The following is a 72,089-nucleotide window of genomic DNA, read 5'->3' on the forward strand; positions in this document are numbered from 1 at the left end:
AAAAAAACATTCACCCACCAGAGTACATTCTGCTTAAACTCGAAAAACACATGAGCCTATACATTAAGATGAATTACAATAACTTGAAGCCAACTTGAATTAAATCTCTGAAGGGCCCCTAACTGTTTAGCATAAGCCTCTTCAAAGGGTAGAGTACTAATCATTTTATTGTGTCATTGAGAATATTGTGGGAACATATCCATTTTCCAATTTTGTGGGAATAATGAGTGGGCCACCGAAATAGCTATCAATATAAAACATTGCTGAAGTTTGGGTAAATGGTATACCTCGTGAGATGAGCCAAAGAGTAGGAACTACGAAGACAGGGGTACAGAAGTTTGGAGGGTTTGACTCATTGCTTGAAAATCCCCATCCCAAAACGTTGAAGCATAGGACAATCATCTAAAACACTGATCTGAATGGTGAGGAAACATTCTATGTAGCTTATGAGGCATTTAATAAGCTTTCCATCTGGATAGAAATGCCATTCTCGTAAAATTTGCAGCTCTTAGCGATCTTTTACCTACCTTAGGAAGGCACTGCCACTCCTTAATATTATACCTGCAATTGGTTGCCTGAAAGACTTTTAACAGCAATTCGGGTAATATGGTCTGGCTGGCCTGTTGCCATAGTATATGGTACTCATTTCCCACAATCAACAGCTTGGTTTCAATTACACTATAAACAATATGATGAATCTCATCCTACATTACCATATAATTCGCTTTTAAAAAACAGATTTTCTGGTTAAAACTGAGCCGTGATAACATGTTCTGATTTCCAAATTGTTGAATTACTGAATCCCATTAAATCAGATCTGAGCTGTTATACAAATCCACCAATTACTTGAAGCCTAATGTTTGCCATGTTTGAATAATCGTGTTAGATAATTCCCCCCCCCAGATCTGATAATAATGATATGAAGTTTAGGCATGGCATTCGGGAATTTCCCAATATTTAAAATGAAACTGGAACCATGAAGCTAAGGCCTTATAGAACCAAGGGCCTTATTTATGAAAAGTGACGCATCGCTGCGTGAAAACAGCGATGCGTCACTTTTCACTGCGCACTCCTTGCCACACCAATGATGCGTCATATTTAATGTATGACACATCATGTCGCAAGGAGTTACAGATACGTCAGTATTTCTGACGTATCTGTAAGCGCAAAAGTGACGCATTGCTGGAGTGTGTCACAAAAGTGACGCAACTCCAGCAATGCGTCCTTTCACATGGGGAAAGCCCCATGTGAAAGGGCTTGCGTCAGTCTTAGGCCTGCTGTGAGGCAGGCGCAAGATTTTGACGCAACAGCGTCCTAAAAGTGACGCAGTGAAATCTCATAGATTTCACTACGTCACTATTACGAGGCTTTTTGCGTGGGAACGCCCCCTCTGCATACATTATACCTGACGCAGGTATAATGTGGCGCAGGGGTTTAAAAAGTGACGCATCTACCTAGATGCGTCACTTTTTAAATATGGTGCAACAAGGCGCATGTTTTACGCCGCCGATGCGTCACAAAAAGTGACGCATCAGCAGCGCAAAACTGACGCAAGGCCTCATAAATGAGGCCCCAGGTACCTTGTTTCCTTGTGAAGCTTGGCTGTTTGAAGGAAAACTGGTAAACCTATTTGGCTTTCTCCAATAAGATGATCTAGCAAAAAATGATCATACACTTTTGTGGCTGCTGCTAGTTGGACCAAACAAGTGATTAATGTGGCCGGAAAGTATAACATAAAATGCGGCAAAGCTAGCCCTCCCTACATTTTATTAAGTAGTAAAACTGACATTTTGACCGAGGTTATTTTTTTAGATCAAACAAAGCTTCTGATAAAGGTATCTAGTTATTGAAAGTAAGTGATAGCCATTTCAGGGGAAGATTAAAAGAAGTAAAAACAAAGTAAGAATAGGCATTTTTGCCAACACAGCTCTGCTAATCAGAAACAACTTTCTCATTGTCACAAGAGTTGTGACATAGTTTAAATGAAATATTTGTGAAAAATAAATCGTAACAAAAATCCTTAAATATCTGACAGGGAGCTGGAGAACCTTCTGTAAAATGACTGGGGGCTCGAAACGAGATTAATTGTACAGTAAAAGCTCAGTCTTTGCCTGATTCACTTTATAGCCGTCAATGTACGTAAAGTTGTTAATTTCATTCATAGCATTCTGGATACGTATACTATCAGCCCTTAAATATAAAATCATATCATCAGCTAATAACTTGATTTTTGCCATCCCCACAATATGTGGAGGAATAGATTGATTCTTTTGAGTCCTGGAGGCTAAGGGTTCGATGAAAATGGTAAAAAGTATCAGGCATAGGGGTCTTACCTGACGGGTGCTACGATTTATTTTCACAGTGGCGGCTCTTCCACTCTTCTCACAGTGCGAGAAGCAGAAACATAAAATGGTAATAATTTTCGGTTATTACAATTTTCTGTTTGGTTGCGGACGGGCTTGTGAGCAGGGATACTCTGCAAGCAGGGGAGGAGTGGTGTGCCCACTCCTGCCCTGAGTGCACAAATAAATGTTTGGTCGGCACTCTGGCCTGTTCCAAGTTTAATTGTTCAGAAATGAAGCAATTAAAAAACTGTAGGAGATTCAATGTGTTATTGTCAAAGTCTGATTGCCCTGGTTTTGGGTGAGGCAATCATTAATTTAATCGATCGATAATGGCTCAACAAATGAAAATTATTACCTGTAATGTGAATGGGTTGTCAAACATGCAGAAGTGTGGGACCTTGAAGAATAGGTTGACTGTTTAATTCTGAGGTGATTTTCCTCCATGAAACTCATCTCAAAAGCAACACTCCCAAAATATCTATTCCTGGGAAATATTCTTTGGCTTTTTACACCTCAGCAGGAGTGGCAATGCGAGGGGTAGCCATATTGTTTGCTACTTCATTAGCCTGGCAAATGAAGGAGGTCCCAAGGGCAGGTGGATTTGGTTTGAAGTTAGTGTTACAGATAGTGTGTTGAAATGTTGTAACTATTATGACCCCATATCAGATGACACAGAGACTCTGGAACAGATTTATAATATTGTAATACATGCAGAGGCTGTATTAGGGACAGGGGGGATTTTAACTGTGTACAAGACCCAAGTTACAGAGACAGGAAGCAAATGAAGCCATAAACTGCTAAGCTTCTAGGTATAATTAAGCAAGATCTAGCTTGGTGGAACTCTGGCGGTCAGAGTTTCCTAACTTCTCACAATACTTGTTGAGATAAGGGCTAACCCCTTTACAGATCATTCAGTAGTTTCAATGGTTATAATTTTAAAAGCGACTCAGAGAAAAAGCCCATGGTGGCAATTTGACAAATCATTATTTTCAGATCAGACCTGGGTTAATGATACTAAGCACTTTATCCACACATTTTTATAAATAAGCTCTAGTTCGGCTCCTGTTTTTATAGTCTGGGAAGCTTTTAAGGCTGCTTTTAAGAGACAGGTGATCTCGTACACAGGTAAACTTACCAGATTCCGGCTTGTAGGATTCAGGATTGACAGGCATTTTAGTAGAAAATGCCCATAGTCAACTTATGGGACTGTTGGGGGACTCTGTCTCCGCAGGAATTCATCAGTCAATACAAAATCAGCTATCAAGGGCAGAACTGGAACTTTGGGATTTATTTTTCTTTGAAGAAATTACGGGCGTCAGAACCTACCAACAAAACCTTTATGAAGAGAGCTAACAGAAATGGAAATGTCTTGCTTGGACAACTAAGACTCAGAGGAAAAGACAACCAATTAATAAAGTTACAGGTGCAATAGAGACCGAAAATGTGGAGATAGGTAGGGTGTATTTTTATTATTATAGATACATCTATTAAAAAACAACTGGTTATAATTTAGAACACTATTTTAAAAGGTTGCAGCTACGGCAAGTTTCCTCTACCCAACAAAACATATTGATTAGTAATATAGAGCATCGTGATGTTGCTGCAGCCCTCAACAATAGTGCAAATGCCAAGGCTAGCGGGAGCAATGGGATGCCTAAGGAAGTTTACAAAACATTCCAAGATGAAATTCTTCCATTTCTTATAGCACTTTTTAATAGTATTAATGAGGGGGCCGTAATACCTAAAAAAATTACAGAAGCGGTCGTTGTAAGTTTTATTAAAAAAGACAAAAGATCCTACAAACCCTAAGTCATACTGACCCATACGTCTACTAAATATGACTATAAACTATTAAGGAAGACCCAAATCACCATTTTCATAATGTCCCAATTTGAACCTATTACTAGCCCCACAAAATACCATAGTCTCAGAGGACAATAGCATGCCTCTGAACACAGGAAGAGCAGATGGTTGTTAACTGCTGAAACACTTAACAGGGGTTAATTCTGTAGGAGCAGACAGGAATAGTTGGTAAAACAAAGGACAGCTTTAGCACCACATATTTCGACTTGGAAATGCCAAAGAGGGCTTCTCACTCTGAAGGCCCTCCAAGACAGTAAGATATATTCACAGAGAGGGAGGGAACTAGCTTTTATCCTGTTGGATGGGAGGAGAGCTCATCTAATTAGGGAGTAGCCAAGGAGTTGAAGACAGACCTATCTTGTGGCTGAAGGTTTCTGACATACTTAAACCGGGGCTTCTGGGTAATTTTATAGTAAGACAAAGAGGATGTGCTGTAAAAGGAGGTGGAGAAACTGAGAGAAAATATCTGGGATTGGGTTGTAGAATTCCTCTTATCACTGGTTAGTGTGCACGATAAATATGGCACCTTAACCGTCACCTTCCCAGAACATTTCTAGACCTGCGAAAACTCCACCTGAAGAGTGCCATCCTGGAAGAAGACTTCAGACTCCTACATTGCCACATGGAACCCCTCTCGGCTACATCTTCCAGCCTTGCCATTTGGGAGGATACTGACCTCAAATTAAGTGACTATTTTCAAAGGTAAAACCTAGGACCAGAGCAAGGTGACAAATATATCTGATGCATGAAGCAACCTCAAAGGCTACAAAATGTAAGGTTCATCTCACTTGGATATGTTGACACCAAAACCAAAGATGACATGTTTGTCTTTGAGGGTTCTGCATTGGCCACAGTCTTTGACCTTACCCCCAGTTGAAGATGTTAGCTTCCATTTCAAAGTCTAAGCCTGAAATTAAAACTTTGACTAGGATGACCAACTTGGTGTATCCGAACACCAGTCTTTGCAGTCAGTCAGAAATCAAGCCTGGGTGCCGTTGAGTTGTAAAAAGTCACCTTTGATTGCCACTTTACTCACATTTGGTACTTTTTGTCTTAAAATATCTCTAGTATCCCCTAACCTATATTGTGTTGTGTGATTTACTATAAAATTGTTGACATTGGTAGAATTTAACACACACATATCTGTGGATTGCCTGTTGATTTTGCCATGTCTAATAGGGGTTGAGCAGAGATTATCTCTGTTTTGACCTAACCAGAGTGGATTTATCAAGTCAAGTCAAGGAAAACTTTATTCGACTGCTATATAAAACAGTCATAAAAGAACAAAACTTAAAAACGCATCATATTATTTACAAGTAAAAACACAATACTAATAATTTTTACAATACTAAATCATAATATCAATACTTTTCCTGATATAAAATGCAGCTTTTAAGAACTGGGCTACCCTCCATTCTGCATGCTCGTTCTCTAAAAATTGAAGCTGGAGCATTGCGTCACGGCAATGCCTAAGCCCAAGTTTTCTTAAAAAGGGTATAATCCCGACTTTCCTATGATCGTGATAATATTTACAGATTAGGACTAAATGCATAGTAGATTGGGCAGAGGTGTTATCGCAAGGGCACAGGGAAAGGGTACTTGACCAATCGTTCATTTTTGGGAATGTCATCAGCCTGTGAATAACACCCAATCATAACCTAGTAAGAAAGAATCTATCAAAAGTTCCAGGTACAAAAGATAGATAGGGATCCATTCCTAGGGTGGTACGTAACAGCTGATGACCTCTCAAGTTTGATTTAGATGCAGATTCTCTGTATAGTCTTTTGGCTTCTAGGAACTGAGGGGCATATTATCAAGGGATTTATCTCTGCTTTTTTGTCTTTAAAAGCCAAGAAAGCAGAAATAATATTAGCTCCCTTTCAGCAACAGGGTGCTAACACGCAAATTCGCATGTTAGCACCCTTTTTCACTACGCTTCCCTTTGCATCTCTAATGAGATGCAAAGTGGGCGTTCCAGAGTAAAATAAAATGAGAAATGTCGCTATGCAACATTTCTCCTAATATCAAGCTTCATGCTAACCCTGTTAGAGACAAAAAAAGCAGCGCTAACCACGGTTAGCGCTGCTTTTTTTACACCTGGTATTTTCCTGACGTAGCCATGATATCCTATAGAAGGTGGATATCATGGCTAAGTTTGTGAGCCCCTATCATCAAGCTAACGCCAAACTTCGAGAGATTATCGTTGGTTTTCCAGCGATAATCTCTCATTTGGCAGTTAGCGTGAGGGTTTTTATCACTTCTCAGATAAACGTTGCTAATAGCAAGTTATCTCAGCGATAATTTCCGGCGATGCCAAGTGATAAAAAAATTGTTGCAAAGCCTAGTTAGTGATAAATATCGCTACTCGTTGGTAATATGCCCCTGAATACCCTCATTCTTTAACATCTTCTTGAGATAACCATCATTGAAGATGGGTCGTAAAATATTTGGGGTACAAATTGAATCCAAGGAATTCTATGGGCCCCATCCACCTTTAAAATATTTTTTAAGATCTCTCTGTTTAACTCCGTCTGAGCCTTACACCAGACTCTATGCCACAGGAGGATTGGCTGTAGTTTTACCAGATCTACTATATGGCAGAGGGCCAGCTCCTTGTGGCAAAGAAAGGTGGAAGTACTAGGAGGGACAGAAAGAATGTACCTTATAAAGGCATTTTCTATCTTTTGCAGAGAATTAATGTCGACAAAGCCCCACACCCCGGCTCCATAGGTTACCATGGAGACACACTTGGTTTTATATATATGTAACAGCTCTGTGGGCGGTTTTCTACCTAACTTCTTTGCAAAGTTTGATAGTGCCACAGTTGATCTAGCAAAGGTTGTTTTTTTATCCGATATGGCAGGGGCCCAAGTATCTTGATAGTTAAAAAATACACCTAGGTAAGAAAAGTTTTTAGTGGACGCTAACTTTTTACCATCAATGAACATTTCGCGAGTCTTCTGCATCCCTTGCTTACACCTCATGACAAACGTCTTGCTTATATTAGTTTGAAGACCAAGATCGTCCATGAATTTACAAAAAATGTCCAAGACTCTCTGGAGGCCATTTTGAGTACGAGCCATCAATACGGCATCGTCCGCATTAAGGAGTGCGGGGATTGATCGGCCGCCCGCTTGAGGAAAGTCTATGCCCTGGGTAAGCAATGCATCTTCAAGTCTGTTTATGTAAAGATTAAAAAGGAAGGGGACCAGCACACAACCTTGTGTGAATGAAGTGTATGCATAATTCCAGGTCATCATAAATGCCACACAATCTATTGTCTGAATTATTTCATAACCCACATTTAAAATCACCCAGCAGCAAAGTCAATATGTCTCTGCTTTTCCCATCCGAGATTTTAGTTACTGTGGCCAGAATACTTTCCAGCTCATTTTGCTTAGTGTTATTATACAAATCAATCAAGAGTATACAGTGGGTTGCAGTAGCGACTAGCTCAACCACGTGAAAATAGTTTCCCCCCCTGATGAAGGGTGATCTTAGTTATTGGCAGCTTATTTGAAATAAATGTCGAGATCCCTCCTTTAGGTCTCCCTCCCAGACCTTATACTGCCAGGGTATTAAATGTCTAATAGCCATTTAGGTGTATTGGTTCTGTTACCCAGGTCTCCTGCAGTGATAAGATTTCTATATTCCGCATGAAGGCCTCCCAAACTGGTTTCTAAACCTTTGAGCATAGCCCAGAGATGTTCCAAGACACCACTGTGCAGGTTGTAGAATCTAGTGTTGCCAGGAATATATTGCTGGATGGCCCTGCTACATTAGGGCTGTCCAAGATGGATGATCTGGGTGTCCCCGGTAGATCCAGCTCCTGCTCCGACAGGTATACTGTGCTTCCAGCGCCTCCCAGCTTTTGCACACATCCCTCACCCTGTCTGGGACTTGAGGCACTTGTTAATTCCACATTCCACGAGGCACCCAGGTCATGGTTAATCTCCTGTGAAGTGCTATTGTGTAGCTCCCTCATACCTTCGGCATTGCCTGGGGCGGAGACCAGTCAAGCTACCCCGCCCAAACTATAAAGGGGATCAAAGAAATAAAAAAATGGAATACCATATCTACAGTATGGTCTGTTTCTGTTTTTATCAGATAGGGAGGTCTGCTCAGACCTTAGAGGAGGTTGGTAGAAGAAACCTAAAGAAGCTACATCCATCCCCCCTTTCTCACCATGTGGCATCTGGACTGTTGAAGAATACTTCTGACCAGTTCTGGAGATCTAAAAGCAATCACTATGCAGTCCCCTGTTAGTGTTTTGGGTGCAGAGCCTACCCAGGGGATTCAACGAGCCATCTTAAATTCTGCAAATAGAGCATTGGTATGGCCCGTCTTGATGGCAAGTGCGTGCAGTGCCTTGTTTTTTAAGGGAAGACCAGTGCTCAAAGCTCCCTGTTGTGGGGGGGTACATTAGTTAGAATAACAGTATATGGTGTGGCCTCTGGTGGAAGGTGTAAAAAGGTCGCTCTAGTAGATAGTTATCTATCTGACTACCATTAGGTCCCCTAATTTGCTCCCTAGACTGTGGCCTAATAGAATTTTCCTGGTTTACCTGTGTAATTGGGCTTGATGGAGTTATCTCGCTCAAGCTCACACCCCCAGGCTCTATAAGAGGTTGGGTAGAGCGCATACTAGGAGCCATTGGGACTGCTACACGTACTGGATTAGCTATAGGCCTCACTTGTGGGACTGTATTAACTGAATGGGTGTTATACTGGGTGCCTGGGCCATACTGACACAAAGAGTTAATAGAAGTGAGCTTAGTCTCACGGGATATCTGCGGAACTGGTTGTGTGTACTCCAGTGAGCGTTTAAAAGCCCCCTCTCAAAGTCAGTTGCCTTTCTTAAAAAGCAGATAATTTGACTAACACAGGTCTAATTAGGGTTGAAAAAATACCCTCTAATTTATCCCAGAAGAATGGCTGGATCATATCGTCTGTCTCCCCCCTACGAGTACACTCCCTGTGCTTATCTTAGCTGCTAGGGTATTTGCTAGACTTGCATTTTCTAGCTCTATCCCTGTGTTGTTTTGCCTATGGTGTAAGTTTTTGTATGTAGTAGATCCTTGCCCACATTTTATTTCGGAGGGGAGTACTGTGCCCTTACCCTGACTGATCTTCATTTTTTGGCCTCTTGTTTGAACATTAGATTTATTTAATGAGGGTTGATTAGATACTTCCTGAGCAGGCACTGACTGGGCTGATGGCGTTGGCGTCCTGTCCTCCCCCTGGGGTGCTATCAGCAATGGGGCTTCTTTATCTGGGGCAGGGTTTGGCATTTCCCTGAAGGTAGAGACTATTTCCTGTGGGTTTGTAGTCAGTGGGCACATGGGACCTACTAGAGGCTCGAGTGATAGCCTACGTTCTGTGAGAATAATTTCATGCCTTGGGACCGATTCAGCCCTTTGCACAAAGGCATCCAGGTTCCCAACTACCCCTTGCCCCGTGAGGGATTTTCGCTTACTCATCCTCTATTCCTTCCTTATAATTAAAACCCTAGTTCAGGTTGATGTATTCTCAATTATCACCAAGTTCATGCGGGCGGCCCTCTTATCTATATGCAGCATAACACAGTCAGATAGACGAAAAATTCTCTGTGTGTGCAAAGGTGAACAACAATACAAAAATAAATAAGAAACAAGAAAATACACCAACCAGTTGTAATATACAAAATGTCAATACCGTGGCCCAGCCCTGCCTTCTTATGTCTCTGACGTGCTCAGACGGGCCGCCCTTGAACCGGACTTCGTCCGGACTACATCATGCAGCGTCCCGCATTGCAGTGAGAAAGGCTGTGCTATGAGCGCGTTGGCCCCGCCTCTCCCTCGCTCGCGGCTGCTGCGGAGTCCTGCGGTGCACTCTGGGGGATGGAGTCCACCGAAGAGTGTGCAGATGGCGGTCAAGATGCAGCGTTTACCCCTGGGACCCTCGTCCCACCAGGAGTTCTTGTGGAGGCAGATACGGGCAGGTAACACCACCGGCAAGCTGTAAGGCAGGCAAGTGGATTTATTAGGTTCATAGGGACACCCCTCACTCAAATTAATAACCCCATTCCTGATAGTTATTACCTTCTATATAGAAGTCTTCACATTTCAACGTGTCCCATGCCTTTGATAACCCATTTGTTAGCAAATAGTCTAATATACAAATACCAATCATGTTATACTTGTTACATCCCCCTTTCTCTACAAGCTATATACAAGATAAGGGGCACAGGTCCCAGGATGTGTCAGTGACATACCTCTCAAGAGTGGAATTTTCAATCCTCTTCATCTGTATCTGACACACACTTTGTTGGGTTCATAGAGAGAAATAATACACAACAAACTGGTGGATTCATTCAGTATGGACCATAGCAGTCAGTCATGATGTCGAGCCATCTATCAGCACTTGTTACTCAACTACAGGTGAATTACCAGAGTTCTTCACGGACAGATTGTTTTCAACATGTGTGACATTGTTCTGCATTCTGTTCATCAACTGTGGTTTTTGCATTTTTCTCCCGAGTGGGATGGGTATGCTCAGACGTGAGTCCCATGCTCTAAACACCACTGGATTCAAGCAAGCCGGGCTGAAGACGGCTGGAATGCCAGAAACCGGTCCTCGGAACCTTTTTTCCGGTCCAGGGAAGGCATGGCTTGGCAGTTCGGGCTGGACTGTTCCCATGAGGCACAGGGTCAGACTGATTTGCATATGGCCATGTCTGAACTGGGGTGGTGTGGAGTGCAAAAAAACGATGGATTTAGGCCCAGATGTCTGTACTGGGGTGAATGTATGACATTGTTCTGCATTCTGTCCATCAACTGTGGTTTTTGCAATTTTAGAAAGTTGCCATTTTCTTACTTTAGCCCTTTTGGGCTTGCTGCCTGTCTTGGAATGCAGGTCTGGGGTGTGTGATAGCTGGGCTTTGTGCATTCTCTCAAGACAGCCACAGAAAGGGAATTTAGATGTGACTTGATAGGCCATCCACATTCTGATGGGGCATCCTGGGCAGGATGGGAAAGAAGCGCTGGGCACAGGCTCACACTTGCACCTGAATTGGAAGTGTCCCGTCCCCACACAAAGAGCTGTATACCTCTCTGTAGTCAGTCTGAGTGATGGAAGGAAGAGCAGAGAATCTGTGTACTTCATAGGCATCTCTTTGAAGTGTCCCCCCACTTCAACTGGGTATAAGTACTGGACCTCAGGCTCCACCACTTCAGTATGCTTCTGGACCTGTGGATGTTCTGCCAGGAAGAAGGACTACTGTGCTGCTACAAGGACTGCCACTCTGCTGGAATCAAATCTGCTAAATCCCTGCTTTGCTGTGCTGACCTATTGCCTGCCTGCTGCGCTCTTGCCTGGGAGTGAGAAGGAGTGGACTTGCATCTATCCTACCCAGAACCAGAGTGACTTCAAAAAGTGTGCTGGCTCGCATCCTGGTTGAATTCTAAGGGGCATAAAAGACTATCCAACTATCCTGATTCTGTACCTGGACTCTGTCATCTGTGTGTCTTTACTGCAACGTGCTGCCACCCCAGTCCTGGCACCTTGAAGGGGTGCTTAAGGTTCTTGCTTTAGTCCCACCCCACGGATCCTTTTTAGAACAGACACATTTGCCCAAATACTTTACACTTTGCCTCCTAAGTTAAGGGTGACTTCTCTGTGCCAAACTGTCAAGGTGTGAGTGCAGGGTAATTTATGGTGTATATAGGACTTACACTGACTAAGATTGTGGTTCTTGCTTGGACAGGGTGCATACCTCTACCAACCAGAAGCCCAATTTCCAATAAGATGGAATTGAGCAAATGTAAATATGCTCATTTCTATATGATCAAGTTATCTATGCCTGATGTTTCCCTTGACATTAAAAATCTCAGAATTCATAGGACCTAGAAACTAAGTGGGATTTTGATCACTCTGAGGGCGGTCTATATTTTCAAAGTACATACCTTCCACCAGTTATTGATGTTTAGAAACAAGTAATCTATACTACCAAAACAGTTGCCTACTAAATAGCCATAGTTATGTATGTATGTGTGGGGTATGTCTATAGGAGGAACCTAGCCAAAAGGCAGCTGAGCAGTGTACATGGGCAAAGACAAGCATTAAGTATCAAGTAAGAGAAGAGGAAGCTGGGTTAACAACATTGAATCCATTTTCATGTAGTTTTCTTTTAATGGTGCAGCGTTGAGGTGGTACTGATTTATATGGGGATGTTTTTCCAGATTCTGGATGTATAGATGGAAAAGGCCAGCTGCCTTGCTTTTTCGTTTTTTTTACACTTCTTAGTCTGCAGTCCGGTGATACCCTGATGGTAGGTGTGCCAAGAACCACTAGAAATGGTGATCTTGCCTCTAAGGTAAGTGGGACCCTGGTTGTGAAAGCCTAAATTTAGATGACAATTCTCACACAGTGCATCGTAATAAAACTCTTAATGTATGATCTTCAGACATTACATAGTCAAATTCTTTATTCCTACTTGACATATAGGGAGACTGTGGGATCGCCAAGTTTATGCTAACTACTCCCAAAAGACATTAGCATGAACCACTCTCACTAGTAGCTGGTGAAGGCACTCCTGAGTTCCAGACGGCTTTCCTTGGACGGGATTATGCAACGGTGAGTATGGAGTATAGAGTTTAAAGCATTTACCGAACCGTCCACCATTTTCAGTACAAAATTACTTGAAAAAGTTGAAAAATAACACAAATATTTTTTATATAGCATTAGGAATGGCTAACACCGAGGAGTTATCTGTAATTTCAAAAACACATTTTTCTACTCTTAAGAGTGGAAAAGAATTCCAGGCAAAGTAGCTGCTTGTTGGTATATGTGTTCCTCAGCACACCGGGTTGTTGCTTTATGAGGATAATTTATTTGATTTATGTTATATAATACATGCAGGCAAGAATGCTTGCGCAACCGGCATCAAAGCACACCTGACAACAACATAAAACAAGGAAAGTCAGATATGGTTGACTGAAGCACGTGAGCATAATGGAAGTGCCCTTGCATAGGTGGTTAAACAGGTGCCTGAGGCCAGGCAGGCAACTAGAGCCAAATTTCAGGGGGAGGGAGGGCGGGGGGCTGACAAATATTTTGGGGGGTGTTAATTCTTCCAACCACAGACAGATTGACTGAAACACGGGGTGATAACACAACAAACGCCTAATTTACAAGTAAATGGTCATTTAAAGACCTGTTAAGTACTCGGGTGCGGCCACAATTAGATGCTCGCCAGCCAGCAAAGCTGTGTCAGCCCGGGCTGACACACACGAGGGGGGCGGCTGAAGCCTCGTGAGCCCCATGGGTGTTGCGCGCCTGCCTGAGGCAGAGTTCTAAAGATGGGGGCGGAGAGACGCGGGGGCTCACTGTACCAGATACTTCAAGTGAGCGGACGGTCATAAAAACTGAGCTAGGGGGACGTGAGCACAGGTTATACGGTCCATCGACTCACAGACGCAGTTCCACTTGCAGAGAATGCTTGGTGAGTTTGAAGAGACTCATTTCTGAATATTCAGTATCAGAGACATGAATAATGAATACATTTCTTGTATATCACTAACCCTCTAATTTGTGCCCAGCACTGAAAAAAATACCGTAGAACGGTGCATCTTTTTATCAAACTGTGAAGAATGAAAGGCCAAACCATTCCTGCTGTAATTTGAATCATCTCTGATACGCAGAATGCTTACTGTTCTTTGCATGAGCCGCGGCATTAACAGACTGAGCGATTTCATTGGGATCCTTGTAAATTAAAATGTTTGCCTTCAGGGAATGAAAATACTACTGCTGCCAATGCAGCCAGTAGGTTTTCTTCATAAATTCCATTCATAAATGCAAGTGAATTTTAGCGCCTTACCTCGAGCCCCTAACTAAAAATGAAGTATTGTTATCCAGATGTGTCACACGCAGCCCAGGAACTGCCCATGACTTACAAATAAATGACAACTTCAAAGCATGCAGTGAGGAGGAGGTGGTATTAAAAATAGGAAGATGCAACCTCGCCCACACTGAATAAAAAGCAGAAAGCGTCAATATGGTCTCTTTTAAAGTAAGCACATCGAGCCCTTGATGGGTGATGAGTAATGAAGCGAACTCTCCGAGCTTTAGACAGCGAGTCCGAGAAAGTGCTTCCATGATAAGCCTTTTAATCCGACCTGTGATGGAATAGACCCCCCTGCATGCAACACCCACAGAAAGGTCAAAATGCCATGGTCTTTTCCGTTGCCCCCTTACTGGCAGACAAGATGCTTTGAATTTTTTTAAGGGGTTTCTCACTTGAGCAGCACTGCTGTCATTCTCAGATTGTCCTTTTTGCATGTTGTAAAGCATTATTCCCAGCTTTGTTATCAGTCCCAGGGATGCTCCTAATGAGGAAAAAGAGATTGGCGATGACGGAAAGGAAAGGTTGCGTGCCTTGTTGTGCCTGCCACGGAGCTTGCATCTATTGGGGCAGAAAAGGTGTTCAGGTCTGTCCATTTTTCCAGTGGACTCTGCAATCTGCAAGCCCACTCTATAGATCATACCAGTTATGATGAGCCCACAGCAGCGGAGCCTTATGCACCCATGATAATAATACTTTATTTGATTTAAAAAAAATCATAAAAGGGTGGACTTACCACCATGCAAGCAACATTTTCATCATAAAAACAACACAAAATCAACTTTAAATCAACTTAAAAACTGATACAATCAAATATGCAAAATTAGCGCGGAAAAGGTCTAAAAGGAAAAAGAATTAAAGAAATCTTGTGTGTTCGTTCTGGATGCACATTGTTTTTAACTCATAATAAGAGGGGGAGAGGTGAAAAGGTATGGGAGACTAATGGGAGTTCAAACAGGGGGCACGTTAATTCTTAACTCGTAATACAAAAAGGCCTTATGCACCCAAAGTGCACTCCAATCATAGCGAGGGGGACAGATGCCCCCTATATTTGGCTATTGTTGCAAAATGGATACCGCCCATTTAATACACCCAGATTTTATTGCTTTTTAAATCACCTAGGTTTTGAGTTTTTACTGTGGGGGAGTCTCACTAGATGTGTTTCACCATGGTAATTACACAGTAAATGGATTGCAAGTGTTTCCTGCCATTGTCCACCTTCTAAGATGAGGACACTGTGACGCAGCTAGGGTAAGGGACGCTTGCCTGGTTACCACGTGGCCAGTGTACACACAAGTAGAAGCTACACATGTGAGACTACTGTTGTGCACCGCCCAGTAATTGCACACAGAAAGCCTGGTGCATTGGAAATAGCAAGGATAGATATTGACCTGGGATAGGCCTTTTAATATTAGTGGGCATTCATAGGGAAAGTCAGTATGATTCACTGTTTTGACTGCAGTGACACTTTATTATCTCAACAAAAAAGAGGAACAAAAGAGAAACATCTCAGAAGGACTCATTCTCCTACTGCTATGTACCAAAAACAAAAGAGCCCCTCTGCATCAGATCAACTAACTCTCCACATGACAAAGAAAATGCTTAGTTTTCTTATATAACCCTCACCCACCAGGGTTACTCCTTGGTGGCATGTTTTATCATCAGGTTCATCCTGTTCCGCTGCGGAATTGGAACGCTATGACCTATGAATTACTTGGGAGCACTTATAAATATATTCTAAATGATGAAAATAGGAGTAGGATGGGTCTTATTTGAAAAGTTACAAGGACCTGCCTGGTAGGTAAGTGCAATTTTATTATGACCGCCTCGCGGTATGGTTGAAAAACCGGGAAAAGGTGGAAGGTATAGGTGATAATGTATCTCCCTTTCTACTGGTCTACATTTTACATGCCAAACCCCACGGCTTTCCTTCAGGACCAAGGATCTAACTCCCTGATACCACTCCTTTTATAGTGCTGAATATCTGTACACACTCTACATGCTAATGATAATAAAGTACAACACCTATTTCTTTATTTATTTGGTGTTTTATATAGCGACAACATAACCCTAATAGGGTATCAGAGCACTTTACATTTACATAACTTACCACTTAGAACAACACAAACACCTTGCAGTTTTAGTAAATCTAATCCGTATACAGTAAGTTACTAGCAACAGTTATGCTACAAGGTCATAAATTAGTTGTACATTGAATTGCAGGAGAAACATTTGTGCATGACATTCAAATTTACAATACCAATATGACGTTAGTGGCCCATGAGTGATTATGTGTGTATTAAACATGAGGGACCTCAGATAATTTTCAAGAGTGCTGGGATTATGGCTGGAATTTGCTTATAAAAAAGGTTTTGGCTGTGTTTTTAAAAGCAGCAATTGATGAGATTGTTCTAATGTTTGGAGGTAGATCGTTCAAAATTCTTGGTGCTGTGCCAGAGAAAGCTTGGTCATAATTACTTTTCTTTCGGAAGAGGGCCGGTTTCAGTAATAGTTCTCCTTGACTCTGGGAAACCCGGTATCCTACTGATAGAGTGATGTTCTGAGCTAGGTACATAGGTGTTATTATGATTTATATTTAGAGGTTTTCTATAGTGCTAGCCAGATCCGCAGGTATCGGAGTGCTTTACAACATGATGAAAAAGGAGACAAAATCCAGGACAAAGGTAGGAAAATGCATCAGAGATGTGCCATTGAGGTAGAGAGGTCGAGGGATCCGAGGAGTGGCATTGAGGAAAAGGGGTCAAGAGATAGTCTCAAAGCCTAGGGAAGGCAAGTCTAATGCTGGAAAGGTTCTCTTCGCGGGGCAGACCCAGGGGCTGAGAGTTCAGAGAGAGGGCATGAGGTAGGTAGTGGTTGTGCGATGTCTGAAGGCTGCCTGGTGGGGGCGCGCTGTGAGGTGACTGCCTGGAGGAGGCAAGAGCGTCACGTAATTGCGTTCGGGAAGGCACGGTTGAGGTAGAGGGTTTTTGAATTTTGGAAAGGAGGGGGTGGTTCTGATGTCGACCGGGATGGCATTCCAGATTTTCGGAGCGTTTCCTGCAAAAGAGCAGACAGCAGTCTTTTGTTTACGCGTTTTCAAGGGAATACGAAGGAAGGAGTTGGAACTCCTGAGGCTTCTTGCTTGCCCAACTTTCTTGAGTTTGGAGGCTAGGTATTCCGGTTTCCCTGTGTGCAGGGCTTTGTGTGTGAGGCAGGCAGTTCTGAAGCTGGCCCGCATTTTGACTGAGAGCCATTTTAGATCTATGAGTGCGGGAGATATATGGTCAAATATCTTGATTCCGGTGACTATTCTAGCTGCTGCATTGAGTGTGGTTTTGAGAGGGGCTAGATGGGAGTGAGCTGTATCGGAAAGGACTGCGTTCCCATAGTCCAGTCTGGACAACACCAGGGATTGGGTGGCTTGTTTGAGGTCGGTAGGAGGGATGTGGGGTATGATTTTGTTGAGGAGCTTCAGATTGAGGAAGGCGCTCTTGGCGGAGTTCTTGATGTGATTGGTCATGGATAGTTTGTTGTCAAGGGTGATTCCCAGTGATTTGGCCGAGGTTGCCAGGGTGAGATTTCCGTTAAAGGCATCAATAGCTTTCAAACATTCAATGATTTGCAGGTTTTCTTCCTTGTTGGAGATGAGGAGGAACTCGGTTTTTTCCTGATTGAGTTTGAGGTGGTTCGTTGATAGCCATTCTTGGACTTCTCTGAGAGTATTGTTGAGTCTTAGAATGTCGTTAAAGGAGGAGGTTTCCAAGTAGATCTGTGTGTCATCTGCATATAGATGAAAAGGAATGTTTGCTTTTTTCAGAATGGAGTGAGGGGTTCCATATATATGTTGAACAGTTGAGGGGAGAGAATGGAGCCTTGAGGGACGTCTCTGTTTACGGGGAGGAGTTCAGAGGCAAAGGATTTGATTTTTACTCTTTGGGAGCGGTTTTGGAAGAAGGAGGAGAACCATTGGAGGACCACTTGGTCTGCACCTACCCGCTCTTTGAGAGCTTTGATGAGAAGACTATGGTCTACAGTGTCAAAGGCAGCTGACAAGTCTAGGAGGATGAGGAGACAGCAGTGGTCTGAGTCGAGGGAGTTAAACATGTCGTCCATGATGTTGAGATTGCAGTTTCGGTGCTGTAGCCTTTTCTGAAGCCTGATTGGTGGTGGTCAAGCAAATTAATGTTGTCAATATGTTTGTTCAGTTGACGGAGAACGCATTTTTCTAGGATTTTGGCCAGGAAAGGGAGATTGGAGATAGGTCTGAAATTATTCAGGTCGGTTGAGTCTAAGCCTGGTTTCTTCAGAAGAGGAGTGACTTGGCCGACTTTAAGGCAATCTGGTATGGGATCAGTTTTTAGGGAACTGTTTATGATTTTGCACCAAACTGGAGCCAGGGTGAGTTTCAGCTCTTTGACCATTTGAGAGGGTATGGGATCGAGGTTGTGAGACGATGGCTTGGAGGCGGAGATAAAATTGATGGGGTCGAAGGAAGACCAGGTTGTTAGTTTTGCTTGTTGGAGAGCAGTCTTTGTTGGGGGAAAGGAGGTTAATGTCCGGTGAAAGTTCGATCATGGTGATTTTTTTCGTTAAAGAAGTTGGCGAAGTTGTCACTTAGGGTTTTTGAGGACTGGGCGAGAGATGTTGCTGGCTTGGACGTTTGTTTTTTGATGATGTCAAAGAGTTTTCTTGGTCTGTTTTTGGCCTTGTCCAGCGCGGTGCATAAAAAGTTGGATTTTTAGTTATTGATATGTTGTTTGTACTTTTTTCTTTCTGCTCTGAGTTTCTCGTAACGGTTTGAGGTGAGGCTCTTTCTCCAGAGACTTTTAGAGGCTCTGAGTTACCTTCTTTCCTCATTAATGTCCTTGTTGAACCAGGATCTGGGTTTTTTCACTTTCAAGGGGACTAGTTCGTCAAGGATGGAGGACATGGTAAGGTTGTAGTGGGATGTGAGTTCATCAGTATAGAGGCCTTCCAGGGAGATGGGCAGGAGGGAGGATATTTTCTCTTCTAACTCATCTGTGTTGATCTGCAATAAGTTTCTCGACCATGAGGGGGGACTGAGATGGGTGGCAGAGGCGAGGTCTGATGAGGGAGGTGGAATAGGATAAGGTGATGGTCTGATCAGTCGACCGGAAGGATGTGATCTATAGTGATTGCGTCATGATTGGCGATGATGGCATATAGGATAGCTCCTTTGTTGTGGGTTTCTCTTGAACAGTGCTGGGTGAGTTTGCTGGTAAGGAGTAGGTAATTTAGGATTTGTACTGGAGCACTGTTCTTATCATTCCAGTGGAGGTTAAGGTCGCCTAGAATGATGTTGTTGGTGTCTCGGAGAGAGCAGTGTGCGATTAAGTCTGATAGGTGTTCCGGGAACATGACGGAGTTGCCTGGGGGATGGTATAGGAGGTGGCAGTGCACTAGTTTATTGTTGGTGGTTTTGATGTTGGCGGTTGGCATTCGAAGGAGTTGTACAAGATGTTATTGGTTTCGGACACCGATAGGTTATCGTTGTGGATGATTGCCACGCCTTCGCCTTTTTGGTCTTTTCTATCTTTCTTGTTGATAGAGAAACCCGGGGAACAAGCATATCCAGGATCAGAGGTGAGGAGTAATTGAGCCAGGTCTCGGTGATGAAGGCAATTTCAATGTCATGGCTGAGAATGGATTCTGCTAGCTCTGTAGTGTGTTTCGTGGCAGACCTGCAATTTATGAGCATGCAGTTAGTGCAGTGGGTCTCTTTAATTGGTTCCATGGGGATGGTGATGAGGGAGGATGGGGGTCTGAGGGGTTTCTGGACAGAGTGGTCAGTTCTGGTCCCAGTGATTACCTGGATTGTGGATTGCAGGTCGTTGGCTGGAGGGGAGAAGTAAGAGGCCAGCTCGATCTCTTTCTCTAGGGACATGGCTTCCATAGCCCTCTTTGGTCTCGGGGCATGGGGATAGGGAGGTTGAACTGACTACTTGGGGGGCAGGGGGTTCAGAGGCCAAAGGAGGGTGAGGGAGAGAGGTGGAGCTGGAGGCAGTGTTGAGGGGGAGTGACGAGAGGTTGGTTAGGATAAGACTCATGCCCTGTAATAAAGTGGAGAGTTGGCTTTCAATACGGGCGAGGCGGCAATCCGTCTCTTCTTGACGGGGGTGGGTTACAGCTGGGAGTGATCTCTTCGGCAAGGGGGAGCGCTGGCAGAGTTTGGTTGACTTATTTTGTTAGTGGATGTGACAGTTTGTGTTATGGGAAGTGAAGAGGGTTGCCAGGGATCGGGATGAGGTGGGCTATTTTTCTTGCTAGGGGGAAGATGATGGGGAAGTGGAGGCTTGCAGAGTGGGTTGCGGTCAACCAGCACAGAATGTGGGGGGTTCCCTGCCGGGGGTTGCTCAGGAGGAAGAGGTATAGCGAGGGTGGCGCGTCATTGGAGAACTGAGGATTTCCGATGGTCCGAGGATACGCTATGGTGGAGGAGGTAACAGGAGGCGGAATGGGGTGAGAGTTCATTAAGAGGGATTGATTTTCCAGGTCGAGGGTGGGGGGTAGTTTGGGGGTGCTGATTGTTAGTAGAGAGGGGAAGAGGAGGTCAAAAGCTTACAGGTTGACATTGTTGGCTTGGATTAGGACTGTGCTGTTAGAGTAGATGGTCACCGAGGTGATCCCGCAGAGTGGCAGGGGGAGGGGGCGTAACATGAGAGTTTGCAGCTATGGGTCGTCTTGGTCATTTTGGTGATTTGGCATCTGTCTCTCAGGGAGGATATCCAATAGTAAGCCTGGGCGTAGTTCGCGTAGCCACACTCCGCGGAGCTACGCGAAGATGCACTTGCACTCCGCGAACTACGCATAGCTCCGCGAGCATGCGTAGTAGCTTGCTTGACCCATTTGCGAGCCATTTTTCGTCTTCAGGAGCGCCGTGGAACTCTGGAACCTGCTCGACACCACATCTCCAGACGTCGCCTTCCTCACGGAAACATGGATGAACGCCTCCTCAGTGCCCGACATCGCCGTCGCCATCCCAGACGGATACAAGATCAACCAGAGAGACTGCGTCAACGAGACAGGAGGAGGCATCGCCATCGTCCACAAGAACACCATCCGCATCACGACCAATTCAGACGACACCCTCACAGCCGCTTAACATCTTCACTTCCAGATACACACCGACCCCAAGACCACACTCAGAGCCACCCTCATCTACAGACCCCCAGGACCTCGCACACAATTCAGCGAAGACATCGCAGACTTCATCAGCCCACACGCCCTCGCCTCCGCTGACTACATCCTCCTAGGGGACCTCAACTTCCACCTGGAGAACAACAACGACAACACCACCACCACCCTGCTGGACAACCTCGCCAACCTCGGACTCATGCAACTGGTGAACACCCCCACCCACTACGCTGGACACACGCTTGACCCAGTGAGGTTCCGTGACGATTTGAACCCGTGTTTTCAATATTGTCGGAAATACATAATATTGGTATCAGCGAACCGCAAATGATCCATTTAGCATATCCTGGTGTTTTCGCTGTGCTACGAGCAAGAGCACTTCTTTTACAAACACATTTCTGATCTACCCACGGCATCCATCTTAGATCATGACCGCCATTTTGTGTTTCTTGCCCTCACATACGCAATAACCTCTGATCACTTCATTTCGATTAAGGACACGTAGCCTTAGCCGGAGATTCACCTCTCTCATGACACGTGCACCTTAAACCAGATCACGCTGTAGCTACATGACTCGACAAAGGTTGCCTCCTCTGCCCGAGGCCAGCCCAACTGAACTGGTTCTCGTGTCCATTGTCCTGATCACGATTAGGTGGCCGAAGCCGGTAGCCTTGCCCATTTACAACCCACAAACATCTCTTATCCTGCTTTTCTATCTTCCACACCTGGCTCCGTTTCTTTCTTTCTGAATCTTTATTAGGGGGAGGTAACGAAATTTACGATGAGGCGGTCCGGCTCTTGAATACAATATTGACAAGGGATTGTGATGAACTAGTGGGAACCCCTCTTCGTAGATGTTTTGTATCAGATTTTATCAACGGTTCCTGTGTACGCCAAATATTTATTGTTTGTGACACAAAGGTTTTGGGAATGTACCAACATGTGAAGAATTCGCCTGAAGGCCAAAAATCAGTATATAAGGAGCAACCCTCTTTGTACAATTTGAACAGGCTCCTAGTTACTGCCCATGTGTAGTTTCTGTGACTTCTGTGTCCCTGCAGTAATAAACCTTTGGTCTTTGACGCCACCATCGAGAAGCCCGTGTTTCTGTTCATTTGTGCACCAAGGCAGGTGGAACTCCGGGGTCTTTGGGTGTTGTTCCCTGACACCTCTGGACGGAACCAAAAAGTCCAGAACTCCAATTGGCGCCCAACGTGGGGCGACGTCATTCGGTACCGGTCCAAAAGCCTGAAGAGTTCGAGAAGCTTCGTGTGAAGATTCCTGAGGGAGGCGCCCCACTTCATCGATCCCGGCATATCGCAAAAGTGGCCCGAAGTTCTCTTCCACGAGGGTTCCCGTTCAGGACGGCTGCAGTGGGCCGTTGCCTTGACCGTCGCCCTGTCTTGGACCCGAGGTGCAGTCCTTAGTACAGCGAAACGTGACGGGTTTCTCCTTGGTGACGTCTTCAGTGCCTCAGTTAAGTATTTAGTGGTTACTAGTTGGTTACTTCGTGAGGGTTGTTAAAATCCTTTTCGGTTCTTGGTTTGGTTTGGTTTCGTAAGATTATCACTGGTTGTTCTGGTCACGATAATCTATTTGGTTTAGTTTGGGTATCGATACATCAGTTCGTTTTGGTAGGCCTTAAAGTTCTTGGTTCAAGTGCACATATCTGTTTAGTGTTTTGTTTGTTTTGTGTTCCGGACTGAAAAATGGTAAGTCGGAGAAATTGTATGTTGTCATGCTTTGGTTGCAACAGTGACTCACGATTGGAGGACTCGTGTCTGGTTCCTCCGATTGGGACTCCCCTATATGACTTATATTGTAAACATGGAGTGGGTCCTATATCCTATAATGAGGTGTGGGTCCGCTACACCGAGAAAGACGGTGTCCTTAGTTGGCCACTGCATGGTAGTTTTGAACCCGAAATTCTTGATAATTTAGAAGCGAAATTGTTTAGGAAGAAAGCCCGGCCGGCAATGTTTGATTCTTTCCGTTACTGGCGAAAAGAATCCAAACAGAGAGAAATGAAGAGATTAAAGAAAGAACAGAAAGAGAAAGAAGAGTTGACCCTAGAGCAAGCAACTAAACAGCTGCAAGATAACGAGTGTGAGAAGGCCATAGAGGTGGCCATTAGAGAGCATAATTTAGCGATCGACAAGTGCTATCCTGCCTTGCCATCGAAAACGGCTAAGATACTGGAGGACCCCGAAAACGATCCTCTGTTGTCTTATCTGTTACGGTCACCTCCACCGTATGCACAAGGTGCTACGGCTCCACTTGTACCAAATGTTCAATTGCCGGTTGCTGGACAACCTGGTATTGCTGCCCCTCAGAATCAAGTTCCTGTACCTCCTGTGGTTAATGTGAATGTTCCTACGGCTCCTCATCTTCCTGGATTGCCGACTTCTATACCTGTATCTGTCTCGCTTACACCTACTGTTCCACAAAGTATTTTTCTCGATACTCCTACTGCCCCGCTATCTGTTCCTACTTCCACTGTGTTTTCTACGTCTGCGAGTGTGTTGACTCCACTTTCTGTTCGTCGAAGAATCACTGATTCTGTGTCTAATATGCTGTCTCCTTTCTATAAAACTTTAATTAAGACTCCTACTTCCGACTCTGTTCAGAGACGTAGTCAGCATCCAAGCACTGAGGAACGGGGAATTTTAGATTCCACGGCTCTCAGATGGATATCGAAGAGTAGAAGATATAGTACGAGAGATGTGTTAGATACATTTATGCAGTGGAAGGAACCAACGCAACGGTACGTCTTTGATGAGATGTGCTCGTTGTTACGTGAAGAGATAGAGGAAGATGATATTGAATCGAATTTAGAAGACTTAATTAAGGTTCAGAAAGAGTTTGCTGCTGGTATGATAGTAGGTGAAAATATAGAAGAAGCGATGGAACTGATCTTAAGTTTTAGGAATGATCCATCTCTTCGTTCACCGAGAGATTTAGAGAAAGGTAAGACGAAGCTGAGTCGCCAATATCCAATGAGGGAGGTTCCTCCGATTTGGCGCGATGCTGTGCAAGCTGATGCTATTAATGGTATTGCTGCCGCTCCGGCACAATTCCAGAGAGTGTGGATACACATTCCGTGGAAGCGAGCCGAAGTGCTAGCAGTGAAACAGGCCTTGCCAGATCCGCGTAAGAATCCTGCTGGATATTACAAGGAATTAACACAGACTGTTGAGGCCTGTATAATGAACTTAGCAGACATTGATATGTTATTTGGAAATGTAGTTCCGCAACCAGTCTGGGCTAAAATTCGTAGAGAAGATCATCAGGTTGCTTTAGGTGGTGATTGGGCAGCTATCACTGCAGCGGATGGTCAGCAAACGGGTGGTGCAAAACCTGAACCCCTAATTGCTAATCTTCCGGGTAGGATAATTGACTTAATGAAGACTCTGATGCCCGCATTGCGTGTTAATTGGGACAAGTTATCCGCATGCAAGCAGAAGAAAGACGAAAGTGTCTCCGACTTCTTCACGAGGTTCGAAGAGACTTTTGTAGATCATAGTGGTCAGGATATGAGCACAGAAGGAGGACAGAGACTGTTTGTCGATAAATTTGTGCATAATTTGCTACCTGAATTATGCAATAAATTAAAGGATTCAGAGAGTGCGTGGGCTGTTTCTACAACTGCACAAATACTTGCAACTGCACAATATTATGAAAATAGGGATAAAGAGGAAAAGGAGAAATCAGACAAGAAAACGAAAGATTTAAAGACTAAAGTTCTTTTGCAACAGGCGTATCCGCCTCGCACAAATCAGACTAATATGCAACAGGGTTCGTATCAGAGGACAGATTATAGTTCACCGAGGCCTCAATATCAGTGGAACCAGTGTGCGTACTGTAAGAAAGAGGGTCACTACAAAAATGAATGTCCGGTCTTAGCGCAAAATAATGCAGCAGCAGCTCAGAGAGGTCGTGGTGGTTTTGTGCAGAATTCTAGAGGTCGAGGGCGAGGTGCTATGCCTCCACAGACAAATGATCGTCCTTCCAATCACTTTGATCAAAGAAATGGACAGTCAGCCCAGCAAAATAGATCTCAACAATATCTTGTTGAAGACTATTGTGAAGTGGATGAAGGATTTCAGCAAAATGGGTACTAGGACAGCCATGGACAGAGAGAGGGAGTAGTATCAGTTCCAGTAGATCAGAGTGGGCCTTATGTCGCAGTAGCAACATCAGGTGTAGTCGAACCGTTTCTGTTGGATACTGGTGCCGCAAAAAGTACTATCATTCATGCGAAACTCCCTGGCGCACCTTTGTCTGGCTCAACAAATGTTTCTGTAGGTTTTTCAGGCGCCCCTGTTTACAACCCTATATCTGGTCCTTTGTCTATTTCTGTTGGACCGTGTCAATTGAAAGCACCCTTGATTTTGACGACGGGTTGTAATGAAAACCTGCTTGGTTTAGACTTGTTAAAACGACTATATGCGACATTGTACTGTTCTCCGGAAGGAGTACAGCTTACGTTGGGTAAAAGAATCACCTCTCCGATGTACTTGTCAATGAATGCACTTCCACCAGAGCTGCGTTCACTCCCTGATTCTCTTTGGGCGACTGGTCCTAATGATGTAGGCCTTTTGGAAATACCACCATATGTAGTTACTTTGAAAGCCAATGTAAAGTTTCCAAGAATTCCGCAATACAAAATATCTAGTGAAGGTGAGCGTGCACTTTTATTAATTGTGCAAGATTTGATTAAGAAAGGTGTGGTTGAAGAAACTAGAGGAAATGTTTGTAATAGTCCTGTATTACCGATTTTGAAACGAACTGATCCTACAAAGCCTCCAGTATATAGGTTTGTTATTGACCTTAGAGAAGTTAATAAGATTGTGGTCCCACAGTTTCCTGTGGTTCCAGACATTACTGCCTTGTTAACATTGATTCCTGCTACCGCCACTTGGTTTTCAGTCATCGACTTGAAGAATGCCTTCTTCAGCATTCCGATAGCCGAGGAAAGCAGAGATATTTTTGGCTTCTGTCTAGGAGGTCGCAGTTTCAGATTTAAACGCGCTCCACAGGGCTACTGTGAGAGCCCATCTATTTACAGTCAAGCATTAAAAAGCCAGTTAGATTCCTTTGTCCTTCCTCCAAGTTCTGCTCTAATACAGTATGTAGATGATCTTCTAGTGGCTGCCGATGACAAGGAAACTTGCAAAACAGCTACAGTTTCGTTATTACATCACTTGTCTAATTTGAATCACAAGGTATCACCTTCTAAGATGCAATACTGCTGCCAAGAAGTGACCTACCTAGGTCATCTCTTGTCAAAGGAGGGAAGGAAGTTGACCCCAGAAAGAATAAAAGCAATTACGCAAATGAGTGTTCCACGCACACAAAGAGAAGTACGTGCCTTTCTAGGTATTACCTCTTATTGTAGGCAGTGGATCCCAAATTTTTCTCTTTTAGCGAAACCATTGGTAGCTTTGACTGGGAAAAATGTTCCGAGTCCGGTGCCATGGTCTGATGAATGTCAAGAGAGTTTTTCTGAGTTACGAAAAGCTTTGTGTTCAGCTCCTGTATTGGGTACACCTGATTACAGTAAGCCATTCACGCTCTACGTTCACGAGAGAGAAGGTTGCGCGTTGAGTGTTCTGACACAGAAATTTGGTGATAAACAACGCCCTTGTGCGTATTTTTCATCAACATTAGATCCGGTAGCTAGAGCGTTACCTAGTTGTTTGAGAGCTACAGCGGCAGCTGCGGCTTCCATTCGACAATCTGCTGGTTTGGTGATGAACAACATGCTAGTGGTCATGGTTCCTCATGCGGTGGATACACTCATGCACCGAACCAAGACACAACACCTTACCAGTGCGAGACTATCTGGTTACGAACTGACATTACTAGCGAGTCATATTCAGATCAAAAGATGCAATGTATTGAATCCAGCAACGTTGTTGCCGGCTAATCAAGAGTCGAGTGATTCCGAGCCACATGATTGTTGTTTTAGAACGGAGGTAGAGACAAAAGGACGAATTGACTTAAAGGATACTCCATTATCAGATCCAGATGGCACATTGTATGTGGATGGGTCATGTTTTAAATTGGAGAATGGTGATGTGACCGCTGCTTATGCAGTAACGACTTTGAAGACGATTGTGGAGACTGCAAGAGTGAGTCAGAATTCTGCCCAAGCTGCAGAATTAATAGCTTTAACGAGAGCGTGTGTTTTAGCTAAGGGAAAGAGAGTGAATGTTTTTACAGATAGTCAGTACGCATTTGGCGTGGCCCATAGTTTTGGCCGTTTGTGGAGAGAAAGAGGTTTCATTACGTCCCATGGGACTAAGATTCAACATGGTCAGTTAGTTAACGACTTGTTGGAATCTCTAACCTTGCCGACTGAAGTTGCGATTGTAAAGTGCAGTGCTCATAAAGCAATCACGGATGATGTTGGTCGCGGGAATGCTTTTGCTGATGAAATCGCTAAACAGACAGCTAGAGACATAATGAGCAGAATGTATGTTGTTACGTCTGCAAGATGGATTGCTGAATCTGGAATGTGTGAGGATACAATGGAAAGTGTGAAAGAAATTCAGAAAGAAGCAACTGAGGAAGAGAAACATGTATGGAGAGAGAGTACAGGCAAGTTGGATTCGAATGGGTGCTGGATTGATTTGACAGAACAGCAGCGTTGGATGTTGCCTGATGCGTATGTGCTTGCAGTGGTGACGATGGCGCATGGAGTAGCGCATATAAGTTCTAAAGGAATCTGTAAGATGTTGGCTCCAGTCTGGAAGAATGATGGGATCAGTAAGTGTGCAGAGAGAGTGGTGAAAAATTGTATGGTATGCCTGATGCATAATCCTGGCAAGGGAACTCCAACTCCTGCTGGTCACTTCGCTCCTCCTTCCTGCCCCTTTGAAGTGATTCAGTTAGACTTCATTCACATGGATCGCTGTAATAATTTGAAATATGTCCTGGTGGTAGTCTGTGCTTTTTCCAGGTGGATCGAAGCATACCCACTAAAGGACAATACTGCCCTATCAACTGCCAAGATTCTTCTCAAAGAATATTTCCCTAGGTATGGAATGCCACGGATTGTATGGTCAGATAACGGAAGTGAGTTTATAGGGAAAGTTATGCAGAGTGTGTGTGCCGGCCTAGGTTTGAAACAGAAGTTTCACAGTGCAAATCATCCCCAGTCTGCTGGTTTAGTGGAGGGTTACAATGGCACCCTCAAGCTGAAATTAGCTAAAATACAAGCATCCACAGGTTTAGCCTGGCCAGACGCACTTCCTTTGGCTTTGTTATCAACGAGAGCAACTGTACATTCTAGAGTGGGGCTTAGCCCTTACGAGATAGTCTTTGGCCGCCCGGCAAATATCTGGGGTGTGCCAAGGCCTAAGGAATTTTGTTCTCTAGAGTATCCTATGTTGATAGACTATCTTTACAACTTGACTGCTAAATTGAGTCTTATTCATCAACAGGTTTTCGATGCTTTACCAAAGCCTCCGGAGAGTCCAGGGCATCAGCTGAAACCAGGAGACCTAGTAGTCATCAGAAACTTCGCGAGGACGAAGAACCTTCAGCCGAGATTCGTCGGCCCCTTCCAAGTCCTGCTTGCAACAAGAACAGCAGTTCGTGTAGCTGGACGCAAGCATTGGGTGCACGCATCCCATGTTAAGCGTGTCCCTTTGCCGCTTCCTTACGACGACTGGGTGAAGAAGGGAACTGGTTCCTCCGAATTTGAAAGCACACCAAAATTCATCCCTTTCAGCGATGCCGAATTAATCACTGACACTCCAAGCTCTGACTCTCCTTCAGAAAAGACTCATTTGAACACTGAACATTTGTCTCCTGCATCAGAAGAAACTCTGCCATCTGCGAACTTGAACACTGCAACAGCTACCAGTGAAACGCTATTTGCCGATCCGACAGTACCTGCGAAGCAAAGATATAATTTACGAAACCGTAAAATGGACAAATAAAGCAGGCAACTGCATATTGTGATGTTTTGAAATTTTGAACTTTTGCCTTCAGCCAGGAAGTTTGCTATTGTTTTGTTATTTTAAAATTGCCTTGCCGTCTGGGTAGCCGTAGGGTCGTGGCTGTGTGCCTAGTTGGATTTGCAGGGGTCTGACACAAGGTCGATCTTTCTGTTGGTTCTGGGAACTCCCAGGGCTGATAGAGGCATTTTCATCTACGTACACATCATCAGTGGTCGCGAGCGGATTGTAGAAGATGGAGCTTCCTGCGCTGCAACGAGAAAATGTGATTTACGTTCGCAGAAACAGACTTTACAGAATTCTTCATAGCAAATGCTTTTTGACGCAATATGCCATTACATTTCTAATTGTTTTGATAACGTTGGTGGGTGGAATCGTTTTTGGTATAAGTTTGATTTATGTACCAGTAACTACAGTACTTCCCCTTAATCCTGTTACTTCTACTGTTTCCTCAATACACTCTTTTCATTCGTTTCCCGAACATGAGCAAGCCCGACGCTCAGAGTTCATTAACAACACTTTTGTACAGCTCTTGCACCAACACCAACTGGTAGTTAACACTACAGACTGCTGGGTGTGTGGCTTGATACCCCACACCATGGATAAAGGTATTCCTTATCTGGTTTTGCCTTTCAGCTACAATGGATCATTTCAGGCCCTTCAAACCATCTTTGCTTATGCCCTTGAAACCTATCCTCCGCGCCCCCCACGTTCCACTAAATATAACTCGGCCAACAAAGCTTTAGTCCAGGGAATTATTGACATGATCAAGGACGTCAATAATACTCCATCATACCCTAGAGACGAACTGCGAGTGTATTTAACTTGGAATACTTCAGAGTATCGCCTTAGTTTAGGAGAAAGCAAGCGTAAAAGCTCAACTCCAATCTGGGTCGTACCTCACCGAGGTCAGGTCTGTTTGCAAGGTAATGGGAGAAATCCAAGAGCTCAGCTAGGGAGGAGTGAGTGCGTTGAGACTTATGTGTTTCCGGCTAACTCTTCCCCTGCCTTCCTTACTGCTAGGGGTACCTACTTCATCTGTCGAGATAGAGCGTATACATGGTTACCTGCCGACTTTTCAGGTTCATGTTATATTGCTCGATTGTTGCCCCCAACATACACTGCTTCATCTGATTACCACAGAACCAGAGTAGCGAGAGGTGTCTTCAGCAAGGAAGATACCGCTTGTCAGGAAGCTGGAGACTTTTTCAAAGGCTTCCTTCCGTTCTGGGGGCCTATGGCCAATAGTAGAAACATACGTCAGCTAACACGGGTAGTTGAATCTACTATTACCGAAACTGCTGGTGCCCTTAGCAATTTGACCGCTGAGCTTCAGGCGGATAGACTCATGACGTTACAGAACCGTATGGTTCTAGACGTTATCCTTGCAGACCGAGGTGGGGTATGCAGAATGATCCAATCGAGCTGCTGTGTCTTTATTCCTAATAATGCTCCAACAGTCTATGAGGCGATCTCTAAGCTACACAAGATTTCCGACTCTATACACGTAGACAAGGGAAACTGGTCCTTCATGGAGTGGTTTTGGACTCTGATCTCAGCGTGGGGATGGAAGGTTCTAATGATCATTGGTGTCATCTTAGTACTCCTCTTCTCATGCTGCCTGATTATCCAGTGTGGTCCCGCTTTGTGTAGTCTTTGTGCTGCAACCTGTTTTAGGAAATCACCTGCGTTTGGAGAAAAGGCACGAGAAAGGATGATGATACAACAGCATGTCACTGACCTGATGAGCATAGAACTAGACTCTGACATAGACTGAGTAATTGCCTATGTAAGGGCAAAAGGAGGGTCTGAGGTTCCGTGACGATTTGAACCCGTGTTTTCAATATTGTCGGAAATACATAATATTGGTATCAGCGAACCGCAAATGATCCATTTAGCATATCCTGGTGTTTTCGCTGTGCTACGAGCAAGAGCACTTCTTTTACAAACACATTTCTGATCTACCCACGGCATCCATCTTAGATCATGACCGCCATTTTGTGTTTCTTGCCCTCACATACGCAATAACCTCTGATCACTTCATTTCGATTAAGGACACGTAGCCTTAGCCGGAGATTCACCTCTCTCATGACACGTGCACCTTAAACCAGATCACGCTGTAGCTACATGACTCGACAAAGGTTGCCTCCTCTGCCCGAGGCCAGCCCAACTGAACTGGTTCTCGTGTCCATTGTCCTGATCACGATTAGGTGGCCGAAGCCGGTAGCCTTGCCCATTTACAACCCACAAACATCTCTTATCCTGCTTTTCTATCTTCCACACCTGGCTCCGTTTCTTTCTTTCTGAATCTTTATTAGGGGGAGGTAACGAAATTTACGATGAGGCGGTCCGGCTCTTGAATACAATATTGACAAGGGATTGTGATGAACTAGTGGGAACCCCTATTCGTAGATGTTTTGTATCAGATTTTATCAACGCTTCCTGTGTACGCCAAATATTTATTGTTTGTGACACAAAGGTTTTGGGAATGTACCAACATGTGAAGAATTCGCCTGAAGGCCAAAAATCAGTATATAAGGAGCAACCCTCTTTGTACAATTTGAACAGGCTCCTAGTTACTGCCCATGTGTAGTTTCTGTGACTTCTGTGTCCCTGCAGTAATAAACCTTTGGTCTTTGACGCCACCATCGAGAAGCCCGTGTTTCTGTTCATTTGTGCACCAAGGCAGGTGGAACTCCGGGGTCTTTGGGTGTTGTTCCCTGACACCTCTGGACGGAACCAAAAAGTCCAGAACTCCACCAGTCTTCTCCTCCAGCAAGTACATCTGCTTCTGCCACTCCACCGGACTCCACTAGACAGACCACAGCTGCGTCCACTTCAGCTTCAGAAAGACCACGACTCACCACCACTCGCAACAGGTTCCCCGCAGGAACTGGAACAAGATCACCACTGACCAGCTCACCACTTCACTGAGCCAGAACCCTCCAGCCAGCTCAACGTCCCCAACCAAGCAGCCAACAACCTCACACAGTGGATCAGCAATTGCGCTCGCCCAACCAGCCTCGACCACTTGCAGTCCGGCTTCCACGCCAACCACAGCACTGAGACCGCCCTCATCGCAGCCACTGACGACATCCGAGCCCTGCTCGACAACTGGGAAACAGCGGCCCTCATCCTCCTGGACCTCTCCGCAGTATTCGATACGGTCTGCCACCGCACCCTAGTGCAGCGCCTCAGCAACATCGGAATCCAAGAGATGGCACTGGAGTGGATCATCTCGTTCCTCACCAGAAGAACCCAGAGAGTCCACCTCCCCCCGTACAGATCCAAGGCCACCGAAGTCATATGCGGCGTACCACAAGGATCATCACTTAGCCCCACCCTCTTCAATGTCTACATGAGCCCCCTCGCAGCCATCGTACGCCAACACAACCTCAACATCATCTCCTACGCCGACGACACCCAGCTGATCCTCTCCCTCACCAACGACCCAGGAACCGCCAGAACCAACCTACACGAAGGGATGAAAGACGTAGTCGAGTGGATGAGGAACAGCCACCTGAAACTGAACTCAGACAAGACGGAAGTGCTCATCCTTGGATAATCACCCTCCACCTGGGACGACTCCTGGTGGCCCCCTGCCCTGGGCAGCGCACTCAAACCAACGGACCACGCACGCAACCTGGGCTTCATCCTGGACTCCTCCCTCTCAATGACCAGACAAGTCAACGCCGTCTCATCATCATGCTTCAACATCCTACGCATGCTCCGAAAGATTTTCCGATGGCTCACCACCGAAAGCAGGAAGACGGTCACACAGGCACTCGTCACCAGCCGACTGGACTACGGAAACACCCCCTATACCGGAACCACAGCCAAACTCCAGAAAATACTCTAACACATCCAGAACGCCTCCGCACGACTCATCTTGGACATCCCCCGACACAGCCACATCTCCTGACACCTGAGAGACCTTCACTGGCTCCCCGTCAGCAAGAGAATCACGTTCCAACTCCTCACCCACGCACACAAGGCCCTACACGACCTGGGCCCCAGGTACCTCAACAACCGCCTGACCTTCTACACTCCCACCCGCCAGCTACGATCGACCAGCCACGCCCTCGCCGCCGTGCCACGCATCCGAAGATCCACCATGGGAGGAAGATCCTTCTCCTACCTGGCAGCCAAGACTTGGAACTCCCTCCCCATCCACCTCCGCCTGACCCAAGACCACCTCTGCTTCAGGAAGCAACTCAAGACATGGCTGTTCAAGCAGTAGCGGACCCCCCTCCCCCAAGCGCCTTGAGACCCTCTGGGTGAGTAGCGCGCTATACAAATATCCTAATTGATTGATTGATTGATTGCCTGCATGCTCGGGATGTGTAGCGCGCGAAGTTACCATGAGGTTTGTCCCGCCCGCTCGCGTCCCCTTATTTCCGGTCACTACTAACGTGTTCGCGAGTTATTCTGTGCCAATTTGCAGTTTCTGCGTGTTCGGCAACTCGATCTTACTGACAAGCATCCTCGCGCACGCGAAAATGCTATTGAGCGCGCGAGAACTACGCTACGCAGCAGTTTGCGGAGTATTCGACAACTTCGCGTTCTCCGCGGAGCGCGGAGTTGCCGAAACTCCGCAAACTCCGCGAACGGAGCGTAGTTCTTCGCCCAGGGTTATCCAATAGGCGGGCCTGATTGTGTGGAATATGAGGTCCATTTTGACTTGGCCTATGGTGGAGGAGTGGTATAAGTCAGCAAAGAGGGATTCTGGGAATTGTCTGATTAGTTTGTGTTTTAGGTTTTTATTTTTTATTTTGGAGAGAGGTTGGGTGGGAGGGTGATCGAGAAGGAGTTATGGCTGTGCTCTTTTATGTAGGGTGATAAGAGAGGGTTTAGGGAGAGAGTCGAGGTGGGAAGCATTCTAACTGGGCAGATTGTGAGGATTACTGAGGATAGTGTCTATTGTGGAGGGTTATTCTGAAGCTAGGGGTGCGAGGCGGCTAGCTGCTGCGGAGCGGAGCTGTTAGAGGTGGCCCGGGACAGGTCGGTTGGCGAGGGAGCTCCGGCCAGAAGTAAGAGAGGGGATAATTGGAGGAGAGGTCGTGAGGGTCAAGGAGGGGAAAGGGAATAATTGGTAGGGGTAGGTTTAGTATGATTAGTTTTAGTAGAGGGGTGGGTGGTGGACCCCTAGAGGGGAGGGCGGGGTTTAGGAGGCTGTGACCAAGGCTTGTGATGCAGCGTGGTTTACCTGTGCCGACTTCCAGATGCCCTTAAGGAGGGTGCGGAGTACCAAGAGATGCAGGGCTGGATGTGCTGCCCTATTAGAGTCAGGGGTGAGGAGGCGATAAACTAGGGGCTCCGGATTCAGGAGCAGGCAGCCAAGAGAGAGGGCAGGGGCAAGAGGCAGACTCTAGCGCTGAGTGGCTCGTCTGTGCTTCCTTCGGGGAGCTCTCATGGAGGTCGATGGGCAGGGAATTCTAAATAGGCAGTCCTGGTTGTTCCGCCCTGTTGAGGTCAGGCGGAATGGAGAGGGCAAATGAGGGCTTCAGGTCAATGAGTGAGTACCTATGGTGAGCTGGCAGGGACGGTAAGCAGTCTCTAGGAGTGGTCTGGAGCAATTCGCCTTCGCTTGTTTCAGAAAGCTACCGGAGAGGTTGTGGCCGGCAGGAATTGATTGAGACGTCCTTGCTGGGCGGCCATTTTTAGGTCAGGCGGGGCGCAGGGATCAGTATTTTGCTTCGGTTCAGTGCAGGAGCATCTGGGAGAATGATCGGTGGCAGGAGAAGGTCTCTCGGGCAAGTGGGGATGTAACTCAGCCGCACCTAGTACCCAGAGAGAGTGTGGCCGGTAACTCTCGTGCAAGTTGTCCTGGGAGGGCCACCATTATAGGATCAGGCGGGGCTCAGAGTCCGGACGTGGAAAGCTCGGGCATGTGCAGTGGCAGGAGGAGTCACCGGGGCTTAGTGTCAGGCGAGGCTCTCCTTCGCTAGAACACGAAGCTCCCGGAGAGAATGCAGCCCTGGTCAGGTCTTCCTTGCTCGGCCACCATTTGTAGGCCAGGCAGGGAGGAGAGGAGGAGATTGAAGGCTCCGATTTGGCGTGGGGGCCGCTTGGGGGTGAGTTGGGGGTAGACGTCAGGTCGCCGGGGCATGAAGCCGGCGCGACTCACCTGCTCCTCGGGCAAGGAGCCCTGCGAGTTGTTGCGGCTGGTGTCTTCGGGCCGGAGTGTTCTGGAGGTCTGCCATTTTGAAAAACAGGCACGGCGAGGTGGAGAGCTGCGTCCGAATTTGCGCACCGAATTGAAGCTTGTATCTAAGTGGCAGCCAATTTCTTCAGCAAGCGATGTGTGGAGGGTGTCCTGTGGCAGCAGAAGTCGGGAGTTCGGATAGGCGCTCCTGCATCTCCGGTAGAAGGTGTCCTGGGGTCGAGAGAGGGCAGGGGAGGAGCGCTTCCAGATGAGGGCTGATGTGGTCGAATTGCCTGGATTCAGTTATAAGTCTATTAGCCGCATTAAGACAGGCTTTGAGTGGTGCTATTGAAATCTCAGGAAGACCTGCTAGTGTTGTGCAACCATATTCGATCCTTGATATGACTAGTGCCTGGACTGCAGTTTTAAGGTCTGAGTTATTTATAAAAGGTTTCAGTTTTCTGAGGTAGCTTAAATAGAAGCGGGTGTTTTTTGTCATCATGTTGATATGTGCATGCATGTTCAGGTTTTTATCTAGCATAATGCCATGGGATGAATCCACAATCCTTGGAATACAGTTTAGTGCTGTGATTAGATTGGTCCACTCTACGATAATTGAAGCACTTTTCTGGGGGGAAATCAAAAAGAATTCAGCTTTTGTGGGTTAAGCTTGAGGTGATTACTAGTTAGCCAATGGACAGTTTTCTTTAATACCTGGTTCGTGATACCGATCTGTTCTATCAATTGGATCTTGATGTAAAGCTGTGTGTTGTCAGCGTACATGTGGAAGGTGATGTTTGCTTGCTGTAAGATTTCTGTGAGAGGCTCTACATACAAATTGAATAGAGCAGGGGATAGTGTTGAGCCCTGTGGTACTCCAATAACATTTTTGGATGAAGTAGATAAAGTTTGGTTCACTATGAATTTTTGCAATCTATTTTCTAAGAAAGAACTAAACCACTTTAGGACTGTATCCTCTAGGCCCATCCTTTTTTTCAGGCGATCTAGTATTTTGGTCTTGTTTACAGTGTCAAATGCCACTGAAAGGTCAAGCAGGATTAGGAGACACTGTCATTGCGATCAAGGGCAAGTAGAGCATGGTCCATCATCCACCTTCTTGGTATTGGTGCTTGGTAATGTAAATAATGCACAACTCTTGCATCATAGGACTTCAGATGGAGAGGGAAGCTTGTAGTCGCATGTTTGCCAGAGCATCAACTTGGTGCAATGACCTTTGTATACTAACCGGCGACCCATGGTGCAATAGTCTTGCATTATTTAGATTACCAAGCAGTAAAACCAAGTATGTGCCAGACTTTAATATCATTAGCCTGCAGAGTGTCTGCAGCTATTCAGAACTATAAAAGGAGTGGTAACAGGGAGTTAGATCCTTGGTCATAAAGGATAGCCATTGGGTTTGGTGTGAATAATCTAGACCATTAGAAATGCAGGTACATTATCAACGGTACTTTCTAACTTTTCCTCGTTTTTTAACCATACCACCAGGAGGTCAAAAACACTTACCTACAAGGTAGATATTTTTAATTTTTCACATAAGACTCCTCCCACTCAATTTTCATTATTTAGAAAATATCTATAAGTGCTCCCACATAATTTGTAGGTCATAGCAGTACGGCGTTCTAGGAGTAAATCTGCCTTAGAATGCAGTTTGGCTTCCCTTGACTACAAAGTCCCATGAGGTATGAAACTGGGGTGAACAGTGTGTGCCCAGTTCCTATTTGCAGGTCGAGGGACCATATATGTGCACTTCATGGGTCATCTAGAATTGTCATATTAGTCTGGCTCAATCAGAGCCCATGCCTTTTGTGACCTCTGCTGGGATCCGTTAATTTTATGTCTCACTAACAGAGGGAACAAATGCTCCTGAAGAGGAAAGGGCAAGAAAGAAAATATGCATATGTTAATTACCTGCCACACTTTTCCATAGCGGGGACAAGGCAGGCCAACTGAACAAAGCTATCACCATAGGAGGCTCCTCTTTGAAGTTTTGGTGAAAAGGTTACTGACAGCAATGTCAGTGATGGGCAGAGCTGAGGGCCCCATGAGCAGAAGTGATAAGTCACTCCTGGATGATGACATGGTATGACGAAGAGTGATGACCTGAGACCAGTGCCAGGATGCTTGTTTCCGGTCCAGTGGCAGTTCGGTCTGGACTGTTCCCACAAGGAACAGGGTCAAGACTGACTGGCATATGTCTGGGTCCAATCTGGGGTGGTGTGGTGAGCAAAAGTATGATGGATTAAACCCAGATCTTTGTGACTGGGGATGAATGTTTGCATTGTCCAGCATTCTGTCCATCAATTGTCCCTTTCGCATACGTCGCCATAAGTGGGATGGGTATGCCCAGATGTGGGTCCCGTGCTCACTACACCATCGGATTCAAGCTAGCCTGGCTGATGAAGGGTGATGCCCTGAAACCGGTCCGAGGATGCTTGTTTCCGGTCTAGTGAGGACCTGGCTTGGCAATTCAGGCTGGACTGTTCCCACAAGGAACAGGGTCAAGACTGATTTGCATATGGCTGGGTCCAAACTGGAGTGGTGCGGTGAGCAAAAGAATGATGGATTAAACCCAGATCTTTGTGACTGGGGGTGAATGTTTGCATAGTCCAGCATTCTGTCCATCACTTGTTTCTTTTGTACATGGTATAATGAACGGCATCTAACATGGAGGACAGAATCTGGTTTAAGAAAAGAAGAAAAGTGATTGGGTGTTCATTGACATTTCATACTTAAAAATAGTATTTATCTGATTGGCAGTGAAAAAAACAGTAAAAGGTTCAATACACTGGATACGCTTACATTTTCAAGTACTCAACCACACCTGCTCCAGCTGAATTGGAAGCTGGTGTGCTGTAGTTAAAAACATGATGAACTTTTGACTTTCTGGTCCAGCTCAATATAATAATAAAGTGTTGCTATGGAAACTGAGGTTAAGCAGTGTAGGGGAAGGGTTTAAGGTAAAGTGCGCTTTTAAAATATAAAATGTAGTATTTTATGTAACTTATACATTTGAAAAGTACAGTTTTCCAATTCCTTTAGTATTTTTGAAAGTAATATGTTGTTAAAGTATTATAGTAGCATTATTGAAAATGGCTTTTTGAGCTCCTGTAAGGATCTGGAACTCCATCGCAGCGTTACACTGGGCGTTACGCTGTGCGCAGCGGTGGAGTCACAACTCCAGCAAGTTACACAACCAGATTGGGCTCCTTTAGAAGAGACTATTGAAGGGTTAATATAAATGTCCATTGGAAAGTGGTTTTAGATTTAAAAAAAAGAAAGGGTATATTTTCATTTATTACTTACATTTATTTCTGTGGAAAATGAGAGAGAAAATTTGCCATTGCAAGTTCTTCCTTCTTCAGAGTGGTACATTGTGCAGAAAAATAAAATATCTAAAAGTTTCTTAGGAATTCAGACTGTACAGTAACATTTCATAGGTAAGTTACCAATGTGCAAGGAGTGTGATCTATGGCGTAGGACATTTAAGCGATTGTAATTCATTTTTTATGTAATGAACTGTTTATAGAAGTTGTGAACATTTTTTTCAGAAAATAAATATATTATTAACTGTGTCTTGTATTGCTGTAAATACTGGCATTTGTATTTGGTTTGATATGTACAGAGCAACACATAGTAATATATAAAGAGATAAACAGTTTATATTTAATAGAATACATGTATTAAATAGTTTTTTCTATAGTAAGATTGTTAACATGTTTGAGGTGTGAAATAATAGAGAATACAATAGTATAAATAAGCAGTGAAAATAGTAGATATCTGTACAAGTGCTCACTGTAACAATTCTACAAGAAATCAAAGGGGGCAGTGAATAGGGAAGAGGTAGAATCGTCCTCCTGTGACCGGAAATAGTCGCAGCCACTGTTGCCGAGTCCCTCCGGCGCTTCCGAAGCATCTGGGACACGTGAATATCCAGCACGGTGTCCTAATGAGTGGTGCTGGTACGTGCTGACGTAGCGCCCTCAAGGTCCACATTTGTCTGAAAAGACTGAGAATAGTTAACCCCTCGTATGCCCTGATGAAATCACTAAAACGTGGAGCGATGAAACATGTCGGCTTGAGGACATAAACCCCTATGGTATACAAGTAACCATTTTGAAATAAGTGGGGTTTGCTACATCAGAATAAAATGGTAAAGCAAGCAAAGCCCCACTACACATTATCTTTTGTGTTTGGTTAGGAGTCTATTTTATTCGTTTCTGTACACTACAAGTGTGTGTCAGTGTTGATACGTCTGTCACTATTTGTGTTTTTCACCGCTATTCTCACATCCGCTCGATTATTCTTTCTAGTGCACGTTTGTCTTTTCACATAGAGAGATTGGCCAATGATGAGAAGAGGGTATACCGGTAATTACTAAACCGGGAACCCCCTCTGGTTGTTCTACCGTGAGGTACTCTCTCTATTTTTCACACTTTTTTTGGGTGAACTGTATGTGGTCCTGTGTGATTTTTTAACAAGCACGCATCTTGACCTAAGGATTTATGTTATTGGACAAATTCCTGGGAATATTAATGACAAGTAGTCCCTTCACTATTGGTCTTTAATATGGATGAGGGTGTATGTAGGTGAGGCTCCAATTGTTTGAATACTGTATGAGCGGGGCTGCCTTACCTATTCCCTTCCCCCTCCACACCTAGAGATTGTTCCAATCCCAGACAGCAAACAACACAGCAGCAGTATTCCTCCTCTTCTCCTTGGCAAAGGTTCCTCTTGATTCCCAAAAGTGATCAGTGAAGTCTTTTCTATCCCTGAGACTTCCAACAAGAGGCAAGCTCTACTTCAAGCCCTTGGAGAAAACTCTTACAGCAGGATGATGATAGCACAGTCCAGTCCTTTACCTGCCCAAGACAGAAGCAACCACTGCATGCCAACCCAAACAGCACACAGCACAGGGGCAGTACTCCTCCTTCAGCTTTCCCAGTTCTTCTTCCTGGCAGGTTCCTTAGTTCAGCAGTGATCTAAAAGTCTGGCATATGGGCCCATCTTTTTATACAGTAAACCTCTTTGTTCTTTCTTGGCCCAGGGCTTTGAGCCCAGTAAAAACCAGTTCTGGGGGGCACTTTGCAAGGGCACAACAACCTCCATTGTCAGTGTGATCTCTGGCTCCAGATGCACCACAGGGGGCGGAATCATCATTTTTGGAGGCAGGCCAGCCCTATTCTGGTGCAGGTGCTACTCCTCCCACCATACTCTCAAGAACAACAGTGAGGGTGAAAGCACTGAAGCACCGAAAATAACTACCTCCCACCACTCCAAATGCTGACCAGGCCTATTCAGCCTAGCGCTGACTCATCCAGACTCTCTGGAGCCACTGAACATCCCCAGCCCCTGTCACTCCAAAGCCAGACAGTCCATACGCATCCTAGCAAAGGCACACTGGAAGGCTAAGCGAGAAAATACTTACTATCTAAAAGTGCCATTTTCAAACACAGAATGTAAAAATCACCCTCACTAAAAGATGCAATTTAACATTCTGAGTTCAGGCATACTAAACGTTTCCTATCTGGTTCCCAGGGGCAGTTATGCTTATAAGATGTTATAAACAACTACCCGCTCTATCCTGTGGGAACAGATAGCTTTACAGTAGTGAAAAACGGAATCAGCAGTATTTCACTATCAGGATATGCCACACACATCAGGGCATGTCCTACCTTTTACTTACACTGCACCCTACCCACAGGGATACATTGGACCTACCTGAGGGGTGACTAACATATAAGAAAAGGGATGGTTAGGGCCTGGCAAGTGGGTGCACTTCTTGCCAGGTCGACATGGCAGTACTAGACTGCACGCAGGCTTCGCAATGGCAGGTCTGAGCTTCATTTACAGGCTGCTTATGTGGGTGGCACAATCAGTGCTTTAGGCCCACTAGCAGCTTTGGATATAAAGGTCTTTTGCATACACAGTGCACTGTATAAGGGACTGACTAGGAAATCATATATGCCAATCATGAAATCTCCAATCCATATATACAATTTACAGGGAGAGCATGTGCACTTTAGCACTGATCAGTAGTGGTAAAGTGACCAGGGTCATAAAACCAACAAAACAGGTCAGAAACAAAGGCTACAAAGCAAAACATCTGGGGATAAACCTGTTGTAAAAGCCAGTTTTAACACAACCTCCTTCCAGCCTAAAGCCAGGATAGACTAATCAATCCCTTGATGGGCTTCCCTGGTTGAGGCGATAGAACCTAGAAATGGCCCACAACAGTGGGGGCATGCTTTGGTTCTACGCCTTTCTGAACCCAGTTAGATCGCTCTGTCCATACTCTCAGGGCCCACTAAGCTAACCATGGAGAACCCTTCTCCTCATCTGTGGACACCATCTGTGCAGCACCTAACCTTAGCTTGCTCACAGGTGTGTCCCAATAGGGAGACAGTACCCACATTGCCACTCTGTCCACCAGGACAGCAAGCCACAGTGGCTACTGACTGTTGTCAGTGATGAGACCCAGGCCTTATGCCTCTCAGGGCTCCCTAACCTCTGTGGTATTGGAGATTGGGGGCAGTAGCCCCAGGTGCCTGGCACCCTTTGTCCACTCTCCCTCCTGTCAGGTCAGGGATGGTATCCTGACACTGATCCACTATCCCCCGGCCTGTACCCGGCAGCTGGACAGGAGACTGGGGTGGGTTTTCCCATACCCGGTCCTCCTCCTTAGGGCTCTACACCCTCCCACCTGGGGCGGTACCCCCTTCCAGAATTGTCAAGGCACCTGTGGCAGGTGTCCTGCACAATTTGCCCACCATTTCAGGGATTCTATCCTGCAACTGGAATCCAGCCGAGGGTCCATACCCTTAAACTGGGCAAGGTTCGGGGCTGATGCTGCCCTTTCCCGGCCCCCCTTACTTGGGCCCTGCACACTCCCACCTGGAGCGGTGCCCCAGAAGACAAACCAGTAGGGGCACTGTTAGCAGTCACCCCTTCCTCCAGGTCAGGGGATACCCTGAACCTGGCCTTCCAACCCAGGGTCTGTACCCCTAGGCTGCACCTATACCTGGCAACCCAGGACTTCTGGGGAGTACACCAACTGCCCTCAAGGGAAACACCCTCCTCTGGAGTTGTGCATGAATCTGCCTGGTGCAGGTCTCCAGCCTCCTTTCCACCTGACAGAGCATTAAGACCGCCCTGCTGGCCAGAATTGGCTTCTCCAGGGTCAGTATTGGGTACTCTGACCTCAGAGCTGGAAATCCCTGACCCACTGGTCCTTCCACTGGGGACTGTGTCCCCCTCTCACCACTCTCTCTGAGCTCATGCTCTCTCCCAACTGGAGAGGTGCTACCAGATACCAGTGCTGGTGGAATGCTAGTTAAAGCAGTCTCCCCCAGCTCAACTGACACCTTGGGATCCCCCTAAGGGGATGGCCTCTTGGTACAGACCAGGCCCCCCTCCTGGTGTTCCCTCATGGAACCAACCAGGCCTTGAGAAAGGGGTTTGGGCACCTTGGGACACATTCCACTCCCACTCCCTCTCCTCTGGGACAGGACATTTGACCATCACGATCTTCCCCCACCTCACTTGGTTCGGGAAAACCTGAGCCACCTCTTTCAGGATCACCCCCAGATGCTTCTTCAGACCCCCCGGAATCCACCAAATGTCTGCCTCCAGTGTGAGCTTTATGGGGTCAGAGAACTCACACTCCACCAGGTGTTTCCATAGCTCTGGAAAACAGGGACTCAAAAAATGCTCTCCACCACTTGAATCACACAGCCCAACCGAGGTAATAACCAAACTACCCTTTGCCTTACCATCCAGTACCTCGCACAAGTACCCCACATCACTCTCCTGATCAGTAGTGGTAAAGTGCTCAGAGTAATAAAACCAACAAAACAGGTCAGAAACAGAAGGCCACAAAGCTAACAATCTAGGGATAAACCCCCTGTAAAAAGCCAGGTCTAACAGGGACCATACGTGTCAAGATTGTTCATTTACTTCTACCACTGAAATACATACAGAACGATTCCTATACTTATCGATACCAGATTGCAGAACATCTTCGTTTAACAAATTGATTGAAATAACTAATTAAACTATGGCGTAACCACATTGTTGATCAATCATGTTGTCTACATTGCACATACAAAGATTTGGAAAATATCTAATTTTAATGCAACAACGTTGTAGATCAGATGGAACAAAATTACGAACAGAAATTACAAACTTAAAAGCAGGTCAAATATCTATTTCATGAAGAACTTATAAAACACTGTCTATAATTTTTCATGAAGTAGCTACCATAACATCTGTTCACTATACTTTGTTTTTGAAAAGCAACAGCGAATGGACACATTGCAATGATACCTACCTGAAACTCAAAGCTATACCCCTCTCATAGCTAGTTAATTCACGTATGTTATTTCTGCAACCAAAGTTTTAAGAATATCAGTTGGCCTGTTGGGGGTGAGTTAATTAAAAAACACAATGGATTGGATTCTACCAGCATTTATAATTAGTGTTTTCATTATTATTTTGCCTAATGGATAAAACACTTTGAAGATTAACTTGAAAAAGCAAGTAGAACAATATATTTATTTTCAGTACTGTACCAGCGATAATAGCAATACTTAATGTTTCAAAATCTATTTATGTTAAGTAGTAGAGTTACTATAGGTGAAACAAATTATTAAGGAATTGTAGTGGGTATAAAGCATAATTGCACATATTTATAATGATGTACTATGCACTTTCTTTATACAATCCATGTGGTTGTTTTTCCCCACTGTTCAATGATGATGCCATGTTCAAACCACCATGTATGGTAAAGTTATATGAAATCTGAGAACATTAAAAAAGGGAAACTGATACTGGTATCAAATTATTAAACAGTGTCATTGAAAAAAAATGTAATAGTATTTATTTTTCATCATAACATGATTATATCTTTCGTTTTCTTCTTATAGCAGTCCCAGAATCATATGTCTCTTTCGAAGGCAGACCTAATGGAAGCACTTGAACACACACTTCCATTCCTGGCTGGCTCTGTACAATAAGGAGAAAGTGATCCATGCAGCTTCTTCTACACATATTTACTGTGGATACAATGTGATACAGAGTTACTATCTATGGCCTACTTGTAATGTACTACTTACATAGCAAGTGACATAGATAGTTGCCGCGAGATTAGTTCTCAACACCCAACCAAGGTCTGCCTCACTCCCCCTGCTGACAAATCTTCATTGGTTGCCAATTAGACAGCGTGTAAAATTTAAAATCTGCTGCACAATTCATAGATGTCTGTTTGGCAATGGACCTAAATATCTAAAAGAAATATTCAAACCCTACACTCCCAGTCGTACTCTGCGATCCAGTGGCCAGCAATTACTCCAGGTCCCTAGGATAAAAAAAGCCAGGCAGGGAGGACGAGCCCTGTCCTACAAAGGCCCCATCCTTTGGAACTCTTTGCCCTGTGCTCTTAAAAGCACAACCAATTTTCAATCTCTCAAGGAGTCCCTGAAAATATTTTTATTTATCGCCTGTTAGGTATGCTCTCCCAGATTCCTCTGTCTAATTACTAGTTTCTGGCTCCTTTTGGTAAAACGCAAGCGCGGAGATACCCTTTCGAGGATTGACTTCCAACGCTATATAAGAATACAAATAAATAAATACATAAATAAATTCAAGTACATATAGGCTATTTAATATGTGTTATTTCACCTGTAAAAGACACTGACACACTCATTGAGGTGTCTAGAAAGTTGCTGACACTAATAAGAGTGGCAGGAGAGGAAACAATCTTTCATTTGGGTCAGGTCTGCAACTTTGAATTCCATCTCTCTAATGAAACAGAAAGAGAAATGCAAGGTTTAAAACATGTCGCCAAGGGTAATAACCTCTAAACCAGTCCATATATTTCTTCACAAAGGTACACTGCAAATAGGCAATAGATAATGCCGTGTCTGCTTGAAACTGAAAGCATTTTCAATGTGTGACTACTACCATGTCTCAGGTTGTTGGAGACTGCTACCATGTCTCAATGTATGTTGGTACTTAAGTACAGACAATCTGACTTTTCAGTGTGTGACTGCTACCATGTCTCAGGTATGTTTGTACTTACGTACAGACAATCTGACATTTGTCCTGCACCTCATGACCCTATCTTAAACACTATACAGCTTATCATTGCCCTGGACATACTTCAGCATTCAGTCCTAGAAGCACAGATCCCTTAGCAATGCAGGCCTAATGGAAGCACTTGAATACACATCTTTATGCCTGGCTGCCCTGCATAATAATCAGAAAGTGGTACATGCACCTTCTTCTAAACACATTTGCAGAGCATGCAGTCTGAAACAGAAGTAATCTTGTGTCTATAGGCTACTTTACTTGTGTTATGTCACCCTTAAAAGGCTCTTACACACACATTGAGGTCTCTGGAAAGATTGTGACACTGATAAGAGTGGCAGGACAGGAGTCACCCTTTCATTTTGGGTTAAGCCTTGCACTGTCAGCTTTGTCTCACTAATCAAACTGTTCGACCAATGTGAGGTTTAAAACATGTTCCCAAGTGTATTAAGTAGTATCCTAGTCAATATAATTCTCTGCAAAGGTACATTACAAGAAGGCCATAGATAGTGATATGTGTGATTGAAACTGAAAGAATACTCTTTTAAATTGATTGTCTCACTGCGACCATGTCTGAGCCATGTCTGTAATTGTACATCTACCCTGAGACCTGGGGTGCAGCTGATGATCCGAACTTGAAAACTCAATGGTCTATCATACCCCTGGACAATTATTGACAGAGCTACTTCACCTTTAAGTCCAAGGACCACACATCTCTTTTCTAAGCATGCCTTGTGAAAGTACTTAAACACAAAATGTCACACCCCACTTCCCTGTACAATAAGCAGAAAGTCATCCATGTAGCATCTTCTACACACATATACAGAGCATGCAGTGTAAAACAGAGGTAGTCTAGTGTGTAAAGGATGCTTTCTATGTGGCATCTCAATCCTAAAAGGCACTGACACACTCATTGAGATCTCTAGAGAGATGCAGACACTAATAAGAGTGGCATAACAGAAGTCAGTCTTTCATTTTGGATTAGGCCTGGCACTGTCAGCTCTGTCTCACTAATCAAACTCATTGACAAATCTAAGGTTTAAAAGATGTTCCCAAGTGTATTAACCAACATCCTAGTGCATTTATCTCTCTGCAAAGGTACATTCCAAATAGGCTGAACTTTTCAATCAGGGAATTGTTAAGGGTGCTACTAACCCGTGAGGGTCTCAAGGCGCTGGGGTTGGGGGAGTGAAGCTTTGAGTCAGCCGAAGAGCCAGGTCTTGAGACTCTTTCTGACGGTGTGCAGAGTGGGGGAGCATCTGATGTTGATCGGGAGCTTGTTCCAGGTCTTTTTCCACAATGTAGGAGAAGGCTCTTACACCCGCTCTTGTTCTAAGGATGTGCGGCGTTTCAGCGAGGTCGGTGGAGCTGAGGTTTCTCTTGGGTACATGAAAGGAGACTATGTTGTTGAGGTATATGGGTCCGGTGTTGTGGAGGGATTTGTAGATGTGGGTGAGTAGCTTGAAAGTTACTTTCTTCTCGATGGGGAATCAGTGGAGGTCTCATAGGTGTTGGGTAATGTTTTCAATGCCGTGGGATACGGAGGACGAGTCTGGCCGCAGTGTTCTGGATGGTCTAGAGTTTGCTTAGCAGGGATTTGTTAATTCTGGTGTAGAGGGAGTTTTAGTAGTTCAGTTTGCTAGTTATGAGTGTGTGAATGACACTCTTTATGGATTCGGGGGGATCCACTTGAACGTCTTGCAAAGGATACAGAGGGTGTTGTAGCAAGTGGAGGCGACGGTGTTGATCTGGTGGTTCATGGTGAAGGAGGAGTCGAGTATGATGCCAAGGTTCTGGGCATGGTCCGTGGGGATTTGGAGTTGCCGAGGGCAGTGGGCCACCATGTGTTGTCTCAAGCTGATGGGGTGTACTTCTGTCTTCTCTGAGTTGAGCTTCAGACAGCTGCCGCTCATCCAGGATGCAACATTTTTCATTCCTTCCTGGAAGCTGAGTCTGGTAGCAATAGTTTCCTTTATGAGGGATAGGATGAGCCGAGTGTCATCGGCGTAGGATACTATGCTGAGTCCATGCTGTTTGACGATGGCAGTCAGAGAGGCCATGTAGATGTTGAAGAGCGTGGGACTGAGCGATGATCCTTGGGGTTTTCCGCAGTTGATCTCTGTGGGTTCGAAGAATAAGGGTGGGAATCTGATTCTTTGGCTTCTGCCGGTGAGGAAGTTGAGGAGCCAGTTGAGGGTAGTTCCCTGTATGCCGGTGCCGTGGAGTCTGGCGGTGAGGATGCGAGGGGAGACGGTGTTGAAGGCTGTGGAGAGGTTTTGAAGGATCAGTGTGGCCTTGGTCGAGGAGCATGTGGATGTTGTCTGTGTGGCGAGGAGGGTGGTCTTGGTGCTGTGGAGGCTGCAGAATCTGGATTGGGAAGGGTCGAGGAAAGCGTTCTCCTCAATGAATTTGGTCAGCTGGGCGTTGACGATGCTCTCAGTGACTTTGGCTGCAAAGGGAAGGAGAGAGATGGTTTAGTAGATTTTCAGGTCCATCAGGTCTGCAGAGGGTTTCTGGAGGACGAGCTAGACTTCTGCATGCTTCCAGTTGTCCAGAAAAGTGCTGGATTTGAAGGTGGAGTAGATGGTACGTCGTAGCTCAGGTGATATGGCAGCGGCGACTCTGTGGAAGATGTGCGGTGGGCAGGGGTCTGTGGGGGCTCCTGAGTGGGTGCTCTTCATGGTTGTGGCTGTATCTTCAGTGGTGGGGTCCAGGCGGCAATGGAAGGCTCGTCGTGTAACTAAAATTAGAGAAGGGGACCAACAAGCATAACCACAGGCACGAAGTTGCCTCAGACCTTTTATGGACATCATTGTCGGTAGAATCAAGGAAAGCTTTAACCAAAAGCTCCCTATTTTTCTCAACTCTGGTAGGTCAATTCAGATAGATCCATGTAGGCACAAATAAGACCTTTCAAGTTTAAATAGTGTAACTGAAATAGAGAAGAGTACTCGAGTTTGTAAATACAACTCTATTATTTTTTACATTTCACATAGACAAATGACAAAGCCCTGATGAGACTCCAGGAACTGGTTTCCTGGTTTCGAAACGCGTCGGCGAATTTGAAGGAGCAAATATTATCATCCATGTTGCAAACTAGCAAGTGCTAGTGTAAAGATCATTTCATTTAATGATTGTACTCCTTTATTGTTAACTTTGTCTTCCATTTCTTGGAATAGATAGCACCTATAATTTTGATGTTTTGTTCGTTTAGAAGTTTTTTTTTAACAAAAAAAGTTCTCAAATGAAAATACAGAAAAGAATGGTATAAATAAAAATACTTGGTCAAACTAACGAAGTAGTGGTCTGACCTTCAGAAGCAAGAACAGTCACAAGTAAGGGTGGTGGAGGCGCATTTTTATGTTTCTTGACAGTAATAAGAGTGGCATGACAGGAGTCAGCCTCCTATTTTGGGTTAGGCCTGGAACTGTCAATTCTGTGTCATTAATCAGACTTATCGACAAATGTGAGGTTTAAAACATGTTCCCAATAGTATTAATCACTATCGTAGTTCAAATTATTCTCTATAAAGATACAGTGCAAGTAGGTTGTAGTTACTGATGTATGTACTTTAAACTGAAAACATATTGCATCACGTTTCAATGTGTGACCTCTCTGTGACCTCTCCTGTGTCTGCACTTGACGCATGTGCTGCAGCTAATGATCGTAACTTGAAAACTCAAAGGTCTGTTATACCCCTTAGCAAATATTGAAAAAGCTATTTCACCTTTCAGTCCCAGAACCCCACATATCTTTTCTAAGGAGACCTCGTGAAAGCACTAAAACACAAGCCTTTATTACCAGCTGCCCTGAATAATATGTGGAAAGTCATCCATGCAGGTTCTTCTTCACACATTTATGGAGCATGTGTTCTGAAACAGAGGGAGTCTACTGCCTATAGGCTACTTTACATGTAACATCTCATACCTAAAAGGCACCGACACACTCACTGAGATCTCTGGAGACAAGCTGATAGCAATAACAGTGGCATGAGAGGAGACATTATTTCAGTTGGGATCAGGCCTGACACTGTGAACTTTGTCTGTCGAATTAAACTGGTAGAAAAATATAAGTTTGAAAACATATCCCCAATTGCATTAACCATTATCCTGCTATGTATATGAATCTTTGCAAAGGTAGACTGCAAATAGGCCATCAATAGCGATGTCTGTGCTTGACACTGGAAACGTATCCTGGCAAATTTCAATGTCTGACTACTACCATGAGTTAGGTATGACTGAACTTCTCCATGTAATGTAAGATATGTGGTGCTGCTACTACCTATTCACTCAGCCAATCACACAGGCACTAGTCATTCAGCTATAGAACTAACTAAGCACTACTCACCCTAGCAATCACCCTGCCACCACTTGTGCAGTCATTCAACAACCCTTAGACTACTCATGTACTCATCCAATCAAGAATGCAGTAATAATGCACTCTTATACTATCTGTCCAGCCAGACTTTACCCAGGTACTCATATAACCAAACAGGCACAAATAAAACTCTCTTATAATCACTCAGACACTAGCTATACAGTCATACAATCACCCAAATAGTACCTATCTACTCTTGGGATCACCCATACACTCCTTCTACAGTAATTCAATTACACACTAGCTACACAGTCACTTATCCTAACACAAACAAATACCATTGCAGTAATACAACCAACTTGGTAATACACAATAATCCAAAAAATAGACACTACCCAAGCAGCCATACAATCACTGGGATGTGATGAATACAGTACCCATGTATTCATCCCATCACTCAGGCAGTAACCATAAACTCATACAATCACCCAGCCACAACCTATACATTCATGTAATCACCTAGACACTACTCATTCAGTCATGCAGTCGCCTAGGCACTACGCTTCCACTTATTCAATCATCCAGCCAGTACTATTCCACTTATTCAATCACCCAGGCACTGTCCATACAGTCATTCAACCACCTAAACAGTAATAACACACTCATCAAATTAACCAGGGACTACTCATGCATACGACCAATCACTCATTCACTCATCCAGGCAGTATGCGTGCATTCATACAATTACCCAAGCATTACTCATCTATACAAACTTCCTCCCAGGCAGTACTCATGCACTCTTACAATCCCTTAAGCATTACTCATGCATTCATGGTTATACACATTACCAAAGATACACAAAGATCTCCCCTTCCCCCGGGCAGACCAATAGTGTCAGGAATAGGGGGTCCTACAGAAAGGCTGGCTGAATATGTGGACCTTTTTCTGGGACCACTTGTAAGAAATTTACCCTCACACATACAAGATTCCAAACACATATTGAGCATCATGACAGATATGGAATGGCAACAAGGCACCACATTGGTAACAATGGATGTGGTGTCACTGTACACCAGCATCAATCCCAAATTAGGTATGGAAGCATTGAACAAGATATTATCTAATAGACGTGCCTCATTATGGGCCCACACTAACATGCTACTAGCCATGATAGACTTGATCCTTGGCAACAACTTTTTCTTGTTCGATTGAAAATGGTAACGACAAACGAAGGGACTAGCTATGGGGTCAAAATTTTCCCATTCCTTCGCTAATCTCTTTATGGGAGCTTTGGAGTCTGATCTAATCTGGGGTACGAAGGGTTCACAATATATCGGCTCCATCATATACTGGGGTCGGTAAATTGATGATTGTTTTTTATTATGGTCTGGCTCGGATGAATCACTGCATTCTTTCTTTGAATATCTCAACACTAAAACTTGGGAGATCAGCTTCACGATGCAACACAACAAAAGCAATATGGAATTCCTAGACTTGGAATTTTATGTTAAACACGACACACTACACAGTAAACTCTACAGGAAACCAACCTCATGTAACTCCATACTCCACGCATCTAGTTCACACCCTCAACACCAAATACGCTCAATAGCATATGGAGAATATCTTAGGGCTAGGCGCAATTGCAGTGAACAAACTGAATTCGATAACTGTATCACTAACATGAATGACAGGTTTTTGAGAAGTGGATACCCCAAGGAAGTCATAATGTAGGCAGAAAAGAGAGCAAGACAAACTACAAGACCAGATTGTCTCAAGAAACGCATGGAGCCTAAGTCCTCCAACAATCAAGTGAGACTAATCACAGAATACAACGCACTACACCAGACAGTTAGGAAGAGCTTCAACAAGCATTGCAGCCTCCTTACAACAGATTCCACTCTTAAAGAATAGATACCCAACAAACCGCAAATCACCTACAAAAAAGGACAAACACTTAGGAACAAACTCAGTCCCACTGTTCCCCACAGCACCACAGCCCTCAATTGGTTGACTAAATGCAGCACAGGCTTCTACAAATGTGGGTTCTGTTCTATGTGCAGATGGGGTAAACACGGGACCAGAACTTTCAAAGGTTTTGATAAAAATGTGTATAATATCAAACAGAATATCACATGTCTGACCAAGTTTGTTGTCTACATTATAGAATGCCAATGTGGCAAATACTATGTAGGCAGCACCATCAGGGCTTTGAAGGACAGATTGGCAGAACATATGAGAGCCATACAAAGAAGAGATCACAAATATCCAGTGGCGTTACACATTGCAGAATGCCAACCGATGGAGGATGACATCAAAGTGCATTTCTATGGCATTGAGGCAATTCCACTGAATATCAGAGGTGGCAACCGGGAACTCACACTGAGACGAAAGGGAGCCATGTGGATCACGCACTTACAGTGCGTGGAACACAGGCTTAATTATGACTCAGAACTACAATTTTTCTTGGGTGATTAAATCCAATCACCCAAGAAACAGAAGGGGCCACACATTAATCTTACAGATTGTGAATAATTGAACAAAAGCAGTGTACCAAAGCTCAATATGTGGTAATTTCATTTCAAGAGCAATTTGTGTAATTATACTATTGTAATCAATGTAATAATACCAATGATCTCGTAATTTGTTATGTATCAAGACCAGATAAGTCTTTAAGTAAATCGATATGATGAAAACTTGTACCTTTGTATGGAATACCAATACATTGTAAATATTTAGAATGTATCAAGTCACCAAAACCACTAGGTGGTGGTTTTTAAATCTCACTTCACTGAATACGAAATGGAACATCCAGAAGAAATGTCCAATCACTCACTCACACGCGGTCACCATGGAGTGCACTCCCACTTTTCAAACCCATAACAAACAGGCGCTAATTTAACAATAACAATTCCCTTTCCCTATTAAAATGCTCTCACTGCACTGTGAATTCGAACTTGACGTTAGAATCACATCCCTCTTCATTTTATGTATATCCGCGTTTCGGGATTAATTATACATCTTCTGATGCGGATAAACCGCACAGTATCTCTGTTAATTATAATAATCCAATGTCTATTAACAAAGTAAACCAAAACTTAAAATTTAATGTAAGCTTGTACCAACTCGCCAATATAATTATTAAAAAGAAATAAGATTTCCAACATGGCGGCAAACATATCGTTAGGTACGCTCTAGTTCTCTTGAGGCGCACTCCTTAAATTCCTCTCTCCCTTCCGGTCACGTGTCCGTGACTGGTAAACGGCGACCGGGAAACTAAGGAGGAGGGATGCCACGAAGTTGGTGAGTACCGCGCGTGATAACGCTGCTTTTCCACCTAACTAGATACACGATCATATAGATTATGATCTACAAAGTACAAGGACAGCACTAATTGTGGCTGTCATCACTTTTGCCCCTCTCTTTTGTTTAATAGATACCTTTTCAAGTCCAGCCATACTCGCAGGACCTGAACAAGACTGTGGATCCCCTCCCGGTGACGAGCTTAATATACACACATATTAAGGTATTGTTTCATATATCCCCTATGAGAGAGAGATACTGACACAGCGTAATTATTATTTAACTTGTGTGGCGAATTTTAAACACTGTAACACTCGTTTTACTTTAGTCTAGTGTTAACAAATGGCACTCGTTGACCCAATGTGCGAATGAACACCAGGAGAGAGGGATACAACATTACGCGACAACTTGACTACATAGACAGACAACCACACCGGTGTCTTTTTTATTAAGGGTAAGCCGTGAGTCAAAATATAGGCGTAATAATAGATATACTTGCCCGATGATCATCAGGTACATACGCAACTACACTGATGAAAACTAACATAGACATCATAAAGGTTTTAACAAAGAACCTTGATAAACTTCTTACGAATTAATTGAAATGTGCGAATACTTTATATCTTCTCTCTACCGTAATGGCTTTATAAATGGCAAGTTCTTTACATCCACTCTCTGCCGTGAATGGCTTTGTCTAACTTAATTGCCCCCCCCTTATATGTTTCTCTTTCCCCCATCCCAGATTCAAACCACTTGCGAATATTTCAACTACACCTAAATGAAAGCAGGCCGTGCCACAAGGTAGGCACTTTCCTTCAGGCAGATATATTTTCCCCTTTGATAAATATGCACTCGAGGCCTGCATGATATCACCCATTCAATAAGTGTGTATAATTAGACACCCTACAAAAAACATATGCTCACATGCGACCTTTGGTGATGGATTTGTTTTCGAACACAGCACGTATATTATGTTCTGAATAATTTGCTTTCAATTGTCCCCACATTAATTTGACTGATCATAATATCAGATAGGAGAAAATGTATAACTCTTTCGGGAATTATTGACTCGCAACCGGTTTCTTTTCTCCTAAACCACCACTTCACGCTCACACAATCACATTAAAATTTCTTATGGTTTGTGGGGTCAGGCATTACACCAGTGGTGTATGTATCACTCCACCTTGAATCACCAGTGCATGTTATTGATTAGACTTTCTGTCTTTCTTAATATGCGCTGTATACAAAATAATGTTCTATACGTATCCTTTTATGTGTTTTTTTGCCAGCCCTGAAGAGTCATTGTGAGTTGTTCTCATACGTCGAAACACGTGTCGGCTGGTTGTGGATTCATTAAACTACCCCTCCTTTGGAATTTACACAAGATTCGGCATCTGTCAACTCATTGGCTATAGTTTTTATAAATGTAACTGCTACATTACTATTAACAATATACCGTGCATGCTGTGTGCAAGAGCATTGCTGTTTTATTGCTGCGAAGGTCTGTTTCAGATTTTCTATTGAGCGGTTAAGGGGTCATTCCGTTCGCTCTTATGCACCACCCCAATATTAGCTATCATTGAACACTGAACGTCCAGTCCAGGCAGAGCGCTTTCCTCACTGAGTACTCCAAAAAACCCCATCAGCTGTATTTTACTCATGCATTCATCCAGTCACTGAAGCACTACAGTACAATTGTTAATCAGCCAAGCAGTACCCATGCATTTACCCAATCATTCACTCTTACAATCCCTTACACACTACTTAAACACTCATTCAAACGCACATACAGTACTTATGTACTCAAACAATCAGTAAGGATCTATTCATCCACTCAACTAATATTTCAAACACTAATCTTTCACTCATCACATATACATACACTATTATTCAAATCACTCTCCCACACATACATTTATCCATCCAATAAATTTCACAGCAAATATTTTTATTTTCATTTTTAACCAGAATAGGTGGTTCCATAAGAACCTTTTCTTTTTTAAACGAATTTGATCTTTTTATGTTTTCTAACTAACTTTTGGTTTCTTTTAATGTTTTTGAAATTTTTTGAAAAAACACATAAAGTTCAAAATTTCAAACATAGTGTTTCCAAACAACTGTGAAACACGAGGCTGGAAATCAAACAAACAAATGTACCTTTATGTCCTTTATGGAGAGTGATATTAGCAGAGATCAACTGCTTTCCAACACATAAGATGGTTAGGCACTTTCTACAGTGCACCCCAGCATCTGCCAATTCAGGAAGGATCTGTGGGTGTGGTTCTGTGACTACAGCTGCACCAGATGTAGAAGACTGATCTAATTCACCTTGTGCAGCTTGCTCCCTCTTCTCCCTAGACATACCTTCCCTTGCCAGGTCAGTTGGGTGCATTGTCCCCAAATGTTTTTTCATGGACTATGTCCCACCGGAATACTTCTTCTCCGATCCTCTTGACAGGACCTTCCTGCATAGGAAGCAGGTGACCTCCGACGCATTCACCTTTTTCTCACCTTCCGGGATATTGAAAATTGTCAAAACAGTGCTCTCTTTTCTTTTCCTCACTGGTTCTTCAAACTCCTCAACATCTTCCAGCTCTTTTTCTTCTTGCAAAAGTGGAGATGCTATTTCCTTTTTGTAAACCAGTTGGTCAAAATGCCAAAATAAATTAAAAAAATAGGTGCAGACAATACAAAAAGCTGTCCACAGATGCAAACACACTCAAAAGAAAAAGAAAAAAACAGGTGTAATACTCCTTCTATCAGAATGAAATGCTTTTTAAGAAATTAAAAGCTTTCTTTCCATGTGACATGATGTCGCAACGGAGTCGCGTCCCCATCACGTATTCGTCGCTCAGCAGTAAAATATGATATATTTTGTTTAAATTACTATTAGTAAATCAATTTTTTAGGTATTTTTGTGAAAATTATTTAATTAAAACAGATATTTAAATTATGCACAGGCATATTTCAAACTTTTACAGATCACACCAGTGGGGCGACCCTTATGCGATCCTGGAAATACATGCCGGCACGGTACGTGACACTGTCGCGGTTCTATAATATACTTAAAAGTTGCTTTTAAATCAACTTTAGAATATGTTCAATTTAATTGTCCTACTCTACTTGTAATTCATTACAATTTAAATGTAAAAAAAATATTTTAACTGTATTCAACATTGTTAAAAATACGAGCGGTTGCGACCCCAACTCTACTGGTACTCAATGGTGCTCCATCCATAAAAATCTGTTCCACATGTCTTAAAGATCAATCAATCAGGGGGGTTTCAAGGCACTGGGGTGAGGGGTGCACAGATCTGTTCAGCTGAAGAGCCAGGTCTTGAGAATCTTCCTGAAGGTGTTCAGGGAGGGGGCGCATCTGATGTCTGCCGGTAGTTCGTTCCAGGTCTTCCAGGTCTTACCTGCAATGTGAGTGAATGATCTTCCACCTGCTCTGGCTCTGTTATGTTATTTTTGTTATGTTATTTAGGCTTATAAAGCGCACTGTTAGCCCAGGGTGCCCTGACGCTGAGCACTATCTAACTTGTACCCTCAGCCCCTGAGACCAGACTGAGACTAAACTGAACAACTAAGTTTTCAGACCTTTCCTGAACAGAAGGAGCTCAGTGGCAGTCCAGTCATTGGTGGTTCCTTGGACAAAACTCCTTCCACCCCAATTGGCTATTTTTGCTCTAGAAACGATCACCTGCTTTGCTTCCATTGAGCGCAGCATTCTCCCTGGGACATATCATTGAATGCACTTTTTTAGGTCTTCTGGGCTGATCTCCATCAGGGATTGACAAACCGTTCAAAGAGCTTTGAATTGAGCTTGTTGTTTTATTGGAAGCCAATAAAGGTAACGTAGGCCATTTCTAACCAAAATAAAACTTGGAATGCCTGTAAGCAGCCTGGCGCCACATCCTGCACCATCTGTAATCTGTTAAAATGTTTCTTATGAATAGTTAAGTTAAGGCTGTTACAATAGTTCAGACGGGCATGAATGAGGGCTGAGACAACTGTTCTGAAACTTTCTTCAGTGAGGAAAAATTTAATTTTCCTCAGGGTTCTCAGGATGAAAAAACTTGTTGACACCACACCGCTGACCTAGTCCCCAAATGTCAGTGTGTTATCCATGATCAGCACCAAGGTCTTGACTCCAGCAAAGGGAGTGGGGGGTTGCCCATATCACTGGACCACCTTGCTGGAGACCAGAGGCTGGGGTTGTTCTGAAAAAAATTATCACCTCTGTTCAACTTCAGGCAGTTAGCAGACATCCAGCGAGTTACTGCTAACATGCAGTCATGACAACTAGGGGCCATTTCAAATTCTTTGCCCCGCTGAAGGGACAGCACAATGGGGTATCGTCTGCATAAGAAGTCAATAGTAGCCCAAAGGATCTTATGAGGGCAGCCAGCATGCTCACATATATATTAAAAAGTGTCGAACTGAGGGAAGACCCCTGTAGCACTCCACATGGGAGGGAGAACGTTTTTGATCTGTCCCTTCCTAGATCCACCGTTTTCTACTCTGTAGGCCAGAAATGATTTCAGTAGGTTTCAGGTCTTTTCCTGGATCCCCGCCTTTGATAAACGGTTCATCAACACATCGTGATGGACTGTATCGAAGACTGCAGACAGATCCAGCATGATCAAGATGGCTGAGCCTCCCTGGTCTACCGCCTCACAAACCTCTTCCATGGCTTTGATCAATGCTAGCTTAGTGTTGTGTACTGCGCGGAAACCATACTGAGAAGGATCTCCATGGATGTGTGGGGTTTCGGCCAGTGCGAGGTTGGAGGATTGGAGGTTTCTTTTGGGTTCGTGGAAGTTGATTCTGGTGTTGAGGCATTTGGGTTCGCTGTTGTGTAGGCATTTATATGTTATGTTCTTTATTTATTTATTTATTTATTTAGTATATTTATAGAGCGCAAACCTGTCACCCAGAGGGCATCTTGGCGCTTTGAGCTTAAGCAACATGTTATGTTATGTTAATATTATTTTTATAGCGCACAGCTGCCCCAGCAAAGGGGCGTCCTGGCGCTTAGACAGGTACTATAACATAACACACAGAAGGAGAAAAGAAGGGGGGGGGCGGCTACTCAGAGACAGGGAACAAGAAAGTTTTAATAGCGCGCCTGAAGGTGAACAGGTCATTCAGTGCTCGGATGTGCACCGGGAGCGAGTTCCACAGCCCCGCAGCAAGCACCCGGTAGGAGCGGCCACCCATTCTGCTGAGTTTAAAACAGGGGCAGACTGCCAGATGAAGAGCCTCTGATCTTAAAGATCTCGAAGGGATGTAGGGGATAAGCAAGTTGGCAAGAGCCGGCGGCGAAGAAAGTTTCATGATTTTAAAGGCCAGACAGAGCGCTTTAAACTTGATCCTCTGTCTGACCGGTAACCAATGGAGGGCAGAGATGGTGCCCGAAACAGAACAGTGTCTGGGAAGACCAACAATGGCCCGCGCCGTGGCGTTTTTTACCCTTTGAAGCCTGGATGCCTCAGCCTGGTTTACCCCTAACATCAGCGCACTTCCGTAGTCATGAGTGAGGACTTTGAAGGTGACTCTCTTCTTCACAGGGAGCCAGTGGAGTCTCCGTTGGTGTTGTCTGATGTGATTGTGCCGGGGCATGCCGAGGACGAGTCTGGCAGCGGTGTTCTGGATTGCTTGGAGCTTGCGGAGTAGGGCCTTGTTTATGCCGGCGTAGAGTGCATTTCCGTAGTCTAGTCTGCTGGTGATGAGTGAATGAGTGACTGTCTTTCTTGACTCAGGGGGATCCATTTGAAGGTTTTACAGAGGATGCGGAGGGTGTTGAAGCAGCTGGAGGTGACGTTGTTGATCTGTCGGTTCATGGTGAGCAATGCGTTGAGTATGATGCCGAGGTTTTTTGCATGGTTTGTGGGGGTAAGTGGGCTTCCGAGGGTGGTGGGCCACCAGGTGTTATCCAATGCTGATGGGGTGGTTCCTAGGACGAGTACTTCTGTCTTCTCAGAGTTGAGTTTAAGGCAGCTGTTGGTCATCCAGACTGCGACGTCTTGCATGCCATTCTGGAAATTGAGTTTTGGGCTGGTGGGGTCTCTGGTGATGGAGAGGATGAGCTAGGTATCGTCGGCCTAGGATACGATGTTGAGGCCGTGTTGTCGAATGATGGCTGCGAGGGGGCTGTGTTGTCAGATGATGGCTGCGAGGGTGGCCATGTAGATGTTGAAGAGGTGCAGGCTCAGTGATGAACCCTGTGGGACTCAGCAGGTGATTTTCATGGAGGCAAAGAGGATGGGTGGTAGTCTCATCCATTGCCTTCTTCCAGTGAGAAACGATCGGAATCAGTCCAGGGCTGTACCTTGTATGCCGACATTGTGCAGTCTGGTGACTAGTGTGTGGTCGGAGATGTAGTCGAATGAGGGCCGTAGAGTGGCCTTGGTCCAAGAGGGTGCGTATGTCATCTGTGGCGGTGAGTAGGGCGGTCTCGGTCCTCTGGTTGCCTCGGAATCCAGATTGGGCCGGGTCATGGACAATGTTCTCTCCGATGAATCATGTCAGCTCCCTGTTGACTGTTTTCTCTGCCACTTTGGCCATTAAGGGCAGGAGCAAGATGGGATGGTAGTTTTTGAGGTTGGTGGAGTCGGCTATGGGATTCTTGAGCAGGGCCCTGACTAATGCTTGCTTCCAGTTGTCTGGGAATGTGCCTGTCCTGAGGGTGGTATTTATGATGCATTGTAGTTAGGGTGCGATGGCGTCCGCGGTTCTGTGGTAGATGTGCGGAGGTCAGGGGTTGGTGGGGGCCCCCGAGTGGATGCCTTTCATGGTCGCGGCGGTGTCATCGGTAGTGATCGGTGCCTGTTCGGAGATGGAGGGCTGGCTGGTGCCTCTGGGGTGCGGGGGGCTGGGTGTGGAGTCTTGTGAGCAGCCACGGCCCGTGGACGGAGTTTCGGTGGGGCGGGGCGTGGGAGGGGCAGGGTCGGGGGGTGCTAAAAACTGGAGTATGGATAATTGAAGGTAAGTAAAAAATTTTATTAATAAAATTATTTTGTGGAGGGTGCACTACGAAATTTGTTTTATTTATTAAATTGTTTACTTACATTCAATTATCCATACTCCAGTTTTTAGCACCCCCACCCTGCCCCTCCCCTGCCCCGCCTCTCTGCCTCACTGAAACTCCCTCCACGGGCCGTGGCTGCTTGTGAGTGGTCGATGAAGTTGTAGTGGAGTGTTTGGCTCTTGAGGTGGAAGTAGGTTCCAAGATTCTTGCAGAGGTCCTGGGACAGGGTGATGTCTGTGGCTTCGCTGCGTGCGTTTGTGAATTCCTGAATGACATTGTTACTTGGACTTGGTGGAGCTGGCAGCGATTTTGTTGTGGATGAAGTTCCTCTTGCTGGTTCTGATTTAGTTGTAGTAGTCTGTCATGGTGACCTTGTAGGTGGAGTAGTTTTCGTTGGTTTGGTGTTCCTCTAGTTCTTCTCCAGGCATCTGCAGGTACGTTTGGCTTTTTGGAGATTGGTGGTGAACCAGGTGACCTTCCTGGGGTGGTGTTTGCCGGGGTTGCGTAGAGGGGCAAGTTCGTCCATGAAGTTGGCGATCCAAGTGTGGAGTCCTCTGTCAGCGGTGTTTGCTTCGGATGCCCAGGTGTGGTTGTCTGATAGTCCACTAACACTATTTTTTTAACTCCAGTAATAACCTCTTTCTTAAAAATATATAATATTTCTGTAAATATGTATTTTACACTTGCATTCATATAGCGGATTTGTGCACCAAATGCGTAGGTGTGCAACGGGTGAATGACAACATTTTTTAAACAAAAAATAAAATACTGATAGAAAGAAAATATTTTTGATAATGACACAACAATGCTTGACTTACACTGTTAACAGTAACTATATAAAAAAATTATTTTGAAGAAAACAGTAAATAAATTAATCCTAAAACACTGAATTCAAAGTTTCTCTTTCTAGGATTAATCTTATCATATAACATACTCTGCAAACTTATAAATAATACAACATAAAACATTTCTTCAAATTCTAAACTTTCAAATAAATAACAGTGCCAATATGTAATCAGCTGACCTTACATATATTTTAAATAAATGATTATAATTGTTTTTAACTTTTTAAAAATAAATAGCAAATATTAATTTTTTTTAAAAAGAATGATGTTATGTTATGTTAAATAAATTTGTATCATGCTCAGCTACTCAACAGAGTGTCCCGGCGCATGCAGCGGTAAAGGCAGACAGTACCAAGGAAACCTCTAAAACAGGAATGTTTTACGTTTTTTTTAACATTGCATTATCCTGAATGCTCCAGAGTGCCAAGGAAAGAGCATTCCAGGCTGCGCTAGATTTCCTGACAAGCGAATAACCGCCCAGCCTGTGGCGTTTGAATCTAGGGGTCTGCAACAATAGTTGAGAGGAGGATCTCAGCTGTTTAGCAGGGGAGTAAAAGACAAATCTATCCTGGAGATACCTCAGGCCTTTGCCATAAACGGCCCTGTGGGCAATGGAAAGCAATTTAAATTGAATTCGAGACTCCACGGGGAGCCAGAGCAGGGAGCGTAATTGCCCACGCACACTGCACCTTTTTGACAGGCCAAGCAGGAGTCTGGCGGCAGAGTTTTGAACGACCTGCAATTTACGTAAGAGTTACCCAGGAATGCCCACATACAGGGCGTTCGCGTAGTCCAGGTGAGATACAATTAAAGTGCGAACCACTGTTTCCTTAGCAGGTCCTGGTATTAAGGGAAGGAATTTTCTCAAGGCCTTCAAGTTGCCGAAGTATGTTCCGGCAAGTTTGTTAACTTGTGTTGAGAAATTCAGATATTCCGAGAACCAAATCCCTAGTTTTTTTGCAGTATTATTCCCTGCACTAGGCAGGGGGAAGCCCGGAGGCCACAGCTTAGCTCTGAAGTTGACCGGAAAAGTTCCATACAAGAGAACATCAGACTTCCCTTCATTGCACTTCAGCTGGGCCTAGGCCAGCCAATGGAAGACATAGGCAAGACAGTGTTGTGCCGACTGGACCGATTCATTGTCTCTTCCCCAATAGAACAGAATTTGGTTATCGTCGGCATAGGCCATCACCTTTGCCCCCAGTGATTCCGCTAGAAAAACCAGCGGAATAACATAGATGTTGAACAAAAGGGGACCAAGGGATGATGCCTGCTGGACACCAGTGGCCAGCTGCTGAGGCTCGAGGCACACGGAGGGAGCCAGACCTGCTGCGTACGGGCTTCAAGAAAGGAACTGATCCAGCCCCAGTCAGAACCAGAGACGCCAATTTCCAAGAGGCGATTGAGGAGCAGAGCGTGCGGCACAGTGTCAAATGCCACCAAGAGGTCAGCATAACCAATACAACCCTCCGGCCGGCATCCAAACACTCTCTAATTGCCTCTGCCACCTCTACCAAGGCTGATTCCGTACTGTAGGCCGCCAGAAGCCAGATTGTGCTGGATGCAGCAGGCCGAATGCCTCAACATAGTTAGTAAGTAGATTGATGACTACTTTCTCGCAAACCTTGGCTAAACTAGGGAGAAGCGAGATTGGCCTATTGGCGGTAATGCAAGATAGAGCAATGGTTTCTTGAGGAGAGGAGGAATCAGTGCCTGCTTCCATGGCGTTGGAACCATAGCGTCATTGAGGGGCATATTAATAATACGATTAACTTTCGGCAAGGAGTCTGGCTGCAAAAGGGTCCTTAGGGGATCCGGACTTCAAAGCTTTAAGAATTTTTAAAGTGTCCAATGGATCAGGCGGAACAAAAGTTGTCAGCCTAATAGCCAAATCAGACAGCGGATGATCAGATGTGGAGACTGTGAGCCCACCTGCTTGAGCGGAAAAAAGATGCTTGAATGCTACTTATTTTTTCCACAAAAAAACTGGGAAAACATGTTACACCAGGTGATTGAGACAGGCATTGATCGACCTAAACTGCAGGGGGCCGTTACGTTTTGGACTATAGCAAAAATCTCCTTCGAATTAATGTTAGCCAAAATAATCCGTGAGGCATAGTAGAGACTTTTAGCGGCGACAATGGAAGAGTAATAACTTTTTTGCTTGGCCCCACGGGCCAGTTTGGATGCAGGGTTGTAGCCCCTAGAGCACTGCATCTGCTCCAGAACTTTGCATTCATGTTTGAGGTCCCTCAGCTCCTAGGAAAACCATGGTTTAGAGGGTGAGTCTCTAACAAGCTTGGATCGGCAAGGAGCAGCCAAAGCTGACACTGAATCAGAGATCCAAGAGTTAAACCCATTAACGTTTCCTTATAGGGTATCTTAGGGGGAGGTCTGGAGGCAGCCAAGGAGCTGATAGACTGCAGGAGGTCAATTTTACTATAGGCCGGAGGGTGATGGCAGACTGCTACCTGAGCTGGCCGCGTCACTTCACAAGAAAAAATGACCGGGAAGTGATCTGACCAAGAAACCGGCAGGGGGTTATCCACCCGAATATCAAAAGTTGAGCAGATTGGGTCAAGCATATGACCCGCTTCATGAGTCGAATATGTGACCCATTGATTTAATTGGGCTGCTTAAAGTGCATCAAGGAAGACAGCCGATTCCAAGGCCTCTTGAAGGTTCAGATGGAGATTAACATCCCCAAGAATCACATAGTGAGAGGAGCGCAAAGCTCGTTCTGTAATAGCGTCACCGCATGCATTCAAAAAGCCCTTCGGCATGCCAGGTGGCCGATAAATAAGGGACCCACCCAAAGTGAAATGGGCAGAAAGCTCCACACTAAAATCTAGAGCTTCACAATCACCCCAATTCACTCTATACATATTGGCAAGGCCACCTCCCTTACCGACCAGGGGATCCACCCGATTAACTTTATAGCTGGGGGCTGTGGCCAGTGTAACAATAGGGTCTGATGAAACATCCAGCCACGTTTCAGTAATAAAAAAAAAATCCTGAGAATGATCAGCAACCAGATCAAAAATGTCTACATAGTCCTTCTTAATTGATCTGGCATTAATCAGGGCAGCCTTAATGGGCTGAGGCCCAGGTAATGATTTTTTTTTTAAACAAAGTTCTTCGAGAAGAAACACCAATCAGCCTGAAACTGCAATCAGGGCAGATAAACGACATATTAGACAAGGGTGAGTAGAAACAATGTGTGGGGCATGGAGATGGTCAAAAGTAAGAAGGAACTCTCTATTAAAATGGGTATCCTTTCTGCTTCCAGGTCCCTCACGGACAGCATTTCTGGACCTGGGCGCTGATTTGACATGGACGGCTTGCCTTAGGCGCACCTTTGGCACGCCATTGGCGAGTCTTCTGCGTGCGTCCGCTGCACGTCCGAAGAAAGGCCATTAAATAGAGGAAGGCTGAAGTGGCGTGCGACGTGCAGCGACTAGAGCACTGCAGGTAGAAGGCGCAAGGTACGTCTAAGATGGGCGCAGGCCGGGACTAGCCTCGCAAATGTAAAAATGCAGAAGGAAAGGAGTATAACACACTACAACACAATAGCAGCAAAAATTAAACAGACCCAAAACATTCTCCCCAGTATAGCCCCAAATTCAGTTTTCTCTATAACATTTTTAGTAAGAACATAACATTTAAAAAGTAGAGTGAGAGCACCCCAAATTCCCAAATTAAACAAAAGTGCCGAAATTTAAACGAATCGGGCGCTAAACGGGCACAGCTAAGCCTTTACCAAAAGCGCCGCTCACCCCAACACAGCCCGTTAAATGGAGAAAGGCTGAAGTGACGAGCGCCGTGCAGGGACTAGAGCGCTGCAGGCAGAAGGCGGGAGGCACGTCCAAGATGGCCGCAGGCCGGGACTAGCGTCGCAAATGTAAAAATGCAGAAGGAAAGGAGTATAAAACACTCCACCACAATAGCAGCAAAAATTCAACAGACCCAACACATTCTCCCCAGTATAGCCCCAAATTCTGTTTTTTCTATAAAATTTTTAGTAAGAACATAACAGTTAAAAAGTAGAGCGAAAGCCCCCCAAATTCCCAAATTAAACAGAAGAGCCAAAATGTAAAAGATTAAGGCGCTAAACAGCTATTGATTCTAAGTCAATCTATAAATCCAGTGCAATAATTCCCACTGGTACATCTTCTGTATTTGGCTGCAGCCAATAGGTGATTAGCCTCAAGGAGATTCAAGCATGTTTGAAAATAACAACGCCCTGAAGAAGCCCCAGGCTGGATGGCCATGTAAGGGGACAAAATAAGTGTTGGCTGTCACCTTTGCAAATCCAATTCGGAATTCTTAAATCACTTTCATATAAAGAATTTTCACCATGTAACCAGCATACTGGAATTTTTGCTGAATCAAAACGACTTGTCCAGACAGCTCATACTGGAACTCTTGTGTGATTAGGATGCTAGGAGTTTCCCAGTGTCCAGGACAAGTACCGCAAAAACAGACCTGCCCAATAATATACGACAACAGAATGCAAGGGTGTCTGTGTGCAGCGGAGAATTGGTTATGTGTAGAAAGGTGTCCCTTCATGCACATAAACAATCCTAAAATGCCATTTTGTAACTTTCATGTGTGCTGCTTCATGCAGCACACATGTAAGTTACAAAATTGAATTTTTTAAAAAAGGTTTGTTTATGTACAGGAAGGGTCACCTTCCTGTACATAAACAAACCATGGCATTTTACTGTTCCATGTGTGCTGCACAAGCAAAACAAGGAGAAATAATGCATTGCTCCTCGTTTCACCAACTTAGGAGCAGGATTTTCCTCGTCTTAATTTTGGCGCTGCCTCTTACGTATCTCACCCTTGTACATAGGGGGCAGCTTCAAATACAATGGGTGTTGCTGTTGAATGCCTACAACAACACCCACTCCACGCCCCTCTCATGATACTCATAGCGTGAAAGGGTGCCTTACGTACAAGGCAGCGTTAAGCCACGTGGCTTAATGCGGCCTTGTACATAAGGTACAGCCTCTATCACCACCACAATGTCTGTAAAAGTGACGCTGTGGTGGTAATAGAGGCTTGTACATATGCCATTAAGTGTCTCAGTGAATGTCTGTATCTGCCGGTCAGTTGGTGTCTAAGGTTGTATGGGTGTGTGAGTGGTACGAGAGTTTTTGTGTGGGTGAGTGATTGGTTGTCTGAATACCTCTATGGGTGTCTGAGTGTCTGTGTAGGTAAGTGAAGGGGTGTGTGACTGCTTATATGGAACAGTGAGTGGGTGAATCAGTGGCTCTATGGGTTAGAGAGTGTTTGTGTGAAGAGCTGTATGGATGAGTGAGTGTGTGTATTGCAGTGTCGGTGAGTGAATGAATGTGTCAGTGATAGATGGGTGAGTAGCTGGGTATGTGGAAGGCAGTATAGGTTAGTGATGGTGTATGTGAGTGACTATATGGGTGACTGAGTGAATGTAAGAGTAGATGCATGGGTTATTTGGTACTTCTGTGACTGCATAGGTGAGTAAGTAGGTGTTAGTATCTGTATGAGTAAGTAAATGACTGTCTGTAACTGTCTGGGTGAGTAAGTGGCTGTTGTAATTGACTGTATGAGTGAGTGAGTAGGTGTGTGTGTAGCTCTATAGGTTGCTGACTCATTGTGTGGGTGGTTATATGGGTGTATGAGTAGATATGTCATTGGCTGTATTAGTGAGTTAGTGGGTGTATGAGTAGCTCTATGGGTGAGTGGATGTGTAGACCTATGAATCAGTAAATGGGATTGTAAGTCCTGGCATTCGTGTGTGAATTCCTTTGAGAATGGTAGTGTGGAAGTTGGAGTGGGTGTATGAAAGGTTATAAGGGGGTATGAGTGGGTTCATTAGAGATTCTGTGGATGATGTCATTGGTGATGTCAAATGAGATGTCATTAGTGATGTCATCGATGATGTCACTGACCATTTCATGAGTGATGTAATATGTGAGGTCATAAGCAGTGCATTGCGGGGCGTGAATTATAGTTAGCTCAGTTCTCTGGTTTTGTATTAGTGAAATGTCAGCATAACAATAACGTCCCTGTAGCCTATGGTTTTTTCAGTGAATATATATATATATATATATATATATATATATATATATATATATATATATATATATATATCCTTTCAACAATCTCTTAGTGATATAAAAGATACTCGGACACCTTCCTTCTGCAAACAGCGATTTATTGCGGCAACAAACAACGCGTTTCCGCGGTTAAACCTTGATCACGTTCGAGAGCCTCAGTGCACATAATAAAATTTAAATAAAACGGTGTACACAATTCATAAACATAGACATAGGACTACTGAATAGGAGCTGTGTCTGCGTAAGTAAATATATCGGCCATCTTGGGAGGTGTAAACAATATTATCCGCAATTGCTAAATAGTGTTGCACATATAATATTCATCATTACATCCGCCATTACTTATGTGCAACTCCTATAAACCCAAACATTTAATTAGATTTATATACACAATATACAGTCCACAAACAATTGCGCCCAAGTGGGCTTAAAGTTCATAGGTATTATTATGAATGGCCAAATAAGCTTGTATCAATTGTCTACAAACATTCAGCAGGGTATGTCGGCCATCTTGGAAGGTGTAAACAACATTATCAACAATTGCTAAATAGCATTGCATATATAGTATTCGTCATTAGATCCACCATTGCTATGTGTAACTGCTATAAACCCAAACATTTCATAAGATTTATATACACAATATTCAACCACAAACAATTTCGCCCAAGTGGGCTTGAAGTTCGTAGGTATTGTTATGAATGGCGAAATGACCATGTATCGGTTCTATACAAACAGTCACCCGGGTATGTGCAGTTCTATTGCCATGCTTAGTTCTCATTTATATCAGTATTGTCCGAAAATTACATAAACATCATCTTCTATACTTTGGAAGAGTACTGCTTAAGTGGGCTTGAACAACGGTGTTACTGTCAAAACTTCTTCTGAAACATAGATCTTAGTGCCAGTGCATGTTGTAACCAATGATGGACCACAATGCGCCTGCATAGCCTGTGGCCATAATATTCTACTCCCTCACAGCACCTATAAGAATAAAAGATTAAAATTACTGAAAGCTATGACTGCGGTCCTGTTTTACACATTGCTCATACAATATAATTAGTGAAGATGTACTGCCAATTCCTCAGTGACATTAAGGCCATTAGGTACAATGCTATTGAATTCGATGATATACAATGATTCCAGTTTACGTAAGGACAATTCCTGATCGCCTCCCCTAATGCCAAGGTCAACAGAATCAATTACAACCATACGTAATCCTGTTTCATCTTGGTAGTGGTGTGAGCTAAAGTGTCTAGCTATCGGATATAGTTTGTTGTTATTTACGATAGCTCGGCGATGTTCAAGAACTCTCTTCTTGGCCTGATGTTTAATACTCCCCACGTACCATTTGTTAGATGGGCAAATCAAGAGATATACACAGTGTGTAGTTTTGCATGTTAGATGCTTTCTAATTACAAATTCCTTACCGGAGTTCGGAATTAGCCATTTTTTACAGTTGACACTACTCTTGCAGGCTTTGCATCTATTGCAGCACTTGTATCCAGGTTGAACCTTTTGGATCTCTCTGTTTGTCTGTGTTACATGGTTATGGCTTAATTCATCTTTCAACGAACTGCTTTTTCGGAAGGTAATTTGTGGGTTACTCCCGAGATCTGTTTTCAGATGTCATCAGGACATGCCAATGTTTCTTGAAGATTTGGCGGATGTTATTAGCTTGTCCACAGTATGTGGTGATAAATCTTACTTTATCCTGTGTCTCATTATCTTTTACAATTTCTCAATTTTGTCGACCCTTTTACAGGCTTCAGAGATGGTTTTTTCGCCATACCCATGTTCCCTGAACCTCCTACACATAGTGAGTTTCTCTTGTTCAAATGTTGCGGTGGAACTGCAATTTCTTCTAGCCCGTAGTAGTTCCCCGTAAGTGATACTTTGTATCAGATTACGTGGGTGTGAACTATTGGCTCTAAGAATGCTGTTCCCAGCAGTACTCTTACGGTGTAAACTGGTTTCAATGTTTTGATTATCAATGCATACAGAAATGTCTAGGAATTCTATAGAGGTATTACTGATATCCGCACTGAAACTCAGATTCAAATCATTATCATTGAGTTTCCTCACAAACTCTCTAGCTGATTGTTCTGACCCCTTCCAAATGACGAAAATGTTGTCAATATAGCGCAGCCACAGGGCTACTTTGGTGTTGAATTCTTCCATCGATACGGCCACCTGCTCCCCCCACCAGCCCATGAATAAATTCGCGTAACTGGGGGCGGAGCAGGTGCCCATTGCGGTGCCCTGTGACTGTCTATATATGGTACCATCAAAGACAAAAAAATTATTTGTCAAGCAAAATTCGATCATTTGTGTGATCATCTTGGAATGGTCCAGCAGAGAGATAGACTGAGTTTTCAAAAAGTGTCTGATGGCATTGATCCCTGGTTGGTGCCTGATGCTGGTATACAAGCTACCAAAGTCCAGAGTAATAAAGACAAAATCCTCTTCCCGATGTATGCCTTGTATACTTGTGAGAAAGTGGGTAGTATCTCTCAGATATGAGGAAAATGCTACTACATACGGCCTGAGAAAGTAGTCAATAAATCTCAATGTGTTTTCGAGGAGAGAACCCATCGACGAGACAATCGGTCTTCCTGGAGGGTTCTGATAGTTCTTATGTAGCTTAGGCAGCAAATAAAGAACCGGAATACGGGGATGTGGACAATATAGATAGTCAAATTCCCCCCATTCCAACAGTCCTTTCTCTCGCCATTCGACTAACATTTCTCGGTACGTAGTGTTAGATCTTAGTATATCTGCTTTCTCAGATTTTTGATAGCATGTGGTGTCTTGCAATTGTCGCATACCTTCCGCCATATACATTTCTTTACTTAACACAACAACATTCCCCCCCTTGTCCGATTGTCGTATGACAATACTGTTATCAGCTTTGAGGTTCTCAATAGCAGTAATTTTGGGGGTAGTAAGGTTTTTTGTGCTGCACAGGTGTTCTAATTGGTCTTAGTTTTTTCAAGTCTGAAAGAACACCCTTCTCAAACAGATCTATCGCGTCGCACTGAACATTAGGGAGAAAAACAGACTTGGGTTTGAATTTGCTACCAGTATTTACATCAGTCTCAAACCTCCAACTGTCCACATCTAGTTCAGTCAATGATTGTTGCGTGTCATTTACCATTAGATCTCAAAAATTTAGATCCTCAGTGTTGAGGTTACTCACAGTATTCAGTCCTTCATCAGTTGTATCCCCTCTAGGTTTAGTATTGAACCACTTCTTCAGTTTCAATTTTCTTGAGAAGAAAATCAAATCCACTCGGGTGAGTGCAAAGTTCATATTACTGGTAGGGCAAAAGGAAAGGCCCAACGAGAGCACATCATTTTCATCTGATGTCAGAGTCCGTTTTGAGAGGTTGACCACAGTCATATTGTTTTTTGTTGTTGTTTCTTGCCCCGTGTTTCCACTCCCATTGGGGCTGATGTTACGTTTTTTCTCCTTGTTTTGGCCTTCCTGTTCCTCTCATTCTTCCTCTGCCTCCTCATCCTCTGCCCCTTTGGGCCCCCTGATCTTGCCCTTCTGTCCGAGTTTGATTTATCATCTTGAATTGTAACAAAAAATTCTTCTTGATTTTCTGTGAATCAGGTGTTGTTTCTTGATTGGCCAGGGTTAATGAAATGGCAGAGAGATTGTCGTCGGAAACATCACTTTCACTTACTTCCACTGTCGGAGGGGGGACCGCTGCTCTTGTTCTCCCCCCTCCTTGATTTTTGTCAAATAGGTGGTCATATTTTCTGTGGAAGGTCAAAGTGCGTCCAGATTGGTAATCTTTGAAATCCCGTAGGAATTTTCTCTGTTTCTTGGCGGTGATTTCTGTTTCTAATTTATCCATTTTCACAGTGATGTTTTTCATGAACTCATCCAAATTCTCTTTGGTCACCAATTGGCCAAATTGTTCCAAAATCTTGTTGATCTCAGTTAGTATTTTGTCTCTATCTTTGATTGTATATTTGACCAAAATGCGCATCATCAATAATGAGCATGCTGTGGAGTTATCGGACCATTCCTCAAACATTTCAATGTCCGGGTCTTCATATGTTGGAATCGTACAGATTCGTAAGCCTCTCGGGACCCTCTTCACTTCAATGTATCTCTGGAGGGACTCTGCCTCCCACCATTTGTTTAATTCCTTTTTATATAATTTCTCCAAAGTACTGAAGAGTGCTTGTGTTTTAATCTCTTCCGTTATGCCTGTGTTATTAGCGGTAGTACTCTGATCAACAGTATTTTGAGCAAAAAACAGTTTATCCGCAGTCTGCTTCCTGTGAGACTCTAACGCATTTGCCGCCATAGTTGTAATCGTTGCTGTTTTGCAGTCGGGAATGCCGATAATGAGCGCACCCGCTCACACTACCATCCAGCTCCCTGCCCCTTGAGCTAGCTAGTTCACAAACAGAGTTAAGAACGGTTCGCCTCCTGGAGCCAACGTACCAGGTAGTAACACCCACACTGCCTCTGGGCTCAATGTACACAGCAGGAAACGGCTCACCCGCTCCGAACGAAGATGTGTTTTCACTGGGCGTTCTCTCCCTCTGGGATTACCGTGGAGTCTTGATGCTATGACTGCCGTAGTCTGCGGCGTAGGTTCCGTATTCATGAACACGGTCTTTGTTCGTCGCTCCACTTCCCATAGCTGAAGGGGGTCAGCTTCGAAATTGCAAAAAACTTTCTCTCCACGATCTCCGGTGAAATTTACGAAGCTGTCGTCGGCGGTCCGAGCCTGGACACCGGAAGTCCAAAAAACGTCCTTTCAACGATCTCTTAGTGATATAAAAGATACTCGGACACCTTCCTTCTGCAAACAGCAATTTATTGCGGCAACAAACAACGCATTTCGGCGGTTAAGCCTTGATCACGTTCGAGAGCCTCATTGCACATAATCAAATTTTAAAAAACGGTGTACACAATACATAAACATAGACATAGGACTACTGAATAGGTGCTGTGTCTGTGTAAGTAAATATATCGGCCATCTTGGGAGGTGTAAACAATATTATCGAC

This window comes from Lissotriton vulgaris, chromosome 1_1, assembly GCF_964263255.1.
Source record: "Lissotriton vulgaris chromosome 1_1, aLisVul1.2, whole genome shotgun sequence".
In the NCBI taxonomy this organism is placed as follows: Eukaryota; Metazoa; Chordata; class Amphibia; order Caudata; family Salamandridae; genus Lissotriton; species Lissotriton vulgaris.